Source organism: Prionailurus viverrinus, chromosome B4, assembly GCF_022837055.1.
Source record: "Prionailurus viverrinus isolate Anna chromosome B4, UM_Priviv_1.0, whole genome shotgun sequence".
In the NCBI taxonomy this organism is placed as follows: Eukaryota; Metazoa; Chordata; class Mammalia; order Carnivora; family Felidae; genus Prionailurus; species Prionailurus viverrinus.
The window spans coordinates 75,911,963-75,981,390 of record NC_062567.1 but is presented as its reverse complement, the minus strand read 5'-3'; the positions used below and the strand labels follow the sequence as shown (position 1 = coordinate 75,981,390).

General features: G+C 50.4%; 5 protein-coding genes across 6 annotated transcripts in view; all 5 read left to right on the top strand.

Moving 5' to 3' along the window:
* Positions 1–1,793, top strand: part of LOC125170055 (keratin, type II cytoskeletal 6A-like) — a 5,257-nt gene extending 3,464 nt beyond the window's left edge. The window contains exons 6-9 of the mRNA XM_047866167.1: positions 1–107; positions 953–1,173; positions 1,394–1,428; positions 1,540–1,793. The exon at positions 1–107 is cut by the window's left edge and continues 19 nt beyond it. Of these exons, the coding sequence (XP_047722123.1) occupies positions 1–107; positions 953–1,173; positions 1,394–1,428; positions 1,540–1,793 (617 nt within the window). The remainder of the gene's footprint in view (positions 108–952; positions 1,174–1,393; positions 1,429–1,539) is intronic.
* A 17,813-nt stretch (positions 1,794–19,606) lies between these two features.
* Positions 19,607–29,644, top strand: LOC125170047 (keratin, type II cytoskeletal 75). The gene is made up of 9 exons (XM_047866159.1): positions 19,607–20,104; positions 20,619–20,833; positions 21,957–22,017; positions 22,373–22,468; positions 23,315–23,479; positions 25,366–25,491; positions 25,634–25,854; positions 27,203–27,237; positions 29,406–29,644. Exons 1-9 carry the CDS (start codon positions 19,607–19,609, stop codon positions 29,642–29,644), a joined length of 1,656 nt encoding a protein of 551 aa, XP_047722115.1.
* Positions 29,645–31,768: 2,124 nt separating this feature from the next.
* Positions 31,769–45,894, top strand: LOC125170393 (keratin, type II cytoskeletal 5-like). The gene is made up of 9 exons (XM_047866992.1): positions 31,769–32,248; positions 34,053–34,261; positions 36,974–37,034; positions 38,108–38,203; positions 40,241–40,405; positions 41,180–41,305; positions 41,983–42,203; positions 42,773–42,807; positions 44,088–45,894. The coding sequence occupies exons 1-9, from the start codon at positions 31,769–31,771 to the stop codon at positions 44,288–44,290; spliced, it is 1,596 nt and encodes a 531-aa protein (XP_047722948.1). The 3' UTR covers positions 44,291–45,894.
* A 2,091-nt stretch (positions 45,895–47,985) lies between these two features.
* KRT82 (keratin 82) lies at positions 47,986–58,893 on the top strand. Its single transcript, XM_047866993.1, has 9 exons — positions 47,986–48,390; positions 50,359–50,567; positions 52,843–52,903; positions 53,585–53,680; positions 54,038–54,202; positions 55,962–56,087; positions 57,629–57,849; positions 58,072–58,103; positions 58,652–58,893. The coding sequence occupies exons 1-9, from the start codon at positions 47,986–47,988 to the stop codon at positions 58,891–58,893; spliced, it is 1,557 nt and encodes a 518-aa protein (XP_047722949.1).
* Positions 58,894–68,222: 9,329 nt separating this feature from the next.
* Positions 68,223–69,428, top strand: part of KRT84 (keratin 84) — a 7,379-nt gene continuing 6,173 nt past the window's right edge. Inside the window, exons 1-2 of one of the 2 annotated variants that reach the window (XM_047866991.1) lie at positions 68,223–68,424; positions 68,560–68,774. In XM_047866991.1, the coding sequence (XP_047722947.1) occupies positions 68,223–68,424; positions 68,560–68,774 (417 nt within the window). Of the gene's footprint in view, positions 68,775–69,428 lie in introns of both variants that reach the window. The other variant, XM_047866990.1, reaches the window with a different exon arrangement.

Genomic DNA, 69,428 nt, shown 5'->3' with positions numbered 1-69,428 from the left:
CTGCAGGCAGACTGATGAATGATCTGCGCAACTCCAAGCAAGAGATTACTGAGATCAACCGCATGATCCAGAGGCTGAGATCTGAGATCGACCATGTCAAGAAGCAGGTACAGTGGGGGCTTCTGGAGAAGATAAGCATCGCTTCCTCACTCAATCACCAGGCAGCCATCAGCCACCATTTGGGAAATGCTGGGAATTGGGGGAAGAGCAAAGAGAGGGGTGCATGCGGCTCCTACCTTCAATGAATTCCCGCATGTTAGGACAGATGGGAGCCAACCCTACAGATGATACAATCACATGACAGGAACAATTTCAATTAGACTGTAAAAAGATTGTCCAGGGACTTTGGAAAGAGATTACTTAAGGAGAATGAATGGTTTAGGAGTACAAGAAACAAGTGGGGAAAGAAAAGGGGAGTTCCAGAGTGGGGCAAGACTGTTCCAAATCTGTTCAACATTCGATTGAAATAGAGTGTTGAGCAATGACCCAGGATGAAGATCCATTTCCCAAGCATTTTAGAAGCCCTTAGGAGTAAGGAAGACAAGATCTCAGCAGCTAGCAATGAAACTCATACCTTAGGTGCAGATGTTGGCGATTTTGTGTAAGTTAATGGGGCATCCCCATGAGATAATCAGAAAAGGTGCTGGTTTAGCTTTGGAGACAGCACTGAAAACAATGAATGGGTCCATTTCTTCCAAGTATGCTGGTATTTGGTCCAACATAAGGTCTCCCACCCACCCCTCATGGAGGGTGATTTAAAAACGGCACAGGTGTTCTCAAGTGGCTCCCAGTCTGGGTAAGTTGTGCAGAACAGAAAAAGACTGGAAAACATGTGGTAGAAGTCCCTTTCTATGGTATCTGGTATCTGGAACTGTTCCTCACTAGAAAGAAGTATGGCTACTCTCCTGGAGAACTACATTACGAGTTCCTTCTGCCTATCTTCTTGCTCTAGTGTGCCAACCTGCAGTCTGCTATTGCTGATGCTGAACAGCGTGGGGAGATGGCCCTCAAGGATGCCAAGAACAAGCTGGCTGATCTGGAGGATGCTCTGCAGAAGGCCAAGCAGGACATCGCCCAGCTGCTGAAGGAGTACCAGGAGCAGATTAATGGCAAACTGGCCCTGGACTTGGAGATTGCCACCTACAGGAAGCTACTGGAGGGTGAGGAGTCCAGGTGGGTAACTCACACAAGCTCCTCAAACCTCTGAATACATGTCCATGATGTCTGGCCATGAGCACAAGTTGAAGGCATTCTAGTTATGGCCACAATCATGACTCTCAGAGAATCTTAAAAGGCAGTTTGCTCATGGGTTATCCTCACATCGAGGCTTCCCACTCTGGTCCAGTGGTGGCTGTCTGAGGTCTCACGGTCCCTGTGTTTTCTCCCTTCCTAGGCTGAGTGGGGAAGGTGTTGGACAAGTCAACATCTGTAAGTACTTTGCTTGCCCCTCTCCCTTGCCCTTAGCCCATCTGATGAGACTCAGACTGGCAGAATGAGCTCACTGTGTCCTATGTGTCCTTGTCTCCCTCCCCTTCACAGCTGTGGTGCAGTCCACCATCTCCAGAGGCTATGGCAGCGCTGGCGGCTATGGCAGTGCCAGCGGTGTGGGCAGTGGCTCAGGCCTGGGCGGAGGCAGCGGCTACTCCTATGGCAGTGGCCACAGCTTGGGAGCTGGCTTCAGTTCCAGCAGCGGCAGAGGCATTGGGGGTGGCTTCAGCTCCTCTGGGGGCAGCAGTTCCACCATCAAATACACCACCACCTCATCCTCCACTAGGAAGAGCTACAAGCACTAAGTCCTGCCATCAGCTCTTGGCCCCACGTTGTCCCATCTGCAAATGGATTGCCCTCTCTCGGGCTGCTTCTCCTCTCCTGTCTGATTTCTCTTACTCTCTGAGCAGAACCTGCTGAGTGCCTTCATTTCTCATCATTGCCTATACCTGGTCCACCTAAGTTTCCATTGCTCAGCATAGAAATTCAACCTCTGATTTATACCTTAATACAACCACAACTGGGGCCTCACTTTGTTACCAAAACATTACTCTTGCCTCTTTGTTCCGTTAGTAGGCTGAGCATTAGTAGGATATTACCTGTGCCCATTTTCATTACAGAAACCTGCCTGGGTCCTACTTCTGAACAGTGCACTTTCTCCTTGTTTCCATGCACCCATGAATTCTCCCATATTCTCTATTTTGGGCACCTCCTCTCTTGTAGTGGTTGTGAAAGCACAAGTGACTAGTTCTACAGTGCAGATATGTGTATCCCTCTGACATTCCCTCTGCTCCTTGCTCTCTTCTAATTGCTAAATAAAACAAATTTATTATATAATTTATCATTTTGTTGTCTTGATTTGTCATCAGTTGTTCTTGAGCTCTTTCAGTGGACAAATGTATATTCATGTATTAAAAATTTTCCCAAAACTGGTGGCGCCTGCGTAGCTCCTTCAGTTGAGCATCCCACTCTTGATTTCAGCTCAGGTCATGATCTCACAGTTCATGAGATTGAGCCCTGTGTCAGCCTCTAAAGTGACAGCGTGGAGCCTGTTTGGGATTCTCTCTCTCCTCTCTCTCTGTTCCTCCCCCACTTGTGCATACATACTCTCAAAATAAGTAAATAAACTTTAAAAAATAAAAAAATAATAATAAAGACACTCCCAATCTCCAAGTACTTCACTCTCTTCCTTGAGAGAGGTGCAAAAGCCTATAGTTTGGCATCCTGACACTCAGATTTTCTTCCTAGATAAAGATTACATTTAAATGTTTGGTAAGTAGAATGGGAAGAATTTGGTCCACCATCATTGTATACTCTGCTTTTTATTGCCTGTACCAGAGAGTAGTGGCTTAGTCTCACTTCCTTCATCTCTAAGACCACTTTACTACATGGCCTGGATATGAACTCTAAATTCTCAGTTGGGGAAATATATTTCTGGCTGATCAGAGCCAAGAACATTCAACAAGGGATAAGATATTTGATTTTTAGCTTGAAATTAGCTTCATAACCAAGAAACTTGCCTTACAAGGTGTATCAAGACAAATTAAAGTGTACATACTTCCAAAGTGCAATGATACTTCTAGAAATGTATTCCAAGGAAATAGCACAAATGTCAGAAGTTGTATGCACATGGATGTGAATCTAAACAATCTTCACAACATGGAAAAACTGAAAATACTACAGGTTCTCAAATTAAAAATCCAAAGCATAAAACTCATATGCTTATTTCTTGAGGTGTAAAGGTAAAACAAGAATAGAACCTAAGACTCTCAGGGAAATGGATGAAGCTGAGTCCTTGGTGCTTGGAAGAGATGCTTCCACATCTCCCCTCTGGTATGCCATGGCCAAGTTTGACTTCTATGAATGGGAAATGAAAACTCAGGATATGGTGCAAGGTTCATCCTTCAACTTGTTCTGCCCTTGGCCACATCAGTCCCTGTTTCTTTGTGAGTGATCATTATCTTCCTGGCTACCAGGCTCTCACATCACAAGAGAAAATTTCTTCACTTCAATAATATATATAGGGTGCTTCTGGATCCTTTTGTATCAGTATCTCCTGTGTTCTCCTCTGAGTGTTCCCCCAGCAACATGGGCAACCCTAACATTGACACCTATTCATCCTCTGACTGAACTTCCCAACAACAGATAAAGTGATGACTGGGTTTCAAAATCTAAGTCCATTTAACTTTCATATTATCATGCACCCATGAGGAATAATGGAAAGGAAATAACTAACCTGGAAAATTATATAGGATAAGCATCTAACAGAACATCTTGCAAAAACAGTATATATACATGGATTTATTTAAAATCTTACTGTACAGGTGATAATAACAAAGTGGCAGACTGGAAACCCCAATCTCTCCTTCTGTCCAGAAACATCAAAAAACAACCAGAAAATATCTGAGTAAACTCCGTAGGAGCTCTAGGAAACAGTCAAAAATTTACAACAACCAAACAAATGCCCAATCAAGAATATGCACCTTCAAAATTATAGCAAAGTTTTTTAACATTTTTCTTAGCACTTGCCCTACACTCTACCTGTTTCAATTTTGGTCTTGAGTAAGCAGTAGCCTGTTCCTGAATTCTTTCTCAACCCCACTCCTACCCTTCAACCCTCTGCTTACTTCCCACCCTCTGCCTCTAGCCCCCTCAGCACATATGCCTTGAACCTGACAGAGCAGCTGTAGACCCTATGCAAGACCCTGCATAAGTCTCTTCAAACATGACTGGAGGATTTCTGAAGAACTAAGGCAAGGTTCTTTTCTTTGTTTCACATAAATCCAAATGTAGATAAGAGAAGCAAGAGACATAGCAAGGAAAAACTGCAAGACTATAACCCACAGAGACCTGGAGTAAGAGATTATAGGAGGAAACACACAATAGACCATCTAACAATCTGATGTCTAGTGGCTAAGCTGGAATGAAATTCTTTGGAAAATTAGGACAAATTTCCCAAAGTAGCTCTGTGTGTGAGAGAATTTAGCAAGTCATACATGTATCCAGGAAGACACATGCTCAGAAAAGTCTTGAGAAGATTTTAGGTATTCACCTCGTGCTGATTTCTAGGTTCAGAGTAAGCCTAGCTAAGTGGTAAAGGAGTGTCCCATCTCAGCAACAATAGGCAAACATCAAGAGATGAGGTTTTCTCAGTTTTGTTATTTTGGTTTTTTTATTGCTGTTATTTGTTTCAGCTCCTGGAACACAAAATATTATCTGTCAAAACAATAGCTGAACACAAGCTAAAGAAGCAGCCTGATATTGAAGTTCTATTATGTGCCAGGCACTGTTGACTCACTTATCATAAGTAAGTCAATGTGAAGGATAAGTCATCAGGTGCAAATCCAAGAATCCCTTGTTTGCAACAGTCAGAACTAGGAGTGTGACCTGAGGCAGGAAGCTTTAAGAAGCCTTGAAGGTAGAACTGAATAAAAAATCAAAGACAAGGGGCATCTGGGTGGCTCAGTCGGTTGAGCATCCAACTTCGGCTAAGGTCATGATTTCACAGTTCATAAGTTTGAGCCCACATTGGGCTTAATGCTGTCAGCCTGTCAGCACAGAGCCTGCTTTGGATCCTCTGTCCTTTTCTCTCTGCCCCTCCCCCACTTGCACTCCACCGAAAATAAATAAATTTTTTTAAATGTTTTATTTATTTTTGAGACAGAGAGAGACAGAACATGAGAAGGGGAGGGACAGAGAGAGAGGGAGACACGGAATCCAAAGCAGGCTCCAGGCTCTGAGTTGTCAGCACAGAGCCTGACACAGGGCTTGAGCCCACAAACCACAAGATCATGACCTGAGCCTAAGTCAGACGCCCAACCGACTGAGCCACCCAGGCGCCACAAATAAATATTTTTTTTAAAAAAATCAAAGACAAGGCCTATTGACAGCATTTTGTTGGCGGGGGGAAAAAAAGTAGAGACTGGGAACAAGCCACTCTGAGGTTGTTGGGTAGGGTGTTTTGAGGAGTAAGAATTATTCATCCAATCTGTTAGCCTACATATTGCCCACCCCATTCCCCTAGAATACTTTCTATAAACGACTGGTCAAGAAAGAGTTCATCTTATTCATGGATGAGCTGTAGTCAAAAAGGGACCATTCTAGGACCCCAAAAAGATAATACATGTTCAAAAATGAAATGAATATGGAAAACAAAAGGCAGATAATGATCACTTATCAGAACAAAGTCACTATAAAATGTTGCCAAAATTAATAAAATAAACCCTTTTTAAAATTTGAGAATAAAAACCATATAATGAGAGGATAAGAACTAAAACATTACTTATAGAAGTCAGATATGGGATACCTGGGTGGTTCAGTTAGTTGAGCATCCTACTTTTGATTTCAGCTCAGGTCATGATCTCAGTCATGAGATTGAGCCCTGTGACAGCTCCATGCTGAGCATGGAGCCTGCTTGAGATTCTCTCTCTCTCCCTCTCTCTCTTTCTCTCTCCCTCCCTCTCTCTCTCTCAAATTAAAAAAAAAAAGAAGTCAGATATGAGACAGAGAGAAAAATAAAACCACAATGCAAATGAAGTCCAAATTAATATCAGTACAAAAGGCAATAGGTGTGCTAAATGCACCACAAAGAACAAATGGGAGAATATTGAATATTCTCAGCATAGCATTCTCAACAGAATAGCATGAACTGAGGGGTCAAAGACAGTTAAAGGAGAGTCAAGGGTGTACAATAAAGGATATACAAATAAAGAAGCCAAGCAGGTCCAACACAAACATAATTGGAACACCCAAAGGAAGTGTGTACACACACACACACACACACACACACACACACACACACACGCATGCACACAGTCCCTCCAAAGCACAGAAATATCTTCAGTTACATGGCAGGGGACTTGTCTTGAGCATTTCTTTTTTTCTTTTTTCTTTTTTTTCTTTTTCAATTTCTAAGTGGTTTTCAAGTTGGACTTTTTAAAATTTTGCTTAGTTAACATACAGTGAAATATTGCTTTCAGAAGTAGACTTCAGTGATTCATCACTTACATACAACACCCAGTGCTCATTATAACACGTGCTCTTTTTAATATCCATCACTCACCTAGCCCATCCCTCACCCACATCTCTCCTTCAACCTTCAGTTTGTTCTCTATCATTAAAAGTCTCTTGTGGTTTGTTTTCTTCTCTCCTCTTTTATTCCTCCTTCCCTCACGTTCATCAGTTTTGTTTCTTAAATTCCACATATGAGTGAAATCATATGGTATTTGTACAGTGGCTGCTGGAAGCCACTTCATGTTCCTCCTCCTCTCAACTCCACCCTCCAGCCTCTCACACTTTCTTCAGCCTTCTCTTCAGGATCCATGTCTAGCCAAATGAGAAAAAATATATGAGGTGCACAAATATTTATAATCTATTAAAAATAAACTTATTCTAGAAGCAGGCATTGGCCATCTATCAAGAATGTTTTAAAAGAGGGGCATCTGGGTGGCTCAGTTGGTTAAGCATCCAACTTCAGCTCAGGTCATAATCTAACAGTTCATGAGTTTGAGTCCCGCATCAAGCTCTCTGTTAACAGCTCAGAACCTGCTTCAGATCGTCTGACCCCCTCTCTCTCTGCACCTCCCCTGCTCTCTCTCTCTCTCTCTCAAAAATAAACATTTAAATAAAAAAGAATGTTTTAAAAGAGATACTTGCACTAAATGGAAGTTTAGATTAGGATTGAATCATTAGGTAACATTCAACATCCCTCTACTGACATCTTTGTAAAATAGAAGCTTTGAACAGTGTATCAGATAAAAACTATTTTAAATTATATTTGGGATTCTGCTTGTCAAGAGAAGGAGAAGAAGTGATGGGCATGGTAACTTTTAGGGAAGGAACATCTCAAAAGTCTGTTGGGGGAATTTTATCAGTGAGATCTGTGGGTTGAGAAGGAAAAAGATTGGAGGGGAACATACTTCCCAAACTGAGCCTCTCTTAGTAGAGAGCAAACTGAGCATTGTCTTAGTAGCCCAATACCATGGAGACCACCCTGGCCTGTTTGGAAATAGGATTGGTCTAAGAGAAATAATTGTACTGAGAATCGCAAAGGAACAAAGGGAAGGAAAGGCTGGCCATAAGAGTTAAGAAAAGATGCTGAAAATCTGCTCATGATTCAAGAAAAGAGGGAAGAAGGAAACAAGAGAACAGTTCTCCCCAAAGTATATGTAGTTCTGAGGTAGGAGGAGGGCAAGGTTTCAATAGTCTCATGGAAAGTTCACTTTTTCAATGTACCATATTTGTAATGTGCAAATTTGGTCATGCCAAACACAGCTGTCTGTGGTCCAGATTTGACTTTGGAGATAACACTCAAAAACAACAACAAACTCAGTTATCCATTTCTTCTAATGTGTGAACTGTAGGGTTCTGCATCAGTCACCACCCACATTCTCATGCAGGTGGTGAATACAAAATGTGTAGGACTTTGATAACAGGCTCAGAGACTTGAAAATTAAGCAGATAGTCAAACATCTAGACAGGAAGATTCAGAGTTCCCTCTCCATCAATTCTACACCCTAGGACTCTTCCTCACTAGTCTCCCCTAGAAGTCCAGATTGGAAGTTCATTCTGTCTATTCCCCTTCCAGTGTACCAGCCTGAAGCCCACCATTTCTGATAGTGAGAAACATGGAAAGATGGCCCTCAAGGATGCTAAGAACAAGCTGACTGATCTGGAGGATGTCCTGCAGAAGGCCAAGCAGACACGGCCCGGCTGCTGAAGGTGTACCAGGAGATGAATGTCAAACTTGCCCTGGATGTGGAGATTGACACTTACAGGAAGCTGCTGGAGGGCGCGGAATCCAGGCGAGTAACTCACAGCTCCTCAAACATCTGGATGCATGTCCAGGATATCTGGCCATGAGCACAAGTTGAAAGCACTCTAGTTATGGCCACAGTACTACTCCCAGAGAATCATTTAAAAGGTAATTTCTCCATGGGTTATCCTCACATCAAGGCTTCCCACTTTGGCCCAGTGGTGGCTGTCTGAGGTCTCATGATCTGTGTGTTTTCTCCCTCCCTAGGCTGAATGGGGAAGGTGTTGGACAAGTCAACATCTGTAAGTAACTTTGTTTGCCTCCCCTTCTTGCCCTTGCATTCTTCTGACAGGACTCAGGTTGGCAGAATGAACTCACTGTGTCTTGTGTGTCCTTGTCCCCCTTCCCTTCACAACAGTGGTGGAGTCAAGCATTTCTGGTGGCCATGGCAGTGCTGGCAGTGTGGGCAATAGCTTAGGCCTGGGTGGAGACAGTGGCTACTCCTATGGCTTGGCTATATGCTAAATAAAATGCAAGAAAAACTTCCACAAGAAAAACAATAACCAATGCTGTTCTAATAATATTTTGCTAATTTGAAGCCATGGCAGAGACCCATCCCCCTGGGTCATGAATCAAATGGCAGTCTAGCCTTATTTCATGGTTGTCCACAGGTGGGCAATGGTCTGGCTGCTGAACATGTTGTTAGGCAGAAGTTTTGTAACTGGGGGAGGCTTCTGAATATCAGTTACCTCCCTACCACTCTATTATTCAGCTCTAGAGTTTGAGGACAAGGACATGGTGGAAGAAAAGCTTAGCAACTGCCATGCTACAGTTCCTGCAAAATCCCAAAAGCTGACAGGGAAACTTCCCAATGAGCCAGGCTCAGACTCTGGTTCTCCCTCCCCACGTGAGAAGTTCCAGGACAGCAGTTACCTACAGGCCTCCTTCACACCCTTGAGTAAAGACCAGATGAGTCCCCGGTTCTATAGAGGCCAACTATATGCTAGCAGGCATTGTTATTCCAGTCGCCTATGAGTGGGCCACGCAGACAAAATACGCAATATACAGTTAAATTTTAATTTCACGTAAACCAAATAAAAAATTTAGTATAGGGTGGCTGAGTCGATTGAGCTTCTGACTCTTGATTTCAGCTCAGGTCATGATCTCATGGTTTGTGAGACTGAGCCCTGCATCGGGCCCTGTGCTGACAGCATGGAGCCTGCTTGGGATTCTCTCTCCCCTCTCTCTCTCTCTCTGCCCCTCTCCTGCTCATGTGTTCGCTCACGCTCTATCTCAAAATAAATAAAATAAACGCTAAAAAATGTTATAATTATGTCTCAAATATTACATGGAACATACTTATGCTAAAAAATTGTTTGTCATTTATTTAAAATTCAAATTGAACTGCACATCATGTGTTTTTATTTGCTAAATCTGGCAACCTTACCTGTGAAGTAGATCTGTCATTATTATTGAACTATAGACAAGGGCACTCACTAGTGGATGGGTTGCTGTTCTGAATTTCTACTGTAAAAGGGCAGACAGTAGGCGAGAACCAAACTTAAGGCCTTTCCCTCCACCCTACCCTCTCCTTGCCACCTCAGGCTTGGGCTCCAGGCTGCAACTACCCACCTGCCCCTATAATCAGCTCAAGTAACTTCGGACCCTCCCTGGGCTTTCTCACAGTTTTTGCAATTGTCATTGGTAGTTCTTAGTATCCATGCCTTCCATGTGTTTCTATAATTTCTTAGCATTGATCCTGAGGGAGAGAGACAAACCAGGACCAGCTGGTTGGCCATCTTAGCAGGAACTTGAGTCATGAATTGTTTTTAAAGGACACTGCGTTTATTTATTATGTATATGATTTATTAAAATATGTTAACACGAAGGGCACCTGGGTGGCCCCAGTTGGTTAAGCATCCGACTCTTGATTTTAGCTTAGGTCACGATCTCATGGTTCATGAGATCGAGCTCCGCATCGGGCTCTGTGCTGACAGCACAGAGCCTGCTTCGGATTCTCTTTCCTCCTCTCTCTGCCTCTCCCCCCACTCTCTGCCTCTCCCCTCACTCTCTCTCTGTCTCTCAAAATAAATAAAACACATTAAAAAAAGATGTTAATGTGGAAAAAAGGATGAAAGCAAGTAAGTTAAAATAATAATAGTGATCGATTCTAAAAAGTGGGAATTTGGTAGTTGCTCTTTTCCTTTTTGTACTTTTCTGCTACGTGAAGATAAACATCCTCATTCCCACTCACGCGTATTTTTTAAATAAAGTAAAAATTAAATTTTACTTTATTTAAAAGTGAAAAATACCATTTTTATTAGATGCTGAATTCATACATTTTCTCTTCTGGTCATTGGTCTCTTTGTATGACCACACCACTGTAATTACTAATGCTTCCTATTCCATGATGCTTTCTAACCCAGCAATTTCTACTCTTTGTGTATTGTTTGCTTTTAATGTTTTCTGGTTATTCTTGAGCATTTTGTTGTATTGTAACTGTTACTGTCAGGTAGCCCTAGGTACCTCCGAGTTTTTGTTATGAATGAGAACCCTTTCTTTTCTGTCATATTTTCTAATTACTGAAAGGCAGTGCATGAGAATTACTGATTTCTGTACCCACTTACATCACTAAACTTTATCCTGGTTATAGTGATGAGGTTAAATGAGTAAGAAGTAGAACCAACATCCAAGGACCAACCTGCCCCCTTTCAGAACCTGTCTCTTCGCTGGTGTTAGGAAGGTACGTGCAGTCTTGCCCAGGACTCCAGCTCCATCAGTTCCCCCTCTGGCCACAGGGCCAGGTGCAGGAAAGGAGGAACCGACCTGGCATTCCCCCACCACTGCAGCCCTTCCTTGCTTTGCTCGCCCTCTGGTGGGGGTGCCACTACCCTGGGGTGCTGCCTCACCTAGTTGGGGCATCTGTCCCCATCTACCATATGATGACATCAGCTAGTGACATACTCACACGCTGAGGGCAAACACCAAGCAGTGCTGCCCTTGAGCTTGAGAATCCCAGCCCACACTGGAAGGAAGAGGAATGACTGCTTTTGCCCAAGCTGGCAAGCTTACTGGTCTCTCCTCCCCCAGCTCTGGACTCCATCCAAGCTTTATTTTGCCTTGCCTTTTCCTGAGAGCCCTTACGAGTCTCTAAAGCATTATGCCCTCTACTCAGACTTTTCATTCATTCTTTAGTGATGAGGGAGTGATGAGTGGAATGTGACTGTCTTTAGCCAGTGCTACCCTTGCCTCAGAAAGTGTCTTCCAAACCGTATATATGTCCCATGTGACTCAGCAACCCAGCAAAGTTACCCAGCAATACAGTTTAAGATGATCTGTGGCATAGCTGGGTTGTAGACACTGCAAATAATTTTTAAAAAGGCGGATACACTATTAAGTTCATGTTGGATTCAATGGAATTGTGTGCTTACCTTTCAAAAAAGCCCCTCTTACTCATAAGAGAGAGAACACCTCCCCCCACACACACACACGTGCACACATGCACACACACACACACACACACACACACACACAAACCAGAAGGCAAGGACAATGTGTGCAAAGTATGAAGGTGTGTGAGCCATGGCAGATCCACTTTGGAGAGGCCAAGTGGAGGTCAGTTCCTTCAAGGGGGAATTTTTAAAGATGTAGGAAAATCATATTTTAAAACTAAATCCTTAAATACCATGATGTCTAAAGTACCTTATCAGGGTACAGAGTATAGGTACTCATCTTATAGAAACATAAAATGCTTCGAAAACTAAACAAAACAAACAAAATTCCATTTGTTGCAGAATCACACCTTCTAAATCATTCCAGAAAGAATCTACAGAAACCTCACCCCTTCTCTGGAGAGAGGATTTCCCTGTTTACCATCAAAGCACAGAGGCCCTTTGATTCTGAGTTGAATTCTTCTCACTGAGGTTTAAGTGTATTCACTGGTGGCTCCAACAACAACCAAGAAACTGACTGGTCTCCTACCCTAATGTCCTTCCCTGCTCCCCACACCTCCCATTTCCCAATTCCCTGCTCATATTCATTAGACTCTGGGCTCACTCCAAGTTGGTCAACTCTTGCTTAATAAACCAGTCCTCATGGGGGAAGGGGAGGAGGGAATGAAAAGCACTTTGACACATTCCTTTAAAGGAGTTAGTGTCTCTCATTGGCCCCATGGGAGCATATCCAGAATACCTACTGGAGGAAATCACTTGGAGGCCGCTGAGACAACTGCCTGTGAGGTCACACCCCTTTTCAGTCCTTTTCCAGGAAGGGAGGTGACAGCAGTGTCCTGGCTGCATCACACACGGTGTTGGCCCGTTCAGTGGAACCTGCTTCATCCCATTGGATTCCAGAAATCTGCCTGGTTTTGCACCCGAGAAGCCCCTCTGCAAAGCTACAGATCAATCCATTGCTCTTTGAGTGCACACAAAGAGAGCCAGCTAATTCAGAGTCCTCCACTGAGTGGCTCCTCAAAGAGATTAATTCTTTTGTAATAATGAGTCATTAATTGGGCCTAAATTTTCACCCCCTGTCTCTGGGCTTTTGAATGTTTACCCCTCTTAAAACAGAGCACAGAGAGATACCCACTCTCCAGTTTACCTTGAGTCAATCACTCCCAGCTTAATGGCTCTCAGTTTCCCGACATCATCATCATTGTCACTGTCCTCATCATCGGTGTGTGCTCACGTGGGGCCCACAGGTCAGCTGGGTGTCAGGCAGCCCAGCATGACACATGTCATGAGGCAGGGACTCCTAGGCCACAGATGGGTGCACCATGGGCCCAGCCCTCCAGAGGATGGTGGAAAACACAGTCCCATATCCAGAAGCTCCTGCCCATGGAAAGTCCCAGGTAAATGATGCATCAGAGATGTCTCAGACAGGAACACAGCTTTACAGACAAGGTGGGTGTGTGTTCAACAGATAAATGCAATCCCACCTTAAGTATCCATGGATGGATTCACTCTGTGATTTATCCATGAGAAATGTTAAACCAAGCCAGTTCCCCCAGCCTCTCCCTTCGTGCTCAGGCTGTATCCTCATGTGTGTGTGCCAGAAACGTGGCCTTTGGAGCCAACAGGGAGAGTAAGGCACATGTGAAACCCTCAAGGTCCATCCTGCGATCATTCAGGACACTCACTGTCTGGACTGCATTTTTTTAAATATAATTTAATGTCAACTTGGCTAACATACAAAGTGTACACTATACTCTTGGTTTTGGGGGTAGATTCCTGTGATTCATCACTTACATACAACACCCAGTGCTCATCCCAACAAGTGCCCTCCTCAATGCCCAACAGCCATTTTCCCCTCTCCCCTACCCCCATCAACCCTCAGTTTATTCTCAGTTTTTAAGAGTCTCCTATGGTTTGCTTCCTTCCCTCTCTGTCTGTAACTATTTTTCCCATCCCCTTCCCCCACGGACTGCATATTTTAAGTTCTGTTATATGGCATCTAAGACGACTTTCACTGTGCCATATGTGTCCATCTTACCTTTCTCACAGCCTGAATTAAAATATTGTCTCCTGGTTTTGCAAGTTATCCCAAGAGGCTAAAATTTTATTTAAAAAATATAAACAGATTGAAGATACTGTCTCCTGGTTTTGCAAGTTATTCCAAGAGGCTAAAACTTTATAAAAAAATATAAAAAGAATGATCTTCCTTGAAGCCCAGCAGGCCCCTGGGGGTGAGAAGCATACAGAACAAGGACTGTATGTTTGGCACATAGGGAGCATTGTGGCCCAAGCTCTGTGCGGGGGGACAGGAGGCAACAGTCCCAGCTCCAGCTTTACTCTCAATTCTTTATGGGACTCTGGGCCTCACTCTCCTCATCCAGAAATAGAGAACCTCTTTAAGGTGCACTTCGTGAGCTTTTCTGGAGCTGAAGGTGAAGAGCAAGGGCCTGGGGTCTCAACCCTAGATCACACCTGGCCTCTGAGGAAGACATGTCCCTACCAGGTGTCTCTGAGCCCCCCATGCACATGCTGCACCTACTCGTATGCATATGGTAACCCTCTGTCATAATGGTTTATTTCCCTGAAACAGTGCTGATGATGGCGCCTCCTTCTCGGTCCTTTTCCAGGACCTCATACATCGTGGGTCCCCATGAAGATTTGTTGAAAGAATAAATGAGCAAATGAACAGATGCATGTTGTATGAAGTCTCCAGTCAGCAGTGCCTCCCAGGGATCACTCGGGGTAAGAGAATGACACTGGAAAGCAAGAAGAAGGGAAGACCTTCTGTAATGTCCAAGTTTATGAGATACAAAGGTGATGCCAAGCCCGGTATGGCTTCTGGCTGCTACTGCCCAGCAGATTACACACACCCCAGACCTCAATGGGCACCCCCGAGCCCTGGAAGGAGCCAGGGGATGGTGTCAACAGCCTCCCACCATGCACCAGTATCACCCAGACCACCCAGCCTATGTCCACAGGCCAAGGCTGCAAGCCATGTCCATCCGGCCGGGGTCTCTATGTATCGAGTTCTCTGTTCACAGAGGCCCAGGAAGACCTACAGGGGTATTCCTTTTGTCCCTTACTTTCCTCTCACAATAGTGTCCCTGTTTGGAGGCTCCTCTTCAGCACCAGCCAGAGAGACTTGGTGAAGCACCCTGATCCTGGGAACAAATGAAGCCATTAAAGTGGTCGGAGGCAGCTGGCCAAGACACACCTGAAGCCGTTCTTGTCTAAATCCCTTCACCTGCTTTCTGCAGGGGCCCACGGCGGGGGGGCCCTTGAGACGCTGGCATCACCCCACCCCCTCCCTCCAGGAGGGGCCCCGAGTATGCTTCCCAGGCAACAGGTGCTTTTTGCACTGGCTATGATGTGAGGGAAGCTCCAGGCAAATGTGAGCGTCCAAAGGAATCAGAATTTCAGCCTGGGTACCAAATGGCTGCATGGCTTTTGACAGTTCTTGCCCTGGGTTTCCTTCCTCATCTCTAAGGTTCCTTCAGGCCCCAAATGCCTGACTCTGCCCCTTCATGTCACTTCTCTACCCAGATGCACCCAACTGCCGCCATGTTGCATCTAGACCATTGTTTTGTGAACGTTCTTAAGACATGTGTGTCCAAGTGTCCATGCTTTGCATGTCTGTTGGATGTGCCTGAAGAACTTGATTGTGGAGGGAAGGGGGCTGATCCATCTTCTCTCAGCCACAAGCTTGAATGAAAAGAACACCCCATTTTCTTGCTAAAATTGACAGAAGGGGACTTGAGGGCTGCCTGCCCACCAGCACAAGGCTATGCATCTGCCCATCAAACCACAGCCTGGTTATGTTGGCAGAAGGGAGCAGGTCAAACGAGGTTTTGTCCCAAGTGGATGTCCCAAGTCATGAATCTTGGTGATTTCTTAAGATTGACTGCCACATGCAGTGCCCTTTGGAGAGCAATTATTGCCACTGAATTCAGGAGCAAAGGGAGCCGTGGGGTGGAGGGTCCGACCCCCTTAGAGGCAGGTCAGGTGGTGCCTCTTAGAGGTACCAAACATGAAGGAAGTCAGCTGCCCTGGCATGCATGAATAGCCAAGGTGGGAAAGTGTTCCTGCTTGCTTTGTCTCAGGCACTGCGACAACAGAATTATCTTCTCTCCTCTCAGCCCCTGGGGGCTGTAACTGGCAGAGCCACCTGTGACTGCCCCTGCAGCCTCAGCTCCCCTCTCTGCCTCAGTGTATACTCCAGGAAGAAGCGATTGTGTCTGCTTTGTTCACTGATGTACCTCCCATGCATCTGGCACATAGTAGGTACAGGGAGCATCTGGCACATGGTAGGGACTGATAAATAGTCATTAACTAAAGGTGGGACTCCCCAAGATAGTGGGAGCGGTCCATCCCAGTGTATTGAGCCATGGGGGCTGGGTGGCTTGGGGCCTGGGTCCTCTGATACTGTACGCAGGGACTTGGCTCTGTGCATCAAAACAGTCTGACCTAAGGAATGACTTAATCCTCTCTGTCCCCATGCAGCCTGCCCTTCTCTGACCTTGGCCTGGTTGGAAGCCAAAGCTCCTTGGGGTGCCCCTCTCCCCACTCCTTTGGCCTTGGGAGGCGTGCCTCCATGCCTTCCTCTCCTTCTCTACCCAACTCCACAGCCCAGGTTGCCACCCCAGCCCAGTCTCCTTGAAATTCACCACAGCCAAGGGCCTCCGTGTCACCCAGGGGATGGGAGAGACCACCCTGAGCAGGATGGGCAGGGAACAGGGAAATCAAAGAGTTTGGCCTCCCAACCTGGGGCACCAGAGCACACACCATAGTTCTTGATCCAGCACTCCCCAAAACTTCAAGAAAATTCCTCCCGACAGACCCAGTAACATTGAGTTGGAGAGACCCTGGAGAATCGCAGAACAGAGACAAATATGTAGCTCTTCTCTAAACTAGAGAACCTAGGGGAGCCTGGGTAGTTCAGCGTCCGACTCTTGATTTCGGCTCAGGTCATAGTCTCATGGTCATGAGATCAAGCCCTGTGTCGGGCTCTGTGCTGACAGAGTGGAGCCTGCTTGGGATTCTCTCTACCCACCCCCCTCAAAATAAACTTTAAAAAATAAAAATAAAAAACTAGACAACCTAGCTTGGGTGAACTTCTGCCACATTCCATTTAGGGTGTTAGGAGGCAAGTTGGGGAGAAAGAAAAATACCCTTAACCCTCAGAGATAAACCAGCCCCCAGATCACCAGAAAACCATAGTGGTGGAAAAATACACTGACCTGCAAGCCAAGCACAGAAGGTCTCAGGAAACAGGCATAAAGGGGTCAGTACTTGGGTACAGTTTATCTGAGAAGCCTTCTTGGGGGTGAGTTTGGGGTGGAATTATAAACGAAGTGAAAATCAAAACAGAAAACTTCCCTTGGCAGAAAGGAAAGAAGAAGGTATTAATAGTCTCAAGTTCTGAGGCTTTAAAGGGGACGGTGACGCAGGCCGTCAGGGAGTCCGGGGTGTCCTAGCTATTCATGTCAATGTTGTTCACTTGGGAAAAATGTCATACTGAAGGTCAAAGGTCATGGACAAGGGAGTGAACCAGGAAAAGAAGTGAAAGACTTATCCATTTCCTTCTATGTCACCAAAGTCAGTGAGCGAGACAGTCCAGCTCTGGAAACAACAGTCCGAGTAGAAAAATTAGAGAGAGGAGGAAGAGAAAGAAGTGGGCAGCCCTGGATGAGAGGCAAACGGAAACAAAATGTGTGGGCAATGCCTGGGAATAGGGCTCCCAGGAGAGGCCATGGGGAAGAAAGGAATGATCCAGGAAGGAAGGCAGATAGGAGTCAGCTCCCACACAGGAAGCATGATGGGAAAAAGCGGTGGTGGGACCCGTTCCCGTGGGCATGGGCTAGGCACTCTCTAAGCCCTGACCCTCCACTGGCCTTTGTTCCATGGAGAGCTCTGAAGGGCTTACTCAGCACAGGTCAGGAAACAAATGCCTCTTCTCTGGGAGAAAAATTATCATGCAATGAATACAGAAAACAAAGACAATTATTTTTTCCGCCCCAGATGCGTGCACCACCCGGCTGGGACCTAGGCACACTGGCAACCAGGTGAGAGAGCGCCTATGCTCCTCTTGCCCTGTATCAACAAAAGCTATGATTCATAGGTTCCCTGTGGAAACTGAGACTCTCAAACAATCTCTCGATGGAGGCGAGCCTCCCCCCCACCCCTCCCGCCTCAGCCCCAAGGAGGAAATAGCTCAGAGAACAGAGAGCCACCACTCCAAGTGCCAAGCTGCCATTCCAGGCAGGTGAGAGTCTGCCAAGCCATCATCACATGTGTGTCTCTGGAAGGACACCTGTGTGGGAAGATCATGGAATCTGGATCTGCTTCTCCATAGCTAGGCACCACAGGTTCTGCTCGATTTACCATTCAGGAGCTCAGTTTCAAGCAGACTGAATGCATTTCGGTTCCTCTCTCGCTATGCTATCTCTCAAAACCACTTCAAGTAGTAAGAAGCCAGCCAGATCAAAGAAAATCAAACAGTTTCTCTGTCTGGCTTCCCCCTGCGGTAGAGGCAGGGAAATGAGGCACAGGAAAGGAGGAGATAAGGAGCTTGGAGACTTCCTATTGGTTTAGACTGACGGGGAGGTGCAGTTCAGTCAACAAGATGAACAGGGGAAACAACACAGGTGTCTTGGGCCCCCTCCACGCTGCAACCACTGGAGCTCTTCTGGTGAAGATTGAGTGCCAGGGAGCAGGGGCCAGTCTGGGAGGCTTCTGGAATAAGGCGGCCTCAGACAGAGCTGGGGGGGGGGCGGGTAGAGCTTTATAAACACTTTTATTGAAAAAGCACCTTTTTATACATTAATGTGCTTCAGTTCTGTCTTCCCAGCAGGACCACGGGCCTGTTACTAAAGAAAAAGAATGTATATTGTGTTCCTTTTGAATCCCCACCAGAATTGCCATGGGACGGGCTCTCCTCTCATCTGTGCTTGATGGTCCCAGAGGGAGAGAAGACTCACCAAGCATTCACTCAGCATTTGCACGCCCCTAGGCCTTGCAGAAGCTGTTTTCGCACATGAATCCTCATCACAGACCCCACTTCACAGATACCAGCACTGAGGCTCGGAGGAGGTTCGTGACTGGCCCAGGGTGCCACAACTAGTAAGTGGCGGGCCGGGATTCAAACCTATCTCGGTCCACCCACAACCTTCCCCAGCAGACAGAGGGTCTGTTCCCCAGAGCACCACAGGGGAACAGACAGGACGTACGTGTGCGTGCACGCACAAGCTTCTGCTCCAGAAGGTCAGGTGTGACCTGCACAACGGAGAGGGCAGCTTCTGAGGAAAAGAAAGGGGCAATCAAAACCAGGTGCTTTCCCAAGAAAGATGTGTGCAGCGGGCCTTTCAGGACCTGGAAGGCCAGCTGCAGGAGGGGGCGCAGGCAGTAATTCCCGAGGAAACGCTCAGGAACAGGATGCCGGGCCAAGGAAGAAGGCCTGGGAAACGGGGAAGGGGAATCGCAGTCACTTGTTTTGACACACAATGTTTGCACAGGAGGGAGTGGGTCCCAGGCCTAAGAAAGCGGTTTAGAAATGAGGTGGTGTTTTTAAAGCCCATTAGGAGATGCATGATTAGGACATGACTGAAAGCAATTAGCGTGCCTCTCATTCGTCTGCTGATCAAGTTGCGACTGGAAAGCAGTTTCCACGTGGGGGAGGGATGCCAGGGGAACCAACCAGTGGCCTTGCCGGTGTTTCCGAGGGGCGCTGAGGGTGAGCTCAGGGTTGGCGAATGCCTGGGGGATGCCATCAGAGGCCTCCATCAGCAGTGCCCGCCCCTCCCCGAGACCCATAAAAGCCCTGGCGGCCCAGGGCGCCCCAGATGCCCGGTCTCTTCCATCCCCCTTCACGCGCACCCGTGTCGGGAGCTGTCGTTGCCAGCCTCGCTCAGCCACCATGTCCAGGCAGTCCAGCATCACTTTCCAGACCGGCAGCCGCAGGGGCTTCAGCACAGCCTCGGCCACCACCCCTGCCACCGGCCGCTCCCGCTTCAGCTCGGTCTCCGTGGCCCGCTCCACGGGAGGCAGCGCGGGGCTGGGAAGAATGAGCAGCGCTGGGGCAGGCTTCGGGAGCCGCAGCCTCTACAACCTGGGGGGCACCAGGCGGGTCTCCATCGGGGGGTGCGGCGGCAGCTTCCGGAGTGGCTTTGGCGGCAGGGCTGGCAGCGGGTTTGGGGTCGCCAGTGGATTTGGCAATGGGGGCGGAGCCGGAGGAGGCTATGGGGCCTCAGGCTTCCCCGTCTGCCCCCCTGGAGGCATCCAAGAGGTCACCGTCAACCAGAGCCTCCTGACTCCCCTCAACCTACAAATCGACCCCTCCATCCAGCGGGTGCGGAAAGAGGAGCGGGAGCAGATCAAGACCCTCAACAACAAGTTCGCCTCCTTCATCGACAAGGTGAGGCGGGGGCTGCATCTGTGCCATTGGGTCCGGGTAGCAGGAACTCTTGGACAGGCCCCCACCAGGACACCCTATGGAAGAGCCGTCCCCTGGACAGGTCCCTTGCGAGTGGGGCCAGATCACCCCACAGGTCCTTGTGGAAATTTCCCTCATCCTCCCTGGGAGCCACCAGGCTGGTTCAGCCAACTCTGAAGGAAGAGTTAACTTGTTCTCCACAGAAAGTTTCCACTGAGCAAACTAACCTAACCCAGAACAAGTGTTGTCCAGACCCTCAACCCAAGAGTAGAGTCTCCCCAAAGAGACCTCTGAGCTGAGCACACCAGTTCTATGGAAGCCCCAGAGAACTGTGGGGGTAGCTTCAAGGGCTCTCTCATTTCCATTTGGAGATGTCAATTATGTAGCTGACAGATGGGTATCAGGTAAAAAGCATATTTTTCTTCTCCCCCTTATTAACTGGAGGGTCTGGCTCTGCCTCCCCAGTTTCTCAAGATTTCCTGCTCCCTCCCTGCAGGTGCGGTTCCTGGAGCAGCAGAACAAGGTCTTGGAGACCAAGTGGGAGCTCCTCCAAGAGCAGGGCTCCAAGACGGTGAGGCAAAACCTGGAGCCCTTCTTCGAGGCCTACATCAATGACCTCCGCCGGCAGCTGGACAGCGTCACCACTGAGAGGGGCAGGCTGGACGCTGAGCTGAGGAATATGCAGGATATTGTGGAAGATTTCAAAGTCAGGTAAGTGGGAGATGGGCTCCTGGTCACACACAGTCATGCCAGGGCTCCTATTTATAAGGACCAGCTGGGTGCAAAGGAGCCAATGCCAGTGCCAGCAGGGTGATTTGGAACCTGCAGTCAATATCCCGTGAGATGAAGACAGCATGGTGTGGGATAACAAACGGACTCCCATCTCATGCATCACTATTAACAAGAAGTCTATTTTAATCTGTCCACATGACCTCAAAGGGATGTGTGCATCATCAAACACAACATTGCTACTCTGGAAAGCATAATACTATTTCACAGCCAGCATATTCTTTAGTTCTGCTGGATGTGGGCTCTACTATTGAAATGGTGCATTTCCAGGGCAAATGCTTTTGAGTGTAAACAAGGTGATCCTCCTGGGGGAGGCAAAATTTCACTGGCCATCATCCAGGCTGCAGTACTTGAGGTATCCAACAAAAAGGGATGATCCTCCCTAACCCTTTAGCTGGCTTACCCTTGGCTTCTGAGGTGGAGCTACTACTCTACTTACTAAAAGCATACTACTTATACAGCTGCTCTGAGGTTTGGTGAAAATTCATCAGAATCTTCCAGAACAGTTTCCTGAACAGACAAATTTTACCTCATAAAATTAATTTTTTTTCTTTCAGAGAGAGAACAAGCAGGGGAGGGGGCAAAGGGAGAGAGGAGAGAGAATCTTAAGCCCGACGCGGGGCTCCATCCCACAACCCTGGGATCGTGATCTGAACTGAAATCAAGAGTCAGATGCTCAACTGACTAAGCCACTCAGGCACCCCTACCCAACAAAATTTTTTTAAATATTGGAATTGTGCATCTCTAAGATGATGGAGTTGCATAAGTACACATTTCTATTCCTATAAGTTCCATGCTCCCCTTCTAGTCTTACAAAAGAAAGAAGAAAAAAAACTTCTGGCAGAAGAAATGATTTCCCCTTTTATAGAAGGAGAAATAGAGGTTAAGTGAATCACCCGAAGTCACACACAGGTCAGTGGAAGAGCTGGAAAGGCTTTGAGGTCTCTGAACTCTTGCTACACCAGAAGCAAGGGAAGATTTCAGCCTGGAAGAATTCAACCGAACACTTGCTCAACATCACGCCTCCTCTTCTCTGTGCTTACAGGTACGAGGATGAAATTAACAAGCGCACCACTGCTGAGAATGAGTTTGTGGCCCTGAAGAAGGTAGGTGGAAAAGTCTCTCAAAGGAGAAGATTCGAAACTGAATCTTGGAGTGTGGGGTGACTCAACCCTTGGGACTCCCAAGAAATGTCCCATAACCCTTGACAGTATCTGGAGAGCTCAAACCTGCCAAAAGGCTCCCTCTGTATTTATGGTCCCACTGACCCTGCTTGGATTTCTGTGAGCTCAGGGAACTCAAGCTCCCATTCTCTGCAGTCGCCCACCCCAACCCCAAACCCCAGACTCAGAGTTTGCTAAAATCTAACCTGGGAGGGCCAGGGAGGAGTCCGTCCAACTTCTTCTGGACTCACTGCTTGGGGCTGTGGTGTCAGAGAAGGATCTTGTGCTGTTGTTCTAGGACGTGGACTCAGCCTACATGAACAAGGTAGAACTGGAGGCCAAGGTCAATTCTCTGACAGATGAGATCAACTTCTTACGGATGCTCTTTGAGGCGGTAAGAGCCTGAAAATGTTTTTGTCCCTCCTAGGTCTGGAGCCTGGAAAGAAAAAGATGCTGCAGACAATGTTATCTATATAGGGACTCCACCCAACATCTTGCCCAGATACTCTAAGATGGGGCTGGGGTGATCATGGGGACCTGGGAGAACTGCTTGAAATCTTGCCACCTTAAACCCTACTCCAGCTCCAAGGCTTCAAACCTCCACCCCATAGCATAGCAAGGAGGGAGTGCCAATTCTCGAATCCCAAGTCCCTGGGTAGCATTCCCACAGAATTAAGACCACCTCTCCCTCTCCCCTCCCAAAAAAGTTCAAAAATGCCAACTGCCCCTCAGCTCATTGGTCAGGGTGCTTCTTGCCCTCTGAATATGCCTCATTCTCAGCACTGCCACTGTGAAGGCAGAGACCTGGGTCTTTAAAGGGGAGAGAGAAGTAGAGAGTGATGAAGTCACATTGTATGGGGGGCAACAGGGTCCTAAACCTCACTCTATCCTAAAGAAACATTTTATGCTGGCATATCAATCAACATGTCATATTCAGCTTAGTATAATTTGGACCAGAGAACACTGAGCCACCCTTCATGCCCAAGGAAAACACACAGGTAGGGGTCTTGGGAAGCTATGCTGGGGGACACACCCCCATCACACTGATCTGTGACCCAGAAGCTTCTCAGCGATTGGCATAGGAGTCCATAAATAGCTGTGAGTGCCCAGGGAAGGGTTGGAAGAACCCCTTCCAGGGATGCCAAAGAAAGGATTCCTGACCTAGATGGGTAGTCAATTGTGTGATTTCAAGATCCCTCCTTTTCATGCCTTGGTGACGCTGAGTTTACTGGCTCTGCAGGAGCTGTCCCAGATGCAGACCCAGGTCAGTGACACATCTGTGGTCCTGTCCATGGACAACAACCGCAGCCTTGACCTGGACAGCATCATCGCTGAGGTCAAGGCTCAGTATGAGGACATTGCCAACCGCAGCCGGGCCGAGGCTGAGTCCTGGTACCAGACCAAGGTGAGTGTGGGCACCTCTGTGATAGGTTCTGGGACTAGTGTTATCAGAAGCCCCAAATAAGCATGTAACTATTAGCCACAAACCTCGGGAAATACATGAGCATTTCTGTTCATTTCAACATGGCAGATGTGTCTGGTGCTATGCAAAGTCAACCTGAAATGCGTATGGAAACCCAACCATACACATTGATATGTGGTCAGGCAATGCTGAGTGCTCAGGACAGCCATCGTCCCCACGTCACTTATGATTTCGTTGGGGCTGGGTGAGACTCCGAAACAACCAAGAAATAGTCATAAAGCTATTTCTAAATGGCTTATTCATTCGACACATGTATGTCAAGTAGGGTTACAGAGTTGTAACTAAATAAACTGCAAACAGTTTATTTTTGGTGTGAGAGACCATGAAGTAAATGGAAGGGGGGGCGTCAAGAAAGGGAAAAGACCATGTTAATAAAAAGCCTCCAAGAAGAGGTGGGTCTTCAGTCCATTTGGAAGCATCCATGGACAATAGCTTACCAAGGACGGAGATGGTATTTAAGGCTGAATAAGCAGTCCTGTGGGGCTAGAAGGCAGAAATGGGCACTTAGCCAAGCAAGAGAGGTTGTATCAGGAAGAGGGGTGTGGGGATGACCATGGAGAGCTACTGTCCAAAGTCACAGATGGCCAGAAGAAGGTTTGGCTTTGGAGGGTGTGGTAGACTGGATAGTCCAATCCATGAGATCAGCTCCCTGACAAATCCAGGCCCCTTTCAGACTCAGGAGCTCACTTGCATGTGGCATTCCATCTTTTGCCACACTCAGTGCACTCCCTTAGCCCCTATCCCTGCAACGTGGTAGGAAGGAAGGAAGAGGGTGTCAGGTGCCACGTGTGCACAGAGTGGAGGCAGAGACAGACAGTGAGTGGAGGTGGGATGCGCTTAAGCTGAAATTCATAGTAGCTGATTTACAGTGAACAATTCTCTTTGGGGGCGGGGCCTGTTGTTCCCTTTAACCGTGTATATCTAGAAACAGAGCAGCTGGGCCACTCAGCGCTTTCAAAGCCAGACAGATCTTCCTTCCAGCAGGGACTCTTCTTCCTTGGTAAAGGTGTGGGCAAGAGACAGGGGGCGTTTGTTTCTCCTAAATGAGTGCATCCTGGATATGCACCACCAGATGGAGAGCTCCCTCAGACGTGGGATTTTGTTACAAAGTCTTCAGAACTGTGCCCCCCGGCCCGGCTCCATCCAACTCGGATTCCCTGCAGCACACCCCTGCTCCCCCAGCACTGACATCTGGAGGACTACCAAAATTCATGGTCACATTGGTCTGGATGTATGCCCCTTGACTGAAAGCCCCAAGGACAGTGACCAAGTCACCTTCCCACTCCTACAGTTCACCATGCTCCTTCCTGCTGTAGGGTCTTCACACAGGCTATTTCCTCTCTCTGGAATGTTTTCTCCCCAGCCTGTGACTTAGGTCACCCCTTCCCATCTTTCAACACGCAGCCAGAGCACCTCCATCTTTGGAAGGACTTCCCTGGGCCCATCCCCACAACTTCCATATCTGGGTCAGATTCCTTTGTTACACTCCCCTGTTCACTCCCTAAGGGGAACTTATCCCAATTTGGAAATATCAACTCAATAATATGCTAATTTATTTAAGGTCTATCTCCCCCAATAAACTCTAAGCAAGGGTCTGATTATGCTCTCTTTGATATTCCCAGAGCCTAGCACATGCCTGGCAAGTAGATGTGCCTAAGAAGTAGCACCTCAGTGAATGAGCAAGGGAATGTGTGAATGATCAGTGAATGGGTGGGCCTGCTGGTGGCACTGAGAGCCAGGCTGTGCACACAGGGAGTGCCCAGCCCAGGCGTCTGATGCAGTGACTGAGTCTGCTCTAATTCCATCAGTACGAGGAGCTGCAGGTCACAGCGGGCCGGCACGGGGATGATCTCCGCAACACCAAGCAAGAGATCTCGGAGATGAACCGGATGATCCAGAGGCTGAGAGCTGAGATCGACAGCGTCAAGAAGCAGGTGGAGTTTGGGCAGAGCCGAGAGCTCCTTGCACACTCATTTCTCCTGGGTCATTCTGCCATGCTTCCAGGACCCCTGCCCAAAAAGCGCTGCACCTCCAGGGGCTGTCAGTAAAGCTCACGGCTTCCTCCTTTTCTTATAGTGTTCCAGCCTGCAAACGGCCATTGCTGACGCAGAACAGCGTGGAGAGCTGGCCCTCAAGGATGCGCGAGCCAAGCTAGTAGAGCTGGAGGAGGCCCTGCAGAAGGCCAAGCAGGACATGGCCCGGCTGCTGCGGGAGTACCAGGAGCTCATGAACGTGAAGCTGGCCCTGGATGTGGAGATTGCCACCTACCGCAAGCTGCTGGAGGGCGAGGAATGCAGGTGGGGGGCTATGCACCTGCTCTATTCCAGCTGCTGGAGCATTTCTAGGGGCTCGGGTTGCTGTGGCCCCCTTCTCTCCTGGAAAAGGGAGCAAAATGCAGGTGGAACTGGACTATGAGAAAGAAAAAGAAAACAGGCATAATTTCTTTCCAGGCCAGTAAATCATTATTTGAAGTACAACTGCTTTGGGCAACCCGTAGAAATCTAGGATCTGATCAGGTCCTAGGTAATCAAATTCTATCAAAGGAGAATTTGGGTTATGTGGCAGGTCTGGATATGTGGTATGAAAGGCTCTGGGCTGAGAATAAATTGTCCCGGGATCTGGGCGTACAGACCTACCACAAACTAGCCGCATAACCTTAGGGAAGTCAGTATCCCTTCTCTGGTCCTCAGTTTATTCAGTGATGGAATAAAGAGGCCAAACCATCAGAGCCCCAAAGCTTGGTGGGACCTTTGCGCTCTGCCAATTACCAGCTGTGTGACAGAGGGCAGATTACTTTACCATTCCATTCCTCATCTGTAAAGTGACGATAACCATGGTTTCTATCTCGTACGTTACTCAGAGGGTTGAAACAAGGAAATGCACATAAAGTTCTTGGAACAATGCATGGTACATAGTAAGTGTTGAGAAAATCTTAGCAATCACTCAGTTTAGTGGCTGGAGATACGGGCTTTGGACTCAGATGAGTCTGGCTTCAAAACTGGGCAACTTTGTCAGCTTCTCCGTGCTTCCATTTCCCTATCCATCAAACTGAGATCATAATACCTACTTAATGGGGTCACTGAGAGAATTAAACAGCATAATGTAGGTAACAGGTCCTTTCAATGTTCTAAGTATGTGTTTATGAATGAATGCCAGTTCTGTCCTTAGCATGGTAAAGCAAAATTACTCTAGTTGCTACAATAATAGGCTGATTATTGTTATTGTTATGTTTATGACTCAGACTCTTCTCCACACCTATAATCACCTCAGCACTGCCCAGTGCATGACAACAGTCCATTGTTGAGAGAGAAATCTCCTTGTTCCTTAACAAGCCCTGCCTTTCCAACTGACCCTAGTGTATGATTAGCTTTAATTTTCTCCAGGTGTCTACCTAGTTTGAACCAAAAAAATGTGCCTTTGAGATTACAGGGTTTACTCCTAAGAACCTCAAACTCCACATTATTTCATTCATTAGATTATTGTTTTCAATACTACTAGTATTTAAATAATTTCAAACTCCATTACTTCTGCAATAAAAATAATAAAGGGTTCTTGAATGCACTTAATTGCAGAAATGTTGTTTCAAATGCCCACAAGCTGCTGGACGTAATAGTAACCTTCCTTCTCCCCCTTCCTCCCAACCAGGCTGAGTGGTGAGGGTGTTTCTCCAGTTAACATCTGTGAGTATGACATCCTCTCACGTCATTTGGTGTGCATGTGGTTGGGGACAGGTATCGTGTGGGAGGCTGGAGGGCGTGCATGTGGCATTGGAAGGGAGCCCACGAATCAGGTTCATTTGAGGTCTGAGGTCTTAACTTCTTTAAAATGAGAGCCATATTGGGAGTCTTTTTTTTTTTTTTTTAAGAGAAAGTGTGTGTGAGCATGCAAGGTGGGGAGGGGAGGAGAGAGCAAGACAGAGGGTCCAAAGCGGGCTCCCCACTGACATCAGAGAGCCCAGTGTGGGGCTGAACTCCAGAACCATGAGTTAATGACCTGAGCTGAAACCAAGAGTCAGATACTTAACGGTCTGAGCCACTCAGGCACCCCTGCAATTTTTTTTTAAGAGAGAATCTTTGATGTCCCAAGTTTAACCTCTTTTCAAGTGAAAGACACCACAGAGAGGGTGATAGGAGGTTTGCTGGAATTCTTCTGCATGGGTTTAGAAAACACACAGCTTCCACCCCCACCTCCCGGGATTCCACACCTTTCTTGCTGGGGGTGCAGGTCTAGCTCAGAGATGAGCATTTAGCACAGACGGGATTTATGAAACCCTGGTCTGCCCTTGGCCCTCAAAGGGAGCCTTTGCACTGGGTCCAAGGTCCTTGCTGTAAGGCAGCCCCTTTCCAGAACAGTGTAGAGAGAAGCCCTACCGCTCAGTTATGCTCTGCAGAGCATGAACGACAGAAGGTTACCAAGGTTTTCCAAGGTAGTGAGAGCACATAAGACAGGGTATTTGGGTGCCACTGCTCAGGAACAAGGAAGGGTGTTGGCAAGCTGGAATGGCCCGGCAGTGTGAAGAACACTCATTCACAGAGCTCAGTGCTGGCATCGTGAGGCTAACAGACATGACTTTCACAGTGTATGAGTGAGTTTGGTTTTCATTAATGCGGGATTCACAAAAGCACTGATTATTGTAACTGATGATTCTAAAAGCCAGAGCCCTCTGAACTACCCAGGTGTCCTCCCTCGCTGATACCCTTGGCTAGTGGCTCCAGAGACCCTCAAAGCCAGTTTTGGGGATGAATGGTATAACCTCTAAAGTTTCTTTTCTCTTGAATGCACCTGAAAGTCTCTGTTTGTTATCTAGGGCAGCAACACAGTACCACAAACTGGGTGGCTTAACACAGAAATGTAGGGTCTCACGGTTCTAGAGACTAGCAATTCAAAGCGGAGGCGTCGACAAGGCCTTGCTCCCTCTGACACTTGGAGGGGACTCCTTCCTCACCTCTTCCTAGCTTCCAGAGGTGGCTATCAACTCTTGGTGTTCCTTGCCCTGCATCATTCTGATTGCTGTCTCTGTGATCACCTGGCCCTTTCTCTATGTGTCTGTCTTCACATGGATGCCTTTCCTCTTCTTAGAAGGACACCAGTCATACTGGGGTAGTGCCCTCCTTAATGATTTTCTCTTAACTTGATTCTGTCTGCAAGGTCCCATTTCCATATAAGGTTTCATTCACAGCCATGTGTTAAGATTTCAACACATTTTTTTGGAAGACACAACTCATTCTATAACAGAGTCCATTTTTATTTTAGTTTCCCTTCTGAAGAGCCCCAGATAGGGTACTGAATATTGAAGGTGATTGGGTGGTTATAAAAGTTAGGAAAAGACAGGTTGGGGGTAGAATGGGAGCAGAGTTGGCCAGCCAATGGGTCATCTGTCCCTCAGTCTATCAAGATGACTCCAGCCCCACTCTGGGATTCAGGGTGTGGGGGCTGGGGACACTAAGGGAGGCATGTACATGCCGTTGAGAAGGAAAGGAGACACCAGAGCCAGGCCCACGGAGAGAGACGAGGACAGAGCCACAGGCGAGTGTGATGGGATAGCGGCCTGGAGGACAGAAGTCTCCATTAAGTTCTGGAAGGAAGCGAGGCACCAAGTAGCAGAGGGGAGGCAGGAAGACATTCCAGACTGGGAAGCGCCTGGCATTACAGCCCAGGGAAAACGAGGCTGAGCACAGGACAGAGATCTCAACAAGTGGGCAGGGAATAAAGCAGCCGCCTGACCAGACAACCCTATCCCCACCCCCACCCCCACCCCCCACCCACAGACTTAAGGGCACAGGCCCTGACACCCTAGGTGTCTTCTCTCCTGCCCTTGATTCTGACTATGTCTCCTCTCCTCTGGCAGCTGTGGTCACCTCCACTGTTTCCAGCGGCTACGGCGGTGGTAGCAGCACTGGAGGTGGAAGCCTGGGTCTAGGTGGGGGCAGCGGCTACTCCTTCACCACCAGCACCGGGCACAACCTGGGTGCAGGCCTGGGTGGCTCCAGCTTCAGTGCCAGTAGCAGCCGGGGCCTCGGGGGCAGTGGCTCCAGTGTCAAGTTTGTCTCCACCACATCCTCCAGCCGGAAGAGCTACAAGCATTAAGTGCAGCCACCTCGCTTCCTCACCCCTGCCCTGAAGCCTGCCTGCTTGCAGACCTGGCCTGCCTGCACTCGCAGACAGGATACCTGGGTCCTTCTCCTTCTTCTCCCCTTCCACAAGGCCTGCCCGTGCTGCTGGGAAGGAAGCCTGGTGCCCTGGCTAAACCCCATTCCCCAACTTAAGCCAGCCTCTGCCCTCCTGGCAGTCCCCACAGTGCTCCTGTCCCCTCCCTGTGCCACTGCCCGCCCTCCTTCAAGATTCACATTCAGCTTATCGTGCAGAGACCTCCCCTGCTTCAGCTCCTCCTTCTTTCTCCCCACTTTCCAGTTGCAGAGTTAGGGAGTCAGTGTTTTCCAGGCCATCTCAATGCCAGGCTGTCAGCCCCACCTGTCTCATGGTGCTTATGAGCTGCCTGCTGGGAGTGAGACACATTCCCTCCCTGGAATGTGTCTATTAAATGCATGTGGAATGTGTTCGGTGTCCAGCCCTCTGTTTGGAATGGGGATGCAGTCCCCAGTGCACATCAGACCCTCCCCATTTCCCTCAGAACGGAGAATGCTGGACTTGGGAGATGGGAGGGATGGAGGGGGCACCAACTGCTGGCTAGATTCCTTCCTGGTCTTTCTGCCCATTTCCTCTGGCCTCATGCTGGGATGCCTTCCTTGAGAAGCCCAAGCCCCTGGGCAGAAGCTGTGTCCATCCTCCCTACTCTGTATGTCATTCAAGGCGATACCATCCCCTCCCAAAACCAGACTGTTTTCTGAGGACACTGACGTAGGGTGGGCGGCCCAGCCCTCCTCCAGCAAAGGGGCTGATTGTTCCCTGACAGCTTCAAACTTGCAGACCTGAGCAGAGAAATAACAGGCCAGGAGAGGAGTTAAAAGTCAGCCCTGGGGGCAATGCTTTCACCAAGCAGGGGAGCCATTTAGGCCCATAATTGCAGGCAGCAGTGAGACATCCAGGATGTCTAACCCACATTCCTGAGTTTAGTCTGCTGAACCCCTCCCATAAGGCCTGAGCCCGGCATCACCTAGACTAGGGACAGCCCATGTGGGCTCAGAGGAAGTGGGCTCCAGGCTCAGGACCACGCTAAGGACTGGTGGGAGCTAGGAACTGGGACTCTGAACCACAATCAATGAGGGTGCTGTGCAAGAAGCTAAGTGGCAGAGGGGAGAGGCCATGAACCAAGATAAGAGAAGACGAGTCTAAAACCAGGGGCTAAAATCAGGAAGGGCTGGGAGGGATGGCAGGAAGAAGAGAAATGACTCTGAGGGCAATTGTTAAATGTCCCTGGTCCTCACGGACGAGAGAAGACGAGGGGACAGGAATGTGGCAAGAAATCCTGTGCCTGCCACCCTCAGATAAGCCATCTCTCTTCCACCAGTGTCAGGTGCAAAGATCCAGAGTAACCTGCTGTCAGACCACTGCGCCCTAACATCGGCTCAGCAGGCATGAGCCACGTGACCTCAGCCAAGTTTCTCAATGACTCTCTGCCTCAGTAGCTTCATGAGCAAAACAAGAATAATAACGGCTACCCCTGGTGCTTCATGGTGATTAAATGAGAAGACAGGTGTAAAGCAGCCACCTCTAGCAGCTGTTCAATACACATTGGCAATTATTATTGTCTTCCACACTCACAAGGTTATTATGAGAATCAAGTGACATAACATTGGCAATAACCAACCACATGGCCTGGCACAAATGGAATCCTCAGTAAAGGAGGTTTCTTTTCCTTTCCCGGTGACAGGAAGGGCCTAATCAAGTTCAGAGTCTAAGACCTGGGAATCCAAAGAGAGGAGCAGCTGGGAAAGAGTGGGAGTGTCTGCAGCGTGAGCCTGAGAACCTGGGTGGGTGGGGGGCTCAGGACTTGGTCCTGAGCAGGACCTGGACCAGGCCTGGTCCTGCCCTGGGTAGGGTGTTCCCCATGATGATTAGGGGGCAGGAAGATGGGCTGTGACCAGACATGCCATTGAGATGAACTCAACAGAGTGGTCTTTGATGTTCTCCGGCCAAGCCCAGTTCTCGAAAGGCATAAAAGTGAAGGAGAGCCTGGGACAGCTAGACTTGGAAGGCTCCTCGTTCCTTTGATACTTTCGCTCCTCTGCCTCTTTGGCACCAGCTCCCACCATGACCCAACGATCTTCTGTCACCATCAAGTCAGGAGGCACTCGGAACTTCAGTGCTTCCTCGGCCAGCCTCCTCCCAGGCTGCCGGCCCAGCTTCAGCTCTGTCTCCGTCTCCCAGGGTGGAAAGAGCTTTGGGGGTGGCTTTGGGGGTGGCTTCGGGACCAGGAGCCTCCACAACTTTGGAGGCAGCAAGAGAATCTCCATCAGTGGAGGCTACCGCTCCAACCGGGCCAGCGGTGGGGGCGCTGGCTATGGGCTGGGTCTCGGAGGCATGGGCTACAGGGTTGGGGGAGCCTTCGGTGGGTATGGATTTGGAGCCGGGATGATTCCTGGCTCTGGGGGCATCCAGGAGGTCACCGTCAACCAAAGCCTCCTGACCCCCCTCCACCTGGAGATAGATCCCTCTCTCCAGCGGGTACGAAAGGAGGAGAGGGAACAGATCAAGACCCTCAACAACAAGTTTGCCTCCTTCATTGACAAGGTGAGAGGCAAGTGGTCCCCCTGGGAAAGTTGCTGGTGCCCAGGGTATGTGTCTTTTCTGTGATTTTCTGAGGTCTACTGTGACTTGCCCAGGACCTGTGATCCTGGGGGCTGGGGAGACTGCCGGCCAGATGAAGGAGGGAGTGATTTCCCACCCTGTTGTGGTGGGAGCAGAAAAATGTTCATCTCTACACTCTAGAGCTGTCTGACCTACTGCAAGGACATTGTTCTTTTGATGGATAATGAATGTGTACTTGGCTTAAAATTAGACAGCAAAAATGGATCGTTTTGAAGGGAAAAGGACAAAGGAAAGAAAGGTTATGAGTTCAGTTCATGGAAGTGGGCTGGGGTCACTTTATCCTGTGCAGTTAATAGAGGCAGTTCCTCCTGTGGTGGCCTCCCTGGTGATTTGGGTATGTCTGTGACTGGCGAGGGGCCGGCTTTCCCACTTTTCTTCTGGTGAGAGCTAAGCTGTGATGTCAGCCCTGAGTGCACCCTGCTGGATGCCTGGACTCTTAGGGGTTTCCCCAGGTCCAGGGAAAGAAGCTATTTTGTTTTGCACCACCACGGGTTTACATCTGAGCTGGTTGCTTTTGTTTGGGAAGAAGCTGTTCAAGGGTCTGGAAAGAAGAGTGCCAGACTTTTCCAGCCCAGGCTCTACTGCTAGGAGAACGTTCCCTAACTTCTTGGGCCTTGGTTGGGTTGGACAGACAGACTCCAAGGTGACTGTGCATGTCTAACAGGCTATGAAATGCTTCATCATATGGTCCCATATCTAACCAAAGTGACTGTTGAAGCAGTGCTTCTTGAGTTTTATCACCCATGCCAGCCCACTTGGCCTGGGGTTTGCACCAACAGATGTGAGATTTCTAGGAGGCCGGCTCTGAGGGGAACCGTAGGCCCTCCTTTTCTTGGTTTATCTGGAGGATAGTGGAGAAAAGGGGATGTGCTATGGAGGGACTTGGAGTCAGGATTGCCCTCCGGCCTGTGACAAAGGAAGAGAAAGGTGGGAAGGGGAAGTAGGGTGTTTGTTAGAGGCTCTCTGTAGGCACACTGCCATCTTCTCTGTTTGGGAGGCTCCTCTGTTCCTTCATTCTGAGACTGCGTGTCATTCCAGCTGCTCCCAAAGGAAGGACTTTGTTTAGCGAGAAAGTATTCACGTATTCACAGGACTGCCTCCCAGACAAAGGAGCAGATGAGTGCAACTTAAGAAAACCAAATAAGTAGCACAAGACCACAAGGGACCTGGGTGCAGAGGGGGCTTGGCAAGGCCACACAGTTGGCTGTCAACATGGCTGGGATTGTGCCCAGTTCCCCTCAATGCGACGTTAGAGTGACCCATTTCAGCATTCTTGGACTGTATGGGCAACTGAGTTCAGATTCTAGATCCAGATAAATCACGTAAGAAAGGAAGTGGACAGATTACATTTTCTGCCAAGAACCTCCTGCCCATTTAAGGGGAATCAAAATCCCACCCAGGAACATGGTGGTGGAGTGTTCTTTCCTTCAGCTACCACACATCAGCATGATTTGGTGTTTATGGATGATTTCTAGCCTCTCTGGTCCTGGTCTTACTTCTCCCATCTCCAAACCAAGCCACCACCTGCCTCCCAGGCCATTGCACCAACATTTGGGTGGCTCTTGACATTCCAGGCTCCTTCCAGGATGAGGAAGAGGAGCCTGCTACCTGGACTCCAAGGTCTTTCAGGGCCTCTCTGCACTGTTGGGGGGTCCTGTAGCCCAGAGCCCTCTGGGGAGGCTGCACAGGGCAGCCCTCACAGTTTCTCTCCTCTGGCTGGGGACAGGTGCGGTTCCTGGAGCAGCAGAACAAGGTCCTGGAGACCAAATGGAGCCTCCTGCAGGAGCATAAAACCACCAGGGCCAATATCGAGCCCATGTTTGAAGCCTACATCAGCAACCTGAGGCGGCAGCTGGACTGCCTGGGTGGAGAGCGGGCACGGCTAGAGACGGAGCTCAAGAACATGCAGGATGTGGTGGAAGACTTCAAGAACAAGTGAGTGGACCCTCCACCAGCTTCTGGGAAGTCCCTGCCCTGAGGCTCCTGGGAGGCCCTGCTCTCTAGAAGTGTCCAGTCCAGCGGAGAAAGGGGACACAGGCTCAGGGCAGTGAGATGGAATCAGAAAAAGCAAGGGGACCCTGTGGTCAAGATTGTTGAGGCTCTGGGGAGGGGTGAGGCTATAGAGGGTGGTAACTGACATGGTCACAAACAGCAGGATTTGAACAACAATCTGGTAAAGTCTGCAGACAGGAAAGTAAGGCTCTGAGATAGCAACTATTTTATCCAATGTGATACAAGTGGCAACTCATGAGTTAGGACTTAAACCTCTAGAATCTCACCATTTGTTCCACTCAGTCCCACGGCTAACTTGCACAATGTTTGGGCATCCACCCCAACCCTGGCCAAGGCCAGGATCAAAGCAAGAGGAGACCTATCTTCTGCCTCCTCCACGGAACCACACACACACACACACACACACACACCACTAAACGTGATGGCATGCTCATGCCTGTACATTCAAGCAGCTCCTTATTTTTATTGATTTCATTTATTTCTGATGTTCTTGGTCCAAACAAAATAAGTAATTTCATAAGCAGTTTTGGTTATGCTTTGTATAATGTAATGAGAGTTCAGGTCTGAACTGAGTTGAAATGGTAGCCACTACCCGCATGTAGCTATTTTAATTTAAATTAATTAAAATTAAATAAAATTTGAATTTAGCTCCTCAGTCACACTAGCCACATCTCAAGTGCTCAGTTGCCACACGTGGCTAACGGGCCCCGTAGCCGATGCAGATATAGAGCATCTCTATCGTCGCAGAAAGTTCTACTGGACAGCACTATAGACTCTAGAGTCAGTGGATTTAGAATCTTGGCTCAACTGCTTACTAACTGAATGACCTCAGACTCTCTGAACCCAGGTTCTTTGTCTGTTAAAGGGTATATTAATAGTGCCCACCTCATAGGAATTGAGAATATTATATCAAAACTTGCATATGAAATACTTGGTAGGGTGACCAGTGCCTGGCACATAGTGAGTGTTAACTATTTTTATTATAGAGATGATTAGGTATGTAATGATGCAGACATAGGCAAGAGAAGCAATTGCAGATGGCTAATTTATAACATGTATGCAAACACGAGGTAACCGTGTTTCAGTCCAAGAAGGCTTCCCGGAGGAGGAGATAGAAAGGTGGAGAAGGAAAGAGACACAGGGGAGAACTACTGGGGCGGGCGGGCTGGGGATCTGTTGAAGAGCATGCTCCCGGCTGATGGACAGCCATGTTCCTGTGGCAGGTATCTAAGAGGCCTATGAAGGGAGAGTGACTGTGAGCTGGAAAACACAGAAGACAAGGACAGTTGCATGGAGTTAGGTGAAGAAAACATGTTCAGGAGCACCTGGGTGGTTCAGTCAGTTGGGCAACTGACCTCGGCTCAGGTCATGATCTCACAGTTTGTGGGTTGGAGCCCCATGTCGGGCTCTGTGCTGACAGCTCAGAACCTGGAGACTGCTTTGGATTCTGTGTCTCCCTCTCTGCCCCTCCCCTGCTCATTCTCTGTCTCTCAAAAATAAATAAATGTTAAAAAATAAAAAAAAAAGAAAACATGTTCAGATTTAATTAAAAGGCAGCACGAGGAAGCAATAAGGAAAACCACAACAGTTCTCCCAGAGGACTTGGGAGAAGGCATAGTATTGGAAATTCAATGGCAGGAAAGAGCTTCCCTCAGATCCTACTGGACAGCTGAGGCAACATCAAAGTGGGGAGATTCTGGTTATATACATAAGGCAGGATAGTGCTTGGTGGTTTTAAAAAAAATAAGGACAAGCCATTCAAAGATGAGAAAAAGCCTCTGAGAGGTTAAGTGACCTGCCCCTGGTGACTCAGCTGGTAGGTGGAGGAGATAAAGCCCCAACCCCAGCTGCCCAGAGCTGCTAAAAAGGGTGGGGTTCACTGATGCTCAGGAGGGTTGGGAGGAAAAGGATCACCTAGAGCAGAAGCGGACCTTCCTTCCCAGAGGCCAGTGTCCCCTAGGGGGTGGGGCGAGTAGGGCTGCTCTCGAGGGCCAAACTGAAGAATGAGAAACCTGGGCAGCTGCTGGTGGGAGGGACTGCTTCCTCTCCATGGTTCAGTGCAACTAAGAACAGAGCGGCAAGGCCACATGAGGGCAACACAGGCCGCAGGAGCCAGCCAAGGCCAGGGACTGTCTGCCCTGGGTCAGACCATCCTCTCTGTTCTTCTCTTCTGTTTGGCTTGGGGCGATACCAAGGGGGTGAAAAAGGAGGCATGCTGGCCCCTTTATGCAGCCTCAGCCCTCTAAAGATCAGAGCCCTGAGAAATGCAATCTCAGGAGGAATGAGGGGGTGACTTTGCTTCATTGTTGTTTGGGGTTTGAGTTTTGTTTGGGCAGAGGTGGTTGTGTGATTGATTTGGGATGGGAGTGGGGCATGTGTAACAGGGGAGCTATGCTCCAGTAGCACGTTCTCCATGTCCGTTCTGGAGACCCACACTATCTACCCACCTACAGCCCCCACTGTTTGACCTCACTCCCAGAACCCTGCTCCTAACACCAATCCACTTTTTCAAAATTGATTTATAATTAGCATACAATATTATATTAGTTTCAGGTATACAACATGTTAATTCCATATTTTTATATGTTACAAAATGGTCACCGTTGACAACCCACTTCTTGATCCTTCCCACAGGTACGAAGAAGAAATCAACAGGCGCACGGTAGCAGAGAACGAGTTTGTGGTGCTCAAGAAGGTAAGGGGACAGGGTTTCTCCCTCCTGACGCTGAAGCCCAGGTAGCCCCTTCTGGGAGTGACAGCTGCCACTGAAGCCAGTGGCCTTACAAGTTTAATCTGTGCAACTAATTTTTGAAGCAGGTTTTACTTCATTTTTTAATGTTTTTTAAAGAGAGGGAGAGATTGTGTGTGGTGTGCACACTCATGGTTGCATGTGCACGCACGTGCACGTGTGGGTGAGGGAGAGACAGAGAGAAAGGGAGAGAGACCTCAAACAGGCTCCATGCTGTCAGCGCAGAGCCAGATGTAGGGATCAATCCAACCAACTGTGAGATCATGACCCGAGCCAAAATTAAGAGCCAGACCCTTAACCAACTGAGCCACCCAGGGGCCTCAAAGCAGGTCTTACTTTAGAAGTGAGAAAACTCAGGCTCAGGCAGGTTAAGTAAATTGCCCAAGTTTACCCAGATCATCAGCAGTGAGTCAGGATCTGGGACTCCAAAGTCCCAGCTGTAAATCATGACACCAGATCCTCCCCATGTGGAGTCCCTGTGGGGAGAAACAAGCAAAATGGACCCTGTGCTGAGCTGAGTCTCCAGGACATCAAGTCAGCCTCAGGAGGACATGGGCAGGACAGGGATCAGCTCCATGGAGTTATGGATCTTTCTGCTCAGCGGGGGCAGGCAGAGGGAAGGGATACCAGCCAGAGCGGGGAGAATGGAGCAGCGGTGTGTAAGGTGCAGGGAGCTGCTGAGAGTGTGAGGAAGGGGGGAGGCCACGGAAGGTGTGGGGAGAGGCTGAGAGAGCCCAGAGGCAGCAGAGGCCCAAGGAGCCAGGATGGGGTTGACCTGATCACATGCAGGTGACAAAAGACATCTGTTCATGTGGCACCAGCTGATGAGTGAGTGGGCATTCCCCAAGAGCCCTGGTCCCCACAGAGTATGGGCCCTCCTGCAAGTTCCACTCCATATCCTGGAACAAAGAAACACCCTCATCCCCGGGAGATGAACTTCTCCAGCCTAACTCCCAGTCAGAGAGGCTGGCTGACCCACGAAGGATGGGATTCAGAGTGACAGCATGTTCTGTGCCCAGGACGTGGATGCTGCCTACATGAACAAGGTGGAGTTGGAGGCCAAGGTGGATGCCTTAATGGATGAAATCAACTTCCTGAGAGCTTTCTATGATGCGGTAAGCAGTGCCAGGTGCTCTCCCCACAAGCGTTGGAGGCTGGGGTCCTGGGCTGGGCACAGAGACTGACAACTCCTTCCTTCATCTTCTCTCTGCCCTCCACCCCATCCCTGGGCTGGAATTCATGGAACGGATGCTGCCTTCCCTACTAAGGAACAAAATGAGGTTCCCTAGGGCAGCTGGGGGCTCAGATGAGGTGAGAAATTCCACCTTGACCATTTGGACCAAACATGTCTGTTGGTCAGACAAAAAATCCCTATCATTGAATTATACGTGATTTCCACAGACATATCTGAGCAGCCAGGCTCACCCAGTCCAGCTCAGACTTATCAGCTACTCTTCCTAGAGAGGCTGTAGGATGATGCAATTTCACAAACCAGGTCGCAATTAATGAGCCCTTGGGTGCTTCTAGAAGCATACAGCACAACTGCCTGGTTCTTCTGAAGACACATGTTGTCATGCACTGCTGTATGCCAGATACTGTTCTAGGGGCTACAGGGGCAGTGCTGAGCAGACACAACAAGGCGCCTACATTTTTGGAGCTTCTGTTACAGTAAGAGAGACAGGCAGCATGGAGAGGATCGAAAACTATACCATTTAAGGCATAGCAGGGGCAATGGAAAGAAACAACAAGGAACTGTAGCAGGTAGGAGGTGGGTGATAGTTGAAGAGAAACTGAAGAACTGAGGATCAAAGAATGCCAAGAGGAGGCCATGGTGGCTGGAGGAGAGTGAGTGAGGTAGAGTGGTAGAGATGGGGTCAGTGATGTCAAGGCAGGGGTGCAGGGCCTTGTGTGCCTCCAAGTAGGCCTGGTAAGGACCCGTGATATGCCTGTGCATTGCATATGTTTGGTGCCCAACAGAAGTTGGTCATGTTCTGGGAGCAGAAGCATGGGCTCCATGTAGTTGGACAGGCTCAATGACCACCCTGCAGCCCACATGAGGCACAAAGGCATCATTTTTCTCTTTTTTTTACTCACTTCAATGCTGACAGCTGCAAGCATGTGGGCTGAGACCCCCTGAGCTAGGTCAGCTATCAGAAAACTACTTGGGAAAAACAGATTGTGAAACAACAATGAAATAATAATTTCTTAAAGCAGGAAATACATGAGCGGGGAGAATGGAGCAGCGGCGCTGTTGAATAAACAAAGGAAAAGAATAGTTTCACTTAGATTTCTGCTTTGGACCGATGACTCTCAGGTTTCAAAGTGTGTCAGAATCTTCTAGACATCTTGTTAAAACACCAGTTCTGATTCAGTAAGCCTAGGGTGGGACCCAAAATGTTGCACTTCGAGCAAGTTCCCAGGTGATGCTGCTGCTGCTGCTGCTGCTGCTGCTGCTGGTCTGAGGATCCCATTTTGGGAACCACCACCTTAGATGATCCTGGAAAGTGATCATTAACAAACTGATTGTGGTTTACCTTTTCAAAAATTGTGTTATGTGGATATGAGTTGATTTAATCCTCACGGAAAGCATATGAAGCAATTCTAGGATGAGCCCCTCTGAGACTCAGAGAAGCCATCTAACCTGCTTGGCAGACCTGAGACTCGAATGTGTTGTTCCGGTGCCCTTTCAGCTGTCTCGAGCTGATTTCCATTTCCCATCCCTGAAGGGAGGAAGGAGCCAAGTTGGGAAACAGGATTGAGATGCAGCAGAGTTTCTGGCTCCTCCTGACTCAGTGTTCTGTCATGAGAGGATTTCTTTTTCTGGTGTGAAAGGCTGTGTTTTCTCAGAACATGAGACATCCTGGCACTGACAGGTCACAGCAAGGTGCACTCCCTTGATAGTGGGAGTGACTTCTGGAGGATGCTGGCTAGAGTTACTGTGAGGCTGCTCTCTGCCTGCAGATGAGGTGATGATAAGGCTATGGCATAAACTCAGCCATCTTCCTAATGTCCCTCCCATCCCTTCAGGCCTAAACAAGGTGCTGCACCCCAACAGTGCAAGTGAGGTCCTTGATGCCGGGGTCTGTTCCCCTGGCCACCATCTCCCAACACACACACCCTGCTTCAGCTCTTTATTTTGGCCCCCAACACAGGAACTGGCTCAGCTTCAGGCCCAGATCTCAGAAACCTCCGTGGTGCTGTCCATGGACAACAACCGCAAGCTGGACCTGGACAGCATCATCTCTGAAGTCAAGGCCCAGTATGAGGACATCGCCAACCGCAGCCGGGCCGAGGCCGAGTCCTGGTACCAAATCAAGGTGAGGGGTCAAGGCCAAGTCCATGAAATAATCTTAGAGAACTGGGATTTCAAAGGCAAATTAGGTCAACAGCCTTGTCCTCTCAGGTGTCCCAGTCTGATGGGGTCAAAGGGATATGCATTCAGCCTAGGGCTGTCCCTCCATCGGGAGCACCCCTTGGGCAGCACTGTCAGGACCTGAGGGAACAGCCAGATGCAGGCAGGAGGCGGTCAGTCCTCTGCCAGGGAGGAGGATAGACACACCTCCAATGCCTTGTGGAGGACAGCAAGGGACAGCTGGATGGTACCACCCATCAGTGCCAGCAGGAGCAAGACAGGCAAGGTGGAAACAAGAGCAAGGCCTAGTCTCCTGGATCCAGAGAAGAGAGGTTCAGCTGGCAGTGGCTGAGGGACTGGAAGCAAAGGCTGGACATGGGCTACACAATAAGATCTTCCAGGTTAGAGCTGGGTGGGGGTCACAAATGTGAAAAAAGCTTTAAAATCAGAGAGTGACACGCACGCCTGTATGCTGCTGAGCTTCTGAGGATAAGACCCCTGATGTGGAGGGACTTCCAGGCACAGACAGGAAGGGTCCAGCTGTGGGCTGGAGCCCGCGGACGTGGAGAGTGAAGGGCAGAGCCAAGAGACCATGCAGATGGAATTAGATGGAAAGTAGCAGTGGGGGCAAAGGGAGGCACCGCCAAGCAGCACGCTGGAAGCCTGTTGGGCCCTGAGAAGCCACGGCCATCCTTTCTCTGGCCTGACGGCCCCTGCCTCTTGACTCCCCTGCCCCCAGTATGAGGAGCTGCAGCGGTCTGCTGGCCGCCACGGGGACGACCTCCGCACCACCAAGATGGAGATCTCTGAGCTGAACCGTGTGATGCAGAGGCTACGCTCTGAGATTGATAACCTGAAGAAACAGGTAAAGCTGAGCTCCCAGAGGACAGTCTATCCATGTACCTGCCCGCCGGCAGACCTGGGCCTGGTCCCAATTCAGCCCATGCACAGAGAAGCCTCCCCAGATACGTGACTGCCCAGGAATGTAACTGTGCAGTCTTCCGCCACTCCAGGGACATTGGGCCCCCCTCTAGGGAAGAGTCTGTCCTCTGGGGGCATACAAGACAAAACTATCCAGAGAAGTGTGGCATTGGAAAGGACCCCCCCCCCAAATCATTTTATCCATTATAGCTAAGTCTCAGATTATCCAAGGAGGACAGAGATTGCTCTCATTTTTATTTTTTATTTTAATTTTTTAATGTTTATTTATTTTTGAAAGAGAGAGATAGAGCATGAGTGGGGGAGGGGAAGAGAGAGAGAGAGAGACACAGAATCCAAAGCAGGTTCCAGGCTCTGAGCTGTCAGTACAGAGCCCAACACGGGGCTTGAACTCACAAACCACAAGATCATGATCTGAGCCAAAGTCGGACGCTCAACCGACTGAGCCACCCAGATGCCCCCATTATTTTTAAAGATGATGAGGCTCCCACCTCCTTTGCATGAAATCCATTTCAGGAAATCCTCCCATATTTTTAACCTAAAACGCACATCTTACTGCACTGTCTGTGGGCGAGCTCACAAACCCCTGTGTGCTCCTGGCAGTGTACCACACTCCAGAACGCAATCGCTGATGCCGAGCAGCGCGGGGAGCTGGCCCTCAAGGACGCCAAGCACAAGCTGGCTGAGCTGGAGGATGCCCTTCAAAAGGCCAAGCAGGACATGGCCCGGCAGCTGCGGGAGTACCAGGAGCTCATGAACGTCAAGCTGGCCCTGGACATCGAGATCGCCACCTACCGCAAGCTGCTGGAGGGCGAGGAGTGCAGGTGAGAGGCTCAAACAGATGCCACTAGGGCAACAAACACCACAGACACCAAGAGCCCTACAGTGTCGGCCCCAGACAGAAAGTACAAGGGCAGAAACGAGGCTAAAACGCAGCTGCTCCCCAGAGGCACCCTGCAGTCTCAGCCATTCCTATAGTTCCTTTTGGACCCACGGCAGAGGGTCAAGGAGACAGGTGTTGGGGAGAGGTGGCCCACGACTACCTAGAAGGCCATAAGCAGAGCCGTTCCAGCCCACACCCATGACAAATGACGCCACACAGTCGTTGAACCTCAGGGGCTCTGTGTTTGCCCAGAGATACCTACAATCTGACTGCCCATTTCTAGTGAACACATGTCCTTCCCCATTTCTCTATGCACTTTCCCTTGGTCTGTCTTCTAGATTTCCCTCACGGATTCATATTAGCTAGATGAACAAAAGGCTTGCTAAGCTTGTATGCCAGGGCCTGGCATACAGAAAGCACTCTGTGCTGACAGCTATAAATGCAAAGAGCCCAGGGCTCATCAGCTTCTCAGCAAATTAAAATGTCTCTCTCTCTTCCCCCCTGCAACAGACTCACAGGGGAAGGTGTCGGACCTGTGAACATCTGTAAGTAAATGTCTTGGGATAATAGAAAAGTGGGAGTCAAAACAGAAAGCAATAGCATCACTACCAGGGATTTGGTGATAGATGTGGGCAGGGATGCCTTTAAGATCCTCTCAAGGGCTCTGTGAAGACCGCTTTCTTCTTTGGCCTTTCCTTTCTGGGGGGTCAAGAGAGACCTGTGGTGATACCTCACCCCCCAGGGCCTGTCCCAGTGTGGTCACGTGTCCACAGGAAGGACTCTACTGTGGTCTCAGAGGACCTGAGCTACAGGACAGGACAGACAACTCGCAGAGTGATGGCTTAGCTAGTTCTGGCAGGAAATCAAACGCACCCAGCTAACCAGAGGCTACCAAGCTGGTTAAATGGAAGGAGGCATATCTAGAATTGAAGCAAATTCACCAAACAAGTAGAGCCGTGACTGACCCGGTTCGGCCTTGGCTCGAAGAGGGGAGAGCAGGAAGAATCATCTCACGGAATAGTCCAGCAGGATGAGGGGACATTCAGGGAGCACTGAGTCCTGGGCACGAGAATTAGAGTCTCCTTGGGCCCCGTGTGGCTCAGACCACCAAGGGAGGCCAGAAAGCCAGGCTGGGGAGAGCTCAAACCCAGCTGATAACAGGGACGGGTTTGCTTCACCTGGAGAAATGGACACACAGAGGGGAGGTCAAAGAGGCATCTTCAAATGTTTGACAGGCGGTGGGGAGCCACATCCCAAGGTAGTGAGCTCCCCATCACTGAACATATTTGAGCAGGTACTACAAACCATTGACTTTCAGTGATGTGGCATAGGTGATTCCAACTGGGGGAGGTTCATCTGGATGGCCTTTGGGTCTGTTCCAGTGGGGAGCTTAGGATCCCGCCTAGGAGAGGAGAACTCGTGCTCCATCCAATAGGAGAGGCCCATGGAGAGGAGGAAGGAGCACAGAGCAGGTGTGACCCTGGGCAGGCTGCCTGATGTCTCTGTGCCTCCGTTTTTCCTCTGTGGCATGGAAGCGATGGGAGTAATAGTGTCCTCTCGGGCATGTTGAGATCAACGTGCTCACAGCTGTGAAGGTGCTCTGAAAACTGCGCAGTCCCTCAATTGGAATGCTCAGTGTGGAGCAGTGGGTGACGGGGACAGCGAGTCCATGCCCACCCTCTCTGACCCCTGCTCCAGGTCCGAGGAGACTCCTGTTCCCTAAGAAAGCACCGCAGGAGGGAGCCCACCTAGGCTGAGAGCCAGGGAGGGGGGTCTTGGGGACTCAGAGGAGAGTGCCAGCGTGCCCTGTGCCTTCTCTCCACAGCCGTGGTCTCCTCCACCGGAGGCACAGGCTACAGTGCAGGTGGCGGTGGCCTCTGTGTGGCCGGAGGCGGCTACAGCAGCAGCCTGGGCTACGGCGGGGGCGGTGGCTTTAGCTCCACCAGTGGCCGCAGCATGAGTGGCAGCAGCTCCAGCATGCGTATCATCTCCAAGACGTCATCCACCAAGAAGAGTTACAGGAGCTAAAGGGCCCCGCGAGCCTCGGCTGCCCCCTCAAGGTCCCCAATGCCCAACCCTAAGGCCTGCCGCTTTGCTGATGCTCCATGCACACAATCAACAGCCAGAGGCGAGGGGAGTGGTCTGTGAGTTCTAAGGTCACCTTGCCCATCCCTCTGTCTCAAGGAGGTACCCCCTTTGCTCCTCATCCCAGAGCCCTCCAAAGTCCCCAGGCATCCAGTCCAACTAACACTGACTCAACTGCTCTGTGCCAAGACCCAGGCTAGGACTTTGCCCATCGGTGTCTTCCAGAGCAAGGGTGAAGAAGTAGGGTCTTCCTCTCCCCATCTGAGCTGAGTCCACTGCACCCATACTCCTTTATGGGGGAGGGGTGAGCTTGGGATTGACCTTGGTACCCCCAAAGAAGTTGAGTGTAATCTCGGCCAGAGTTCACACGTGTGTGCTCTCTCACTGCACACAGAACCATCTCCTACATGCCCCCCCTCACACCAGGGAATGTTGCCAAACTGGCCGGCATATTGTGTCCTCACCTCCTGCCTTCTTGTCCCCACCCAGCCACCAGCCACTTCCCCTGACAACTCCCACCATCAGAATATTGGAATAAGAAATCAACACCACACAAAGCATTACCAACTCAATTATTCATGCTAAAATAGAATAATTTTATCAAGAACCCAAAAGTTCTCCATGGCCTAGGACTATGTTCCATGATCGTTCATAGCCAAACGCCTTCAAATCAGCCTCATTGAAGCCAATATTAGAATTACTGCCCCACACAGAACCGCCCTGCTGCTGAGTGGGAGGGAGGCAGGCTCACGCCAGGCTGTGGGAAGGCAGCGAGGCAGAAGGTGTACCAGGTAAGGGAGTCCAGTTGGCCTGTGTTAGAACTGCCCTGGGAGAATCTCCCTGCAGAATAATCCTCCGGGCTCAGGAGTCTTTCTCCATCCTCTGTGGTAACCATGTCCTTTTTCTGGAAAGTTCTCTTTCCTGCTTACTTTTCTCTTTCCACCTTCTCATCCACCCTCCCTCCTTATTCTCCTCCTCCTCCCCCACCATATGTGATTCCTCTCCCGATCCCTCCTCTCCACCCCTTTATTTCTTTTCTCCCTCTCCCATTCATCCATTTGGCAATAGATCTCCTACTTCCTCTCTCCTGACCTTTCTTTCTCTATCTCCCTGTCTCTGAAATATCTACAGTGTGGATTTTCCTGTCCCCAGCCTTGGCTACAACCACAACTCTTAAGGCAATCCACCAAACCCCCTGCCCCACAGGGAAGACCTAAGAGGGCAGACACGGGAGAGGGGCAGTCCTCCCCCTGTGTCTTTCCTCGCTCTCAGAGGATGCTTGCTCGGCCTGTGAAGGAAGCAGAGGTAGGGGAACAGTGGAAGAGGGGAGCCACGTAGGCACAGAGATCTTTCCCTACTTGAGGAACTGTGAGCCTTCCCAATACCTGCCACGTATTCAAGACAAAATGCATTCCAAAAGCAGGCAGGGACTGGCTGCCAGCTGTAGACATGAAGACAGGAGAGAAAAAAGTCACCCCGCTCTGATCGTCTCAAACCCTTCTGAACTGCCTGCTCCCCATGCCTGCCTATTTCCTAAAATCGCTTCAATAAAGTGTCACCGAGCTCTCTAGGTCTTGGTGGAGTCTGCGTCCTATCTCACATTCTGGGCAACATTGGACCTGGTGTTATCCTGGAGCACTTGCCTTCCACCCACAACAAATCCAGGGAAGCATCCTACTCTCTGTTCCCAAGCTCTGGTCCTGGGCTCCAGGGAACCCAATGCATCATGGCAACATACTCTGGTCTACCTAGGGGTGGAGGGGGAAGGCTCTCCAGCCTGGCTTCTTGGTGTCTCCAGCACTGTCTCCTGGGCCCACCTCTGGGACTCTTACCCGAGGGTGGAATGGGAATCCCCTTTTTCTGACATCATGCAACAAGACCCACTCCACCCCACCTCTGCCTCCCACCATTGCCCACAGCCCCTTGTTATACCCCTGACATCCCCAAGCCCTGCTTGCCCTCCGCAGCACTCTAGGACCCAAAGTTAAGACTATGAAAAAAGGAACTGTATGAAATGTCACAGTTAAACCAAAACTGTGGGGTCCCAATCTCCTAATTTACAGGTGGAACCAAGAAGTCATAAGCATATTGGCAGGAGCCTCCATTCTTTTTTTAAATGTTTATTTATTGTGAGAGAGAGAGCACATGTGGGGAAGAGACACAGAGAGAAGGAGAGAGAAAATCCCAAGCAGACTCCATGCTGTCAACACAGAGCCCCCATGAGGGGCTTGAACTCACAAACTGAGATCATGACCTGAACCAAAATCAAGAGTGGGACACTTAATTGACTGAGCCACCCAGGTGCCCCAGGAGACCCCCATTCTTAACCAGGCTTCTCTCCACCAGAGCAGCAGAGCATGGTGATGTCAGAAAGAATAGGATCGAATCCCAGCTTACCACAGATAAGCTGTGTGGTTTGGGGTACTTTAATTAAGTCCTTTAATCACTCGGCTCCTTACTTTCGTCATCAGTAAGGCAGAAACTGCTTCACGACGTCATCATACAATTAAATGAGATAATGGATGTAAGGCTTATGGTGGTCCCACCACACAGTAAGCACCCAATAAGTTGCTATTATTATTGTTGGCTTGATTTTGACCTGGAGAACAGCTAGTGAGGGAGGGAAAGACAGCTGGCCCCAGCAGAGGTCTCACTGATGGAACTGACAGAAAGGGAGGAAGGAAGAGAATCGGGGGGCATTTCAAACATCTCCAAAGAGCTGTGACCTCGGTGCTGGGGAGAAAGCCTGTATCCCGCATACACCTGAACAATTCCTGAGGGCAACAAATGTCCCCAGAAATGTTCTCAGGCCAGAGCAGACTCCGTCTACCTCAGGGAGGCCAGGGACGGGGTGAGGAGAAAAGGCAAAAGAGTAGTGACACAATAGTATTGATCTGATGGTTGACCACAATGCGTCCTTGAGGGCCCAGAGATTCTTGGGGAGAGATCCCTTCCTCTCCCCTCCTCAAGCACAAAGTATCTCCTCTGGAGTCCCCTGTAGGCTTTTTTTTTTTAACTAAATGAGCCCAAAGACAAGAGTCAATGTCAGGAGCCCTCGTGGCACTGAGTCGGAACCAGTACCCGCCTGGCCTGAGCCTGTTTGTGGAGGCTTCTCCCACCCCAAATCCTCCCTCCCAGAAAGCCTCTAGGATCACCTAGGAGCCCATGATGAGCCTTGCACATCAGCAGAGAAGCAGAAAAGCAGCCTTGGGGAAATAGAGCATCCCCAAACATAGTTAATTTGGCCTCTAGTCCTGGGGCAACCGGAGGGTATAATTCATCCCCCACATATACCATGAAGTGACGTAAAGTCCCAACTCTCCCTTTCCTTGAGGCTGAGCCACCCAATATGCCCACCGTCTGGCTGGCTGGCCCCTTTCATCACCCCCATAAACGAGGAAAGGGGACACCAGCACTGCCCACTGGCTCCCTCCCTTTGCTCTCTGCTACCCTAATTATCCACCTTGGTACTTAGCTGCTGCCAACAGCCCAAGCTTATAAACCTGTTAATGGTGGTTTGGGCTTTGACCCTGCCCAGCCCTCCATCTCCCACCAAATAAAAGGGTAGAAGCTGGGCTGACTTGGTAACTCGCACCACCCGCTCTCCGGGCCAGCCACCTCTCTGCCTCTGTCCCGCCATGTCGTGCCGCTCCTTCCAGCAGGGCTCCAGGTGTGGCAGCCGGAGCTTCAGCTCGTGCTCAGCTGTCCTTCCCCGGATGGTCACCCACTACGCAGTGAGCCAGGGGCCGTGCCGGCCCGGGGGTGGGGGGGGCCTCCGTGCCCTGGGCTGCCTGGGCTCCCGGAGTCTGTGCAACGTGGGCTTCGGGAGGCCCCGGGTCGCCTCCAGGTGTGGCCTGCCTGGCTTCGGCTACCGCACGGGGGCCGCCTGTGGGCCCTCAGCCTGCATCGCCCCCGTCACCATCAACGAGAGCCTGCTGGTCCCGCTCGAGCTGGAGATCGACCCGGCCGTGCAGAGGGTGAAGAGGGATGAGAAGGAGCAGATCAAGTGCCTGAATAGCCGCTTTGCATCCTTCATCAACAAGGTAATAGGCAGGCCCCACACTCTGGGGCTGTGGGATGCAGAGAGCACCTTGTGTCGGGTCCAGGCAGGCAGGGACAGACCTGTGATGGAGAATCCACAGTTGATTGATTGGGTCTCCTGAACTGTATGACCGCTAATCGTTGAAAGCTGCTTACATCAGGCTCAGCACTAGACATCTCTGCCTGCTCGCTCGTTCTTTTTTCACGATGTCATTTCTCTCTCTGAATATTATCTGGTAACATCACCAAGGCTGCCTGAGGTCAGACTACAAGAGGAACTTCCAAACAATACAGATACTGAAAAGAAAAACCAAGGAGGTAGATGAGGCTTTAACAATAGAGCCACCTTCTGGGGCACGTGGGTGGCCCAGTCGGTTAGCCATCTGACTTCGCCTTAGGGCATGATCTCCCAGTTCATGGGTTCAAGCCCCATCCTGGGCTCTGTGCTGACAGCTCCGAGCCTGGAGCCTGCTTTGGATTCTGTGTCTCACTCTCTTTCTGTCCCTCCCCTGCTCACACTGTGTCTCTCTCTCTCTCTCTCACACTCTCTCTTAAAAATAAATAAACATAAAATTTACGAAAAATACAAGAGAGCTGTCCTCTGAGTGCCTGAGCTGGCACAAGACCCTTGGGCCTGGATTTACCACCAGCAAAGGCCCAGGGTGAGGAGAAGACGGAGAAGTCAGAGCTGGGAACACAGGGAGCTAGCTGTCACCAAAGCCTTGTCTCTTTCGTCCTCAAAGCCACAGCTCGAGAAGACTACAGGGAATAATGGTGTGCTGCCTTTGAAAGGCACTGAACTGACCAAGTGGAAGTTCATGCAGCTGCCTCCGTACCTGTCCGCATACCCCAGGGAGGCTCTTGGGATGAAGATACATGCCAGGGGCTGAGCCAGCGTTTCTGCTGACCCCAACGTGTAGGGCAAAGAATCCTGGGTCAACAGTCGGGAGGCCAGGGCCCTGGTGTCGGCCCTACTCCCGCCTGACCCCAAGGCCCCGTGCAAACCTCTCACTTCCCAGCCTCAGGGCCCTTGCTGCCCAGCAGGGAAGGGGGCCATGATGGTGGAGAATCAAAGGTGGTAATACACATAAAAGTGCTCCAAAAAGAAACTTATTTCAGTAAATGGGAACTGTTACACTTACAGTTTTATCTTTAAAGCTCCTTAGGTTCTGGGCTCTGAGCTTCAGCAACATCACTCTACCTTCTGTAGGTCCGGTGACCAGAAGTAGGGCAACATCTCTTCCTCTGCAGGTTTCTTTTGAGGACTGGATGTCGTGTGCCCTCTGCCAATGGCTAATGGGGTGGCAGTGATCAGCTCACCCAGCTCCTACTAATCTTGGTTTCCAAGCCACCGAAAGGGAGAAGCTGGGCCAGCAGATCTCCCCATTGCTGTGACAAGGATACTTTTTGGATGCAGCCACGCAGGGTGCAGCAGAGTCGGGGAAAAGAGCTTAGAGCCCTAGAACGAAGCCTTTAATCTGACCTCCCTGAGTGCCCCTGGGCTGTGACCAAAGAAAGCCTGAACTCCGAAGCATAATGTCACCAGCAGACATTAGTAGGAAGATTTCTGAAGTGCTTCCCATATACAATACCAAGCAGGAAGCTTAGGGCCAGGATGTCTCGGCCAAGGTTACCAGGCTAGTGGGAGATAGGCAGGCAGGGCTGGAAGGGGGAGCTGTCCCAGGCCTCTTGAGACAGTAGCCCTCCCATGACAATATGCAACCCCTGGGTGGAAGGTGGGGGGAGGGTCCCATAAGCTCCCCGAGGCAGGGGAGAGATGGAGATATGCTGTGGTGCCAGTCTACACGGGGAGCCTCATCTGGAAATGTTAGCACACTGGCAGCAGTGTGTTGGGAGTAAGAGCACACGCTGATCCCACCACCCTTCCACCCCACCACCACCGTTTACTGTCTCCCGGCCATGGTCCCCAGGCTCCCTGCTCTCCAGTGACAGCCTGTTCTTGGCGACAGGTGCGATTCCTGGAGCAGAAGAACAAGCTGCTGGAGACCAAGTGGAACTTCATGCAGCAACAGAGGTGCTGCCAGAGCAACATAGAGCCCATCTTCGAGAACTACATCAGTGCCCTGCGGAGGCAGCTGGACTTTGTGGCAGGGGACCGGGCCAGGTTAGAGTCAGAGCTCGGCAGCCTGCAGGACGCGCTGGAAAGCTACAAGAAAAAGTGAGTATGGCCCACTTTCACCCTGCCAGGGGACCTGGAGCAAGCTACATAAACCACCTGGGCCTCAGTTTCCCCATCTACAAGATGAGAAGCCTAAAGCTTAGTTGATTAGGTGGAGGAACAGTGCAGTGGATAAGACAGGCAGGACATTTAGACACGGCAGAAGCTCTGAAATGGTGTTTGCCTTCACCACCCTTCCCGCCACCTTCCCTCAGTTAGGCCCTCCTCACGTCTATGTGATACAAGCTCTTTCTCCTGCCTTCTTCCCGCGTTTCAGGGCTCTGTTCTACCACTCGTCCTGCCTTATCTTCCATCAGTCCCCGTTCAGATCCGGAACTACTTCTTATTCCCCGAACAGGCCCCCAAACCCTCTTCCCTCCAAACTTTCCTCCCGCTGTCCCTTCCCCCTGATAGGCCCCTCTCGGCATCTCTTCGGACCACATCCAAGCTAACGCAGCCCACAGTTCCTCTTGCTCCCTGACGCTCAGCTCCCGGACTTCCTGCCCAGAGCTGGAAGCCACCACCCGTTGGGGCTCCACGTCCCCAGTTCTTGTGGTCAAGGTTATGTAGACCTGCTACACTTGCCCTCCCTGAGGGCAGCTCCTGGCCTGACTCACAGGAGAAGGCAGCTGAGAAGCAGATGTTAATTAAGGGTTTGCAGGCTACTAGGTCCAATGCCCGCAAGAGGCTTGAGGCCCAGATAAACTGCCTCACGGGTCCTAGGTGGGTCTATCCAGGTCCAGGGTCCCATGGGACCACATGTTGGCGGGGGAGGGGGGGGTTTGAGAGAGACACATTTCCATAGACAAGAGGCGGTGAAAATACGCTCAGAGCAATGGTTCCTAAGGGATGTGGATCAGTGGAACGGAGCCACATGGGGGACACTTGTGCTACAAGTGTCAGTCATATGCTTACTTGGTGCCAGACACTGTGCTGAGCTGGCTCCTTCCCTCACGATACCCCAGTCCGGCACAGACCCCCATGCACCCCCACCCACAGCAACAACAGGGTACAGGGCAGAAAGAGAGAGGAATACCCAGAGAGTGAGAGAGCAGGCAGGGCCCAGGGAAGCTTCCCGGAGAAGGTGCCATTTGCTTGGGGCCTTGATGAAGTTTCATTCCAGTTGGGTCTTCCAAAAGGGGAGTCCAAAGTAGACCCTAGGGAAGGGGAAGGGACAGGAGCAGGTGACAGGAGGGCTAGAGTGTGCCAAGTGACACAGGACAACTCAAGCAGACTGTGACAGGTGGGACATGGCAAGGCCAGCCCTCTCAGCAGGAGCAGTGCCTTTCTCGGTGGGTAAGACACAAGATGGTCAGGAGACATGGTTTGCATCACAGGATGAAGACTTTGGATTGGGAAGGTGGGGAAGCATAGGAGGAGTTAAAAGGTGTTAACTCACAGCAGCTCTATGAAGCCGCACAAGTGTTCCTCTCTTGCTGTACATGATGAATGCGAGGCACCAAGAGGCCAAGTCCCTTACCCCAAATCACATGACTAGCACCTGACTGAGCTGGGGCTCACACCCAGGCAGCAGGCTCCAGCTTCCGGTGGCTAAGGCCGAGCTCTGCCACCAAAAGGAAGGATGGGCGTCAGGAAGCAACGTGAAGCTTTTAATGGATCAGTGTCGCTCATCAGACTGAGTCATTCCAGCCAGACTGAACCTAACCCTGATTCCACTGCCCAGGGGGGCACTGAGTGGGCGAGGAGCTCCCTGGGAGCCTAAAGGAAAAGGTCAGGCTGTCTCTCCAGCTCTGGTAAGTGGGTCATTGCTACCTCTGCAAATGAGCTGCAGGTAGAGGCAAGGCTCCGAACTCTCCTGGAGGGGAGGGGCCCCGGGTCGGCTGCGATTTCAGTGACTGTAGCCAACCCTCAGAACAACTCAGAGAGGACAGCAGAACCAGCAGCAGACAGCCCACTCTGCACCACCTTCCCAGAGGAAACAACTCTGGGACGAAGTGGGCTTCCTTAGCAGCAAGATAGAATGCAGGTAGCCTTAAGAAGGACTTCCCAGAAGATGATTGATCATAGGAACAGGCTACTGGGGAGCAGGGAAGGAAGTAAACATGCAAAGTGGCTAAAAAGAGGCTATGATGACAACCATCTGTCCTGAGTGGCTGGAAGAGCCAGAGGTGTCCAGTGACGGGGACTGGACCTGGCGGTTCCTTAGGGGATTAAGCCAGTGAGAGGCAGATCTGTCCCAAAGGCCCCCTCCCTCAGGCTGGATGCCCAGGAGGCTTCCGAACGGCCCCAAGACAGACTAAAACATTTCTTCCAGGTACGAAGAGGAGCTCTCCTTGCGGCCTTGTGCTGAGAACGAGTTTGTCGCCTTGAAGAAGGTGAGGGAGGGCGGCACAGGGAGAGAGAAGGCCCCCGGAGCTGGCCCAGCCGGCCTTGCCACACTCGGCCCCTGACCGTGTCCAAGCATGCCTGCAGCCCACCCACCCACCCCCAACAGGGTCTCTCATCCCTCAGCCCCCGGGGGCCATCCCCATTGACCCTGGGAAAGAGGAAGGCCAGCCCCCGCCCACTTCTTACAGAAGGGCAGCGATTGACCTGGCCTCCACCTCCCAACTCATGGGGGTCCAACCCGGTTAAGGGTTGTGTCTACACCTGCCCAAGAAGCTGGAGATATGGCGAATGCCAAATCAAATGCAAAACAAGAACTCTGCCTCTAACCACAAAAGATAAAAACAATAGCAATGGTTTTTCAGACAGATGCCTAGGTACTTTATGGCCCATGCCCTGCACGGTGGGCTTTGAGAAGCTGCATTCAGGGCTCCTTCAAAATGCACTCCCTCAAATCCTTCACCCTCAGGGTGCCGGGCCCAGGCATGGGGTCCTGGGACTGGGGCCCCTCCCCCTATCCTTGGCTCTGTCACCTTTTCACTTCCACGTGGGCCTACACATGGATCCCACAATGCCACCAGCTTGCCTGGGAGGTGGCCCAGTCGGTGGAGGGGGTGGCCTTCCCATGTTCCCCCGGCCCCAGGTTATGGCTGTCACTGCTCTGGCCGCAGGACGTGGACACAGCCTTCCTGATAAAGGCTGATCTGGAGACCAACGTGGAGGCTCTGCTCCAGGAGATCGACTTCCTGAAAGGCCTGTATGAGGAGGTACCCGCAGCCCCGCTGCCCGCAGGTGCTCAGTCAGGGCCAGTTCCGTGGGCAGGACAGAGTAGGGGAGCTCCAGCAGGGACGGCCCCGGGCTAGCTGACTCCAAAGTAAGATGGGGAGAAATCAAGCAGACAGCTTGTGAGACCCCCAGAAGACACAGGGCTCAGACCTTGGCTCTTGGGTCTACGTAACTAGAAGGGGGACAAGGAACAGGTCGGTGATAGAAGGCTTGGGACAGCCTTTCAAAGGGCTGTGCAAATCTGCTATGGGAGGATCAGAGTTGCTTCCACCTTTCCCCCGCCCCCACCTTTATCCTCAAAATGCTCACACACTCCCATCTGGGGACCCCACCCCCAGGAGATCTACCTGCTGCAGTCTCAGATCTCAGAGACCTCCGTCACCGTGAAGATGGACAACAGCCGGGAGCTGGATGTGGATGGCATCGTGGCCGAGATCAAGGCCCAGTATGATGACATCGCCAGCCGCAGCAAAGCCGAAGCCGAAGCCTGGTACCAGAGCCGGGTGAGGCCCGGGCAGGGCAAGGCCGGGGGGTGGGGCTGGGGGACCCCAGACCCCCTCTCCCCCAGGAAGTGAGTGAGGAGATAATGAAGGCAGAGGGAACCCCATAAACCCAGTTCCTGTTGTTCCTGCCAGGCCCCAGGCCAGGGCCCTGCAGAGCGCGTGGGAGGGGACCCCACAGACAGCCCAGGCCTGTCATCAGGTGTCAGCGCACCCCAGCTTTACCCACCCACGGACCTACTGCAATGTTCCTCTAAGCAGCATTCAAGAAACGCTAATTGGCAATGACTGCAAAGAGGGGCTGTGGGCACTAATGGCAGGGCAGGAGCCATCATTAAGGCAGCCCCAGACTTAGGGAATTAGGGGCTGGCTGGGAGGGAAGGGGATGCCCCCAAGGGCAACTTGACTTCACAAATATTTTCATGTCTGTCTCACCTGCCCTGTCTGAGAAAGGCACCACACACTCATTCACTCATTTATTCATCCAGTAACTTCATTGCCACGCACTGTTCTAGATGCTGGATTCCAGCAGAAAACAGAATAGACAGCAATCCCTGCCTTCATGTCACATTCATCCCAGAGGCAGGGGCGGGGTGGCAGGTGCAGACAAGAAATGAGGTGAATAAGTACAGTGGATGTACGTTAGATGGTGACATGTGCCATGGCGTTACTGAGGCATGTGGCACCAGGATGATGCTAAGAGTCACACCATCCCTGTCCTCAAAGAGGTTACAGAAATAGACCATCCACAGGTGACACGGGGGCTCTATGTTGCCATCAGGGACACAAGCTCCTTCTAGCTTTTTATGCTGCCACCCTTAACATGGCTTTAATCCTCACGGTTGCCTCATGTCCCAAGAAGGCTGCCGTAGTGCTAACTTCACATGTTCATTCCAAGGAGGAAAAAGCACACAGGGCAAAAGAAGCATGCTGAATGAGTCATCTCCCACTTTAAACAGCTTTCCTGGAAGTATTACCCATAGAATTCATTATGAAAGGGCCAAGAAATATTCTCTTATCTGGGCTCACTGCCACCCCAAACAAAAGGAGAGTTCTGCTTGAAGAAGAGGAGAGTGGATATTTTTTAGACAGCTGTGGGCTTTGTCACAACAGCCAAACAACAAAAGAGCCAAAAGAGAGTGATATGTGCTTATCACTTGTTTTGCCTTCTCTATGCAAAATGCTCCCATCCATTATGTGCAGAAAATCTAAAGTTGGCTGCTTTTTTAATCTATAGATGTAGTTGATAAGACATTATTCAGAAATTGAACTCAGAGTTGCATAGGTTTAAAAAAATGTTAAGCCAAAGTAGGAAGTAATATTGCATTTCGTCTTCAATTGTTTTGAAGGAGAATAGATAAAGGTACTCACCCTGGTGGTCTGTCCTCACTCCCAGATGTGTTAGGCATCCCAGGCTGAGCACAGAAACCCCTTCTCAGGTCCAGAGGGAAATCTAATAGGGAAGGAGCCCTCAGCAGACCCCCAGGGCGGGGGGAAGATGAGCCACAGAACAGCTAAAGAGAGAAAAGGAGAGCTTGGAGAAGCATTTAATAAGGCTGAAGGTCCAGGGCTGGGGAAGGAAATAAGGAGAAGCCCAGAAAAGGGCCAGAAATGGAAAAAGGAATGGGGGAGAGAGCAAGCATAAGAATCCAGAGAGCCCTGAGCTAGGAAACCACTGGAGAGACTCAGGACAGTGAGAAGGGGGGCTGTGAGGCGCTACAGGGTGGGCGTTGTGGCGTTCTGACCTCCCCTGTCCCGGCAGTATGAGGAGCTGCGGCTGACAGCGGGGACCCACTGTGACAATCTCCGCAACCGTAAGAACGAGATCCTGGAAATGAACAAGCTGATCCAGCGGCTTCAGCAAGAAACTGAGACCGTGAAAGCCCAGGTGAGGCCAGAAAGATCTTGTTTCAAGAACCCCGTTAGAGGCTGCCCTGCCGGCTGGTCGGTGGTGGGGGGGGGGGGGGGGGTCCGTTCTCCCTGGGAGCATCTCAAAGAGGCCATGAACTTGTGCTGCCCTCTCTTAAGAGGGAACAAGCCCTTTCCACAAAAGCTGACCGACAGCAGGAACAGCCTCTGGAAACAGCGAGATCCCAGCATAGGCTAGGCAGCCTTCGGTCACAGATGAAATAGCAAGGGTGCTTCACTAGATGGGGGCTTAGAAGAGATGCTCGCCATGGCCCCTCCCTACCCAAAGGCTCCAGTCCTAGGATCCTACAATTCATGACTCCCAGGAGTCCATACACGTGGCCCCACTCCATTCTCCTAGGCTGGTGAAGACCAGCCAGACACTCCAAGTCTATTAGCCTCTAAGAATTTTCTCGGATCTCCTTGAGGTGTTATAGATGGAACTGGCCTCAGTTCTCTGGAGTTCAGCTGTCACAATCCTAAGACGAAACGCACAGCAGCTATGAATCTGGTACATCACCATGACTGAGAAGGAAACCTCCCTCCTCCTCCTGTGTGTCCCTTTTACTGTCACATTACTCCCACATGCATGAAGTTGCTCTCACAGCCAATTCAGCCATCCCAGCTGGTGCCCAACAGTTCCATTCAACTCTGACACTACCTACCTGGAGAGAGGGTCAGATCCCACAGGGTTAGGGCTCAGTCCCACACAGCTGCCCTTGTTTCAGATGCCAATCGTGGGTCCAGGTGGTCCCCTGTGCTTCTGATCCATCAGCTGTAACTCGGAGGTTCCCATGACCCCCTCTTCAGGTTCCATGCATTTGCTAGAGTGGCTCACAGAACTCAAGAAAACAGCTTGCTTATGTTTAGCAGTTGGTATAAAAGGATATGATAAAGAATACAGATGAGCATCCAGAGGGAAGAGACACACAGGGCAAGGGAGGGAGGCGGGAAGGATCCAGAGCTTCCGTGCCCCTCTCTGGGCACCTGATGCTCCCTATACCTCCTCATGTACACCAACCTGGAAGCTGCGTGAACCCCATACTTCGGGGACTTTTATGGAAGCCTCCTCTCGTAAGCATGATCCATTATTAACTGCATTTCCAGCCCCTCTCCCTTCTCCAGTGAAGGCAGGGGGGAGTGGGGCTGGAAATTCTAAGCTTCTAATCATGGCTTGGTCTTTCTGGTGACCAACCCCCTATCTAGGAGCCATCCAGGACCCACCCAGAGTCACCTCATTAGAACAAAAGACATTGCTCTCATCCAGGAATTCCAAGGGACTCGGGAATTCTGTGTCAGAACCAAGGGTCAAAGACCAAGTATTAGAACAAAAGATGTTCCTAATGCTCTTATCACGTGGGAAATTGCGAGGATTTAGGAGTTTTGCACCAGGTACTGGGGCAGAGACCAATACACATATGTTTTATTATCTCACAATGGCCATGTTCTCCCTGTCCTTCTGAGAGTCAGCCTCAGGCTCCAGGGGCCCCCAGTAATGCCTTTCTGTGCCCGTTCCCCCAGCGCTGCAAGCTGGAGGCCGCGGTGACCCAGGCAGAGCAGCAGGGCGAGGCGGCCCTCAGTGACGCCAAGTGCAAGCTGGCAGGGCTGGAGGAGGCCTTGCAGAAGGCCAAGCAGGATATGGCCTGCCTGCTCAAGGAGTACCAGGAGGTGATGAACTCCAAGCTGGGCCTGGACATCGAGATCGCCACCTACAGGCGGCTGCTGGAGGGAGAGGAGCACAGGTTAGTCAAGGCGAAGCACCGAGGACGACGTGTTCCCTGCCCTCTGGTCGCTGGGGCTACGATTGCGCGTTCTGCTAGTCAGGGAACATCCGAGACAGTGCATAATCCACAGGCCCTCCTCCTTAACATTGTCCACAGTGGGGGCAGGAGAAGGGTGCCCCACATTCATTGACCTTGTTCTCTGTGATGCAGTGACCTTGTGCCTTCTTCTTTCCACTCCAGGCTGTGTGAAGGCATTGGGCCGGTGAATATCTGTGAGTAGACCAGCACTCCCGTGGGGCTCTGGGGTTGTAGGGGCTGATCAACCCAACAAGGACAGACCACTGTCCTGCCCAGACTTCAGCGTGCCTCCCCCACCCCCAAGGAAGGGCTCTGTCTGCCAGGAGCTCCTGGGCGGACGGAGAAGCTCTACTTCAGGACTGTCCAAGTCTTCGGGAGTCAGAAGTAGGAGCTGATATGCAGCAGGGCCTCGGTGCTTTGGGGCCCAGACGCTGCCAGGAACCATCATGACAAGGAGACGCCTCTATGGAGGAAATAGTTCTGAAGCAGGCTCAGACAAGTAGAAACTGACAGCATGAAGCGGAGGCCAAGGTTTTGGGAAACGAGGAGAGGCAGAAGGGGGGGCAGAAGGGGAAGAGGCAGAAGGCTAAGCACTTTTTATGGCTAGAGTGGGAAGTCAGTGGCTGGCACAGGGGTGTCCTTATTGGTGAGTGGCAGCAGGTGGGGGGCGTGGCCTGGTCTAAGGCAACGCCCTTCCAGCCGCCCAGTGTAGGACCCTGAGCATCCCTCTCTGTTCCCACAGCCGTGAGCAGCTCCAAAGGTGCAGTCCTCTACGAGCCGTGTGTGGTCAACACACCCGTGCTGAGGACCGAATACTGCCCGGGGGGCACCAGTGTCCTCAAGAGCAGTGGGGGCTGCAGCGTCGTGGGCACCGGTGAACTTTACATCCCCTGCGAGCCCCAGGGGCTACTGGGCTGTGTGAGCGGGAAGAGTTCTGGCATGAAGCTGGGGGCTGGGTGTGGCTCCTCCCGCCACAAGTGTTAGCATTGCCCCAGAAGCTGCAAGCCCAGTGACAGGGCTCTAGCCCCCAGCCTGGATGTTGTCCACCGATCAGCTGAAGACAAGGATATTCCTAAACCCTTTCCTGTATTGACCACACGTTTCCCTCCTGTTTTCACACTGGGAGCCGCCCCTCGGGTATCTTTAAGAGTCACCTTTCACTTGGCTATGTGCAGACCCTGAGCTAGGCCTTGGGGGTGGACACATTAAAGTTCTGCTTTGTGGACTATCCCCTGGAAGATTCCCTACAAAGCCAGTCTCCCACCCCCTACCCCTGGAACTTCCCCACCTCCCTTACCTCTGGCTCTCACGCACTTAAGAAAAGAGAACTTCTTTTAACCCCCAGCTAACACATGCACTATCGCAATTATCAAAAAGAGGCACCCCCAATCTCCCATTCTGAATTCCAAAGCCAAGTGCCAGCATTTCAGGATCACTCCAGACCTGTCAACAGTTCTCTCTGGTACACAGAATCAAGAGGGGGTTCTTTAGGGCAGTAGATTTACCTGCCTGTGTGTGCTAAACTCACACTATGAAAATACATTTTTTCCTGAACCGCATCGGCAGCTGATGGGCGGGGAAATGTCTAGAACAAGGGCAAGGGAACAAGGAATACTTACTAGACAGAGAGATTCAAGACCTCTTGACTTGACAAGAGTCAAGGACAAGCCCTTCCCCCACCTTCTGTATATAGCCCTCCCCCCCACCACCCCATCTACCTCTAGTCCTGCTCCTTCTCCCCTTAGGTCCTCTTGCTTTGGGTCTGTTATAAATGGGTTTTCCTGGCTACAGTGATGTGGGGCTGCCCAGAAACTTGGAGGCTTTGGCTCAGGGGCTGCCACAAGGGGTTGTGCTGACCCCCTCTCCCCAGAGGCCCCTAGTGCTGCATCGGGCAGTAGCATCACCCATCTAGGGAGCCACCACCTCTGCCATGAGCCTCTGGGTTTGTCTGTTCCCAATAAATGGACTGTTCACAGGCGGCAGGAATCAGGATTATTCCCCTTGCCTTGTGGGGTACGAGAAGGCTGAAGGGGAACCAATGAGCAGCCTTTGGGGTCTGGGTGCTGGGAGGCTTGGGAGTGGAAACCAAGGCTATTATACAAACGGAAAAGCTACCTATGAATAATTTGCGAGTAGCCTGTGGAATAAAGGTGGATCCACACAAATCACATTTAAAACCAGCATATCCCACCCTTATAGACTGTGAGTCACTTGCCTTGTTGAAAACCATGGCCTTATGCACATAGGCTTCCTCACCACATGGTCACCTGCACACCTCCTAGAGAAAGCCTGTGGGCCCCCTATCACAGCTACACTCAGTGGCCTCCAAGCCTTGGGCTGTGTGCCCCGCCCCATCCTGGACCAGTCTCTGTGCAGATCAAGTGATGGCCTGGGGACAGCAGTGCGGATGGGCAGTAGCCCACCCAGTGGGGAGGACCCCCTAGTCTCCTCTCCCTCCTAGGGAGCCCTAAGACCTGGAGCTGAGGCTTGGTGGTAGCATTTCCACCCTCTGTGGGGCCCCCAAACCTTTCCTGCTGCCTCACTCATGTCCTGTAACAATCCCCCCACCACAATCCCCTCTCCTGAGTGTTAGGGTGCAGCTCCCTTTTCCCCACAGCCCCATGCAGAGCATCTATTCTGTGCCAACCCCTGCATTAGAAGCTGGTGATACAGAGGTGACTAAGACACTCTCTTAACCCTGGAGGGACTCTTGACCTCACCGAGGAGTCATAGATAATGAGAGACAGCGAGCATGGAAACAACAAGAAAAGACAACTAATGATCATGCCCAGAAAGGGAGTCAAGAGAGATGCTCACAGAGAAGATTGTAAGGATAGAGCCTGGGTGAAAGCGTAGGGCAGCATATTCAAGAGAACCCGTTCATTCACTTTTTCATTCCTTCAATACACACTTAGGAATCACCTGCTAGGGGTCAGGCCACCCAGGGGTGCTGGTGACATGGTGATGAGCAAGACAGCTCCAGTCAGGGTTGACTTACTCAGCAGACAGGGTAGATACAGTTCCTAGAGCCCACAGAAGGGCCTGTAAAATGGTGCAGGCACTTTGGAAAACAGTCTGGTGGTTTCTCCAAATGGCAAATACAGACCTGCCATTCGACCCAGCAATTCCACTCCGAGGTATATACCAAGGAGTGATGAAAACATGCATCCACACAAAAACTTATATGTGAACACTCATAGAAGCGTTATTCACAACAACCAGAAGGTGGAAACAACCCAAACGTCCATCAATGGACAAACAGATCATCAAAATGTAGCGTATCCACACAATGGAGTATTATTTGGTCATTAAAAGGCATGAAGTACTGATCCATGCTACCACACAGATGATCCTTGAAAACATCATAGTGAGTAAAAGAAGCAAGACACAAAGACCACGTGTTCCATTACTCCATTCCTATGAAAGTCCAGAATAGGGAAATCTATAGAGACAGAAAGCCAACTAGTGGTTGCTTAGGGCTGGAGGGAGGAGAAGATGGGGGTGGGGGTGATAGCTAAATGCTTCCTTTTGAGGTGGTGAAAATGTTCCAAATTTGGCAATGGTGACAGTTTCGTGAGTCCGAGCATATACATCCACACTGTGTATTTTTAAGTGAGTGGATTCCATGGTATGTGAATTATATCTCCATTGAGCTCTTTGGTTTTTTTAATGAGGCCCTGGCCCCAGTCTGTGCCTCCCAGGGCGTACAGCCTAGCAGGGCATAGAGACCTGGAACGGGAGATTACACATGTGAGAACTGCTCTGGAGGGGGTCATAACTGAGGGTCCCGCCCAGCCCTAAGCTTCTGGATGGTCCCCAGGAGGAGGGCAGGCAAACTGGACCCTGAAGGGAAGTAGGACTCAGGGGAAGAAAGCCCGCTGGCAGTTCCAGGCCAAGGGCCTGGCAACTGTGAGCCAGAGCACACCGTGTGTGAGCCGGTGAGAGTCAGGAGAGCGGGACATTAGCACAGGGGGCAGGCAGGCGGGCACGCAAGAGCAAGGCCTCCCAGCATCCGTTCCCACTTGCAGCCCCGTCACTCTGGGCCTGGCCCTAGAGCCCTGCTAAGAAGCAACTTGCTGATGAATATGCAAAGCTCTGAAAACTACAGGGGTGCTTTGGCCTGGAGTCAGCAAAAACAGAGATTCCAATAGACCACCCACCTCCAGCTCACAGATGGCTCCCTGAGGCCCAGGAAACACCCCACCAGAATAAAGGAGGGGACGGGTTCCCCACCCTCACTGTGAGGTGGGCTCCCACATGCCTACTGTCCCTTTGGGATTTCCCTTTCAGAGGGCAGAGGCCCAGGGAGAGAGGAGGCTATCTGAACAGTCCACGAGGCAAAACTGGCCCCAGTGGTGGGAGACCCAAGCTCTGTCCTGGAAGGGAGCCCAGAGGCGTGGGCCATCCCCCTCCAGACTGCCCAGCATGCAGGCCCCCTCAGTGTTGTGCAGCACCACCCCCATTCTTCCTCCCTCCCCCCACTAGGAGCTGACTCAAGGCAGATGGGACAAAAGTGCCTCCTGGTGGTGGCCCGGTGGTTCACATTCCATTCACCTAGGCACCTGCACCCAGGGCCAGCCCTGTGCAGGGAGGGTGCTGGGATACAGACGGAGAGGATCTGTGAGACCATCGTCTGCCTGTCTGAGTTTCACTGCATCCCTCTGGGCCTCAGGAATCCAAATCCTGGCCTTTTCCAGAGCACCCCTGTGAAGACAGGACAGGAACAGCCCAAAGGGGCCTGGGGACAGTGGAAGTACCCAGAATGAAGCTCCTTGTTTCCGTGTCTGTCTCCCCAGAATGTCTCCCATTTCTTTGTCCCTCTCCTCACCAGGACCTCTCTTCTCCCCACGAGGCCCTTCCCAGCCCCACCTCCTCCTCCCTCAGGTCCTCTCTGCCCTGCCCCGACGGCCCCTTGTCTGGTCAGGATCCCTTCCTCACCCCAGTCCTCTCAGTGGCCCCAGTGCACCCGCCACTGCTGCTCTCCACCAGGGCTTGGACTGGGGGAAAATGGCCTCCGAAGCAGCCCTGCGAACAGACCAAGGAACAGGATCGCTGTGTCTGCTGGAAGGCACCCAGCTGGGCCCCAGCCATCCCAGCAGCTAAACGCGGTGCCGGGCACACAGCAGTGCCCAGCAAGGCTGTAGAAGCGCCTTGACCGGTGCACCTTCCAGGAGCGGCATTTTCACACTGGTCAGGTGACAGCTGCCTGGGCAACGTAAGGAATTGGGATTACACCTGAGAAAAATCCTCCTGCCTGGAAGAGTGGGGATCCCCAAACAAGAGGGGTGCTCTGTCTCTCCGGGGGAGGTGTTTAAATTCCATCCAAGTGTCATTAGTCTGAGAGGGTAGAGGAGTGGAAGGCCTAAGCAGGGGTGGGCTCAGCCTCTCCCCACCACTCCCCTCTTTCTGCTGGGGGACTCCCAAGCTTCCCTTCCCACAGGGGGGGTTGCAGGTCCTAGCATGAACACCTCCCAGGGAGTGTCTTTTTCCAGCACAAACTTGTCTCGGGGCAAAACGGAAACATTTGGAAGAAGGTGGCTTTAAGCAAAGCCTCTCAGCCTCTGGGATTTCCCTGTCCTTCCCTCCCACACGCGCACACAGCCACAGCACGCCCAGGGTTCCCAGACCCAGGACAGGGCCTCTCCCCATGCTTCAGGGGCTCTGCCTCCCCCCACGGCACAGAGGGCAGATCGCTGGCACCCGTCCCACAGCCATCCTGGGAGGAGCCGTGGCGGGGCTCAGCCCCCAGATCTGGGGATTGCACCCAGACTGACTGACAGCAGCAGGAAGGAACTGTCAGGGCAGTAAAAGCTCCCGCCAGCCCAGAGTTTCCAGGGCACCTGCTGCCTACGTGCCACCCCCCTACCCTGAAGAACCTGCTGAGGGTTGTGTTCTGCATCATCTGGTGGAATGACACCTCAGAACTATAAACTGCTGATGGTGATAGCTCATTCCAGAACCGGAGTTATGCCTGACTGGTCCCACCCGCCCCGCCTGGTCAGGCCCGCAGGAAGCAGAAGCCAAGGACAGCCCCAGAATGGCTGGGCTGGCGGGTGATGAAAGTGAAGTGTGACTGTGGTGCGGGAAGAGGCGGTTGCTGGATAGGAACAGGGGTGGCCGTCTAGCAGGGAGGGGAGGCTTGTGCAAAAGAGATGGGAGGGGCAGAGAGAGGGAGGGAGGGAGGAGAGCGAGGGGGAGAGATGGACGGCAGTGACCACACCAGCTGCCACAGCGTTGCCCCAGACATTTTCACATGTATCCCCACAATACTGTGAAGGAAAAGGAGGTGTCAGTCCATTTTACGGATGAAAAAACTGAGGCTTAGAGAGGTTAAAGGACTTCCCCCAGGTCACCGGTATACCCCAGAGGGGGCATGTTTGCTGCCCAACACTGTTCGAAACGACCAGTGAGCAGTGATAGTAACAAGCAGACTGACATGCAGTCGGTTGTATTATAGTTTTGAAGTTCTCTACAGACAAGAACCCGCAACAGAGCCCTGTTCCCCATCTGCCCTCGGTGCACCACCATCCAAGGTCACTCTGCTGGCAGGTGGCAAAACTGGGAATGAACCCAGGTCCATCTGACTCCAAGGACTGTGTCAAGTCCCTGTCATTGGCCTGGCACACTCACCGGTGTTCTCAATGCCTCTTTCCCACTTTCACATCCCCAGGGGTCCTCCATTCTCCTTCCCAACCACCTAGATCCTCTTACTCACAGCCCCAGAGGCCAGACCTGGAGGGCAAACTGGGTTGGGTCCCCAATAAGCACTTGAGATTCTACCCCACCATCATCCTCAGGGCCATGCCTGTCCATTTTGGAGCCCAGAGTCTCCTCTTCATGAAATATCTCCAAAATTAAATGCTCAAATTCCTCTTCTTCCTACTTCCTGCTCCTTTCTCCCCCTTGTCCTGCTTTGAATCTTTGAGGTGTATTCATGCATTCTACAAAACTAGGCATTCCCATCATGTGCCTCACTCTACTAGGCCTTGGGGACACAGAGTGCACAAAATGCACAAGTGCCTGCATCCTGCAACTTGCATTCCAGCCAGGGAAGGCAGAAGACCAGCAAGTAGACCCATACAGGAGAGGCCCCCTGACGGCAACAGTGAGAGGAGGGATCAGGAAAGCTTGGGGAGGGGACTTTAGGGGATGACCTATGAGCAAGGACCTTGAAGAGCTGAGGGACTGGGCCACGAAGCTATTTGAGGAAAAGAAGTTCCCAGTGGAGAAACAGCAAGTGGGAAAGTGTCTGAGGCAGGACTTTTCCTGTCTGTTTCATGGACAACCAGGAGGTCAGGGTGGCTGGAGCCTGTTAAGCACCCAGATGGATAGAGGGAAATGAGGTCAGTGAAAGGGGGCCATAGACTTCTGCATGCCATTTACTCAGTGGGATGGGAAACCAGGAGGGCATAGAAATGACATGATCTAACAGGTTTTTAAAGGATCACTCTGTGCTGTTAAGAAAGACTGAGGGGGAGGGGCGCCTGGGTGGCGCAGTCGGTTAAGCGTCCGACTTCAGCCAGGTCACGATCTCACGGTCCGTGAGTTCAAGCCCCGTGTCAGGCTCTGGGCTGATGGCTCGGAGCCTGGAGCCTGTTTCCGATTCTGTGTCTCCCTCTCTCTCTGCCCCTCCCCCGTTCATGCTCTGTCTCTCTCTGTCCCAAAAATAAATAAATAAACATTGAAAAAAAAATTAAAAAAAAAAAAAAAGACTGAGGGGGAAAGGGAGACTAGCCGGAGGGCACACCAATGGGCCCTGTGAGAAGTGATGGGCTTGGGCAACATGGTAGCAGTGGGATGGTGAGAGGGAGTAGGAATCCTGGAGTAGGATTAGCCAATGAATTGAATGTGGGCTATGAAAACAAAGCAGAGGAACAAGGATGATGCTCAGATTTTTGGCCTGAGCTACTAAAGGGATAGTGAGCTTGGCAAGTAGAATGTATTTAGTGGGAATGGTATTGGGAAAACAGTGTTGGATACATTAGATTGAGACACCTATTTGATACCCAAATAAAGATGTTGATTATTAAAATGTAAGTGTGAAGGACAGAAAGGATGTTCACCATAGCGATATGTCTTGGTAGTCATCAGTGAATAGACAGTTTTAAAGACATGAGACTTGGGATGCCTAGGTGGCTCAGTGGGTTAAGTGTCTGACTTCAGCTCAGGTCATGATCTTGCGGTCCATGAGTTTGAGCCCCGCGTCGGGCTCTGTGCTGACAACTCAGAAGCTGGAGCCTGCTTCCGTTTCTGTGTCTTCTCTCTCTCTCTCTCAAAAGTAAATAAACATTAAAAAAAATTTTAAGACATGAGACTGTATGATGTCACCAAGGGAATGCATGTAGATAAAAATGTGAACAGGTACGAAGCTTGGGCCCAAGGATGCTGCAGTGTGTGGAGGTTGGGGATACGATAAGAAACTGGCAACTGAAAAGAAGCTGTCAGTAATATGGCAAGACAATCAGGATAGCATGGTGTCTGGAAACCAAAAGAAGAAAGGATTTCAAGGCAAGGGGAATGATCAACGACGGCAAATATAGCTGAGAAGGTAAGTGAGGGCTGAGGACAGACCACTGAAGTTAGCAACATGGAGATCACCAGTAATCTTCACAAAAAGAATTCTCTCGTTATTACTTTCCTGCTTCTCTCTTTACTCATGCACCTGATAGCTGGGTCTATGGAATGGAGTAGTAAACTAGGAACAGAGGGAAACTTCCTCAATTTGATTTTTAAAAAATCTACAAAAACCTACAACTAACATCATACTTCATGATGAGAAACTTGAAGCTTTCCCACTAAAATTAAAAATAAGGCAAAGATGCCACCTTTTACCCCTGCTTTTCAACATCATACTGGAAGTCCTAGCTAATGCAGTAAGACAAAAGGAAATAAATGCTGTAGAGCTTGGAAAGGAAGAAAACAGTGAAGCCTCAAGCTGGATAGCTCAGGGCAAAAGCACACACCTCCCTCCAAGTAGAGCCCCAAGCATCCTAAAGGATCCCAAGCATCCAGTCAAGCACAACAACCACCAGGCACAGGGCAAGTAGAATGAACCGTGTGTCACACTACGATAGAAAAGGCAAACACTTGTCTTTGGATCCTGAAAGAGCTGCAATATTGATAACAATTATAATATCCAGTTGCTTATAACTTTCATTTTCTGTCCAGATGCTTATTCTTTGTCTCCCATCCAAGTACTAACCAGACCTGAACCGGCTTAGCTTCTGAGAGCTGATGAGATCAGGTGTATTCAGAATGGTATGGCCATAGGCCAGACACTTATAGCTTTGGGTCTCTCCAGCCTAACCAAAGATTCATCAATAATGCAAGAAACCTGCACACAAGACTATAGGTCAGCCCTAATGTGTATTTGGGGGGTTCAAAATCATGTGGTTAACTTTCCACACAGGTACATGGCCAAACCATTGGCATGCTTTGGCCTCAAATTATGCCATGGAAGTATTGACTAGTGGAAGTCCTTAAGCTAAATCTTCCCCCACCATTGAGACTGTCTATCTGTGTTCCCTCAGCATCACGCACATTGCCTGGGACAGAGTAGGCAACTGATAATTTTTGAATGAACTAAAAATTAGTGAATTAATCTCTTCTGAGTATCTCAAATCAGACATGCGTCTGTACTAACCCAAATGAGCTTTCCTGAAGGTTCAACTCTTACATAGGCAGCCAGACTGGAGCATGGAGAACAGATAAGGCAGTACAAAAGGTTTTTGGTCTATTTAATCCATCTATAGAGATGCAATAAACCATATTCTTGCCATACCATTTGTTACTGGGAACTGTGCAGACCCTGTCTTTTCTGTACACCCCCATCTATTCAGGAGTTTATATCTGTATGGATGCATCCTTTTGAACCTCTTGCTGGAGTTGTTACCAACCTAACTTTCTGGTGGTTAGCCACAGTAACAGTGAAAAAGTCTATTGGATTTATGACCAAGGCAAATTAATGTCCCCATAATGGCAATTGTGGTGGACTTGTGGGAAAAAAATAAGACCATAATGTTTGTGTTTATGTGTTTTTAATGTTTATAGGTTTGATGTTGTAGCCCTGATCTTGAGAATAGGTGTGTCTGAGATTAGCTCATTATTAATAAACTTACAGGCATGAAGAGTTTCTGCTAACTACCCAAGCTCATAAATGTGTCCAAATGGATTTTTTTTGTTTTTATGGGGCCAATCCTCAGATCCCCAGACACATAAAAGGGGAAAGAGGGATCCTCTAGCCTCAGAGGGACTCCCAGCTCAAGCTTGCCCCACTCTGCGATCCCTGCTCTGTCTTCACCCAGGAAGTCATCATGTCTTGCCGCTCCTACAGAGTCAGCTCTGGTCGCCGCATGGGCAACTTCAGCTCTTGCTCAGCAGTGACCCCCCAGAACCTGAACCGCTTCCGGGCCAGCTCTGTCTCCTGCAGGAGTGGGCCCGGCTTCCGGGGTCTTGGCAGCTTTGGTAGTCGGAGTGTCATCGCTTTTGGATCGTGCTCACCCCGGATGGCAGCAGTATGCCCTCGTCCCATCCGCTGTGGAGTTGGCTTTGGTGCTGGCAGTGGGATGCCCTTTGGCTTTGGTGATGGGAGTGGTGCTGGTCTGGGCTTTGGGGCCAGCGGTTGTGTTGGTCTGGGATTTGGAGCCAACAGTGGCCTTGGTTATGGCTTTGGCGGCCCTGGCTTTGGCTACAGAGTTGGAGGAGTTGGAGTCCCAGCAGCCCCATCTATCACAGCAGTGACTGTTAACCAGAGCCTGTTGACCCCCCTCAACCTGGAGATTGATCCCAATGCCCAGAGGGTGAAGAAGGATGAGAAGGAGCAAATCAAGACCCTCAACAACAAATTTGCATCCTTCATTGACAAGGTACTTATAACAGCTCAGTCTCTGGGTCTGGGATGGTGAGAGCTAAAATGCATTGGGGTGTCCTCTCCCTTAAGAAGAAACAGCCCAGGCCTGGGGAATCAACCTTGACCCAGAACCTTCAGGCACCACAGTATGATTTCTGGGTCACTCTGCTGCAAAACAAGGACAAACTTGAGGAAATGCTGCAAGGTGGAATAGACTAAGACAGAGGTTGTGTCTTCTTGAGGAGAGAGGAGCATCCAGCCAAATCTGAGGGAATCTGGACAAACTAAGACCTACCATCTAGTCACTTAGAAATATCTCCCAAATAAGCTAGAAATTAGGACTTTGACCAGATGTTGGCTACATGTTTAAAAGGTTTTATCCTTTGAGATCTTGGTGCCCTTTTTGAGATTGTCATAGCTTCTGAGGCTGTGTGACCACATCTGTTCAGGCTCAGGAAAGTGGAGTATGGAGTAATTTTTGCACAAAACAAATAACGTATACTCCCCATGTGGGGTACCCAGGTTCAGCTGAGTTGCCTAGATTGAGAGAAATAGTAGGGAACTACCAGAGGAAGTCATGACAGTCAGACTCATGAGAGAAACAATGATGTGGAACTGACATCCCGCAAACCATGTCTCCATGGAGCAGGAATGCTCTGTGTATGAGAAT

Bases quoted from the DNA above. Each gene is read 5' to 3' on its own strand.
- LOC125170393 (XM_047866992.1), top strand. From the start codon at position 31,769: ATGACCCAACGATCTTCTGTCACCATCAAGTCAGGAGGCACTCGGAAC. The intron at 34,262-36,973 runs GTGAGTGGACCC...TCCTTCCCACAG, and splicing joins GTGGAAGACTTCAAGAACAA to GTACGAAGAAGAAATCAACA. The intron at 42,808-44,087 runs GTAAGTAAATGT...TTCTCTCCACAG, and splicing joins TGTCGGACCTGTGAACATCT to CCGTGGTCTCCTCCACCGGA.
- LOC125170047 (XM_047866159.1), top strand. From the start codon at position 19,607: ATGTCCAGGCAGTCCAGCATCACTTTCCAGACCGGCAGCCGCAGGGGC. The intron at 22,018-22,372 runs GTAGGTGGAAAA...CTGTTGTTCTAG, and splicing joins AGTTTGTGGCCCTGAAGAAG to GACGTGGACTCAGCCTACAT. The intron at 25,492-25,633 runs GTGGAGTTTGGG...CTTTTCTTATAG, and splicing joins TCGACAGCGTCAAGAAGCAG to TGTTCCAGCCTGCAAACGGC.
- KRT82 (XM_047866993.1), top strand. From the start codon at position 47,986: ATGTCGTGCCGCTCCTTCCAGCAGGGCTCCAGGTGTGGCAGCCGGAGC. The intron at 54,203-55,961 runs GTGAGGCCCGGG...CTGTCCCGGCAG, and splicing joins AAGCCTGGTACCAGAGCCGG to TATGAGGAGCTGCGGCTGAC. The intron at 56,088-57,628 runs GTGAGGCCAGAA...CCGTTCCCCCAG, and splicing joins CTGAGACCGTGAAAGCCCAG to CGCTGCAAGCTGGAGGCCGC.